The 72,089-nt window shown below is 43.0% G+C and overlaps 2 protein-coding genes across 2 annotated transcripts; one reads left to right on the forward strand and one right to left on the reverse strand.

Moving 5' to 3' along the window:
* The first annotated feature begins 388 nt into the window (after window positions 1-388).
* RTRAF (RNA transcription, translation and transport factor) lies at window positions 389-11,070 on the forward strand. Its single transcript, XM_075193315.1, has 8 exons — window positions 389-684; window positions 5,834-5,958; window positions 6,480-6,579; window positions 7,935-8,009; window positions 8,217-8,305; window positions 9,167-9,235; window positions 10,391-10,439; window positions 10,820-11,070. The coding sequence occupies exons 1-8, from the start codon at window positions 624-626 to the stop codon at window positions 10,972-10,974; spliced, it is 723 nt and encodes a 240-aa protein (XP_075049416.1). The 5' UTR covers window positions 389-623; the 3' UTR covers window positions 10,975-11,070.
* Window positions 11,071-12,442: 1,372 nt separating this feature from the next.
* NID2 (nidogen 2) lies at window positions 12,443-58,718 on the reverse strand. Its single transcript, XM_075193314.1, has 22 exons — window positions 58,401-58,718; window positions 49,471-49,773; window positions 43,336-43,559; window positions 42,052-42,560; window positions 40,968-41,117; window positions 40,071-40,316; window positions 39,271-39,471; window positions 38,616-38,843; window positions 35,587-35,733; window positions 34,264-34,392; window positions 30,100-30,246; window positions 25,802-25,927; window positions 24,494-24,730; window positions 24,144-24,380; window positions 21,944-22,165; window positions 21,681-21,850; window positions 19,797-19,926; window positions 18,992-19,163; window positions 18,393-18,550; window positions 17,625-17,748; window positions 16,754-16,866; window positions 12,443-12,783 (listed from the first exon to the last, which is right to left on the reverse strand). The coding sequence occupies exons 1-22, from the start codon at window positions 58,599-58,601 to the stop codon at window positions 12,773-12,775; spliced, it is 4,185 nt and encodes a 1,394-aa protein (XP_075049415.1). The 5' UTR covers window positions 58,602-58,718; the 3' UTR covers window positions 12,443-12,772.
* Window positions 58,719-72,089: the final 13,371 nt, after the last annotated feature.

Raw genomic sequence — 72,089 nt, forward strand, 5'->3', positions numbered from 1 at the left:
TACTATAAAACTTTAGCGGCCATATTTGTTTTGGGCACACGCTGAGGTAAATAAAACCATAATCTGTAATTCTGTGGAAACACTGATTTAAACATCATGCATTATGCTATGCGAAGCACACTCTAACATGCTGATTACATACACAGAGCTCTGAAGGTTAGTCAGATATATCTAGTCACGGATGGTTTTGCCCACAGCTAAAATGGACGCTTTGTACATCAGCCATAAACTCTGACGAAAGGAGCGGGGGGCACAGCGCGCTGTGCATTTCGGGAGTGCACGTAAAACCACGCCCCTTTTATCCATCTCCAGTGATTTACACATCGCTATAGCTCCGTGGCTTCACTACAAATGTCAAATCGTCACTGCCGTATCATGACGTATCATGACGTTCTGTGATTGGCTCGTCCTGATCAGTGCTTGGGATCCTATTGGTTCATCTATTAGCCGGTAGACGCGCTGTCTGTATTGTGGCTCCGTGATAAGCGCTGTGATTGGCTAAGGGATAACCCACGCCTTAGCCGTGATTGGACGAACGGCCATTCGAGGGCTATGATTGGACGCGCGGTACGGCTGCGCACTGGCTGGTGAGCTTGTGGAGAGCAGCCGGTCACCGAGGTACCATGTTCCGCAGGAAGCTGCAGGCCCTGGACTATCACAACCCGTCCAACTTCAACTGTAAAGGTGAGAAATGGGGGAGGAGGCGGCGGGGTCCAGTCCCCGGGGGTCCGCTCCTGTATCCCGGTCCTGTCACCGGGCTCAGACAGCTCATAGTACAGTCATGTCTGCCATAGGAGCTGGCGGAGCAGCGCCCCCTGCTGGCGGCGTTATTATGAAGCGCACACACAGCAGATATAGAGGCTCTCTCGTCTGGTAAAGGGGGTTATAGGGACTTTCATCCACATGTCAGTAATATAACACGTTGGGGGGAGGATCCTTTATCTGATGAGGGGCTGCACCTGCTGTGCCTGTCCTGGCATATTACTACTCACACTAATGCACACTCACAACTGTCCCAATCTCCACTCTGAGCCACACTCGCTCCTCTTGTTTCAGCTGCGCCCTCTTCCCCTTAGAATGTAAGGTCACTGATGAGCAGGGTCCTCCATACCCTTTGTTTTCATGTCTACGTTTATTTTGTCTACCTTGTATGTCCAGTTTTTCCTACTGTATGGTGTTGCCTGTGCCTTGGCATGTGGCGGTTGGCACCTGCGCTGCCTGTGCCTTGGCATGCGGCGGTTGGCGCCTGCGCTGCCTGTGCCTTGGCATGTAGGGGTTGGCACTTGCGCTGCCTGTGCCTGGCATGTGGCGGTTGGCGCCTGTGCCTGGCATGTGGCGGTTGGCACCTGCGCTGCCTGTGCCTGGCATGTGGCGGTTGGCACCTGCGCTGCCTGTGCCTGGCATGTGGTGGTTGGCATCTGCGCTGCCTGTGCCTGGCTTGTGGTGGTTGGCACATGCGCTGCCTGTCCCTGGCATGTGGCGGTTGGCATCTGCGCTGCCTGTCACTGGCTTGTAGTAGTTGACACTCTGCCTTTCCTTAGCACCTCTATAGCTGTGACAGGTGCTGATTTCCTTAGTCAGTGACTAAATGAGGACTTGCACATTGACCTATAAAACCATGTTTCAGAGAGCTCACTGACTGATAGCTGCAGTAGAGGAGGTACAGGGATGGGAGGGTTCTTCATCTTCTCCTGTACCTCATTTACTGCTTTTGTAAAAGTTCATGGGAGGCATGAGGTACGTTGGAGTAATGCCTCAAGTCAAAGGCGGAACTAGCAAGTTGTGAGGCCCGTTTGCGGGGAAGTGGGAACCAGGGCCCCTGACCCTGTGCATCTGCCATGCAGTGGGCCCCATCATCTCCATGGGCTCCGCTGCACAGCACCTGCCGCACCAATGGTAGTTCCGCCACTGCCTCAAATACATTAAGGAGAGCAGTGCATCTGACATTACTGTTCTGGTGTTTTGAGTTAATTTGGTACAAGTGGTTGTTTTTATGAATATGAAGTTAAAGATGGTGATTTGAGGCTCCCATTGTTGTCAGTCACATATTTGGGGTCCAGTGATGGAAGCTGGACCACTTTCATTCAGTTCCTGTTCCTCAGTGCTTGACAGCTGAACCCAGTGTCCTCAGTGTAGAAATCTGAGGATAGGTTAGGACCGTCCCTGTGAATTTACTTTGGTCTCCATCGGAGGACGACAGACCCCTATGTGCCCATAGAAGGCAGTAATAATCCATTCATGCTGAACTGTATCTGCTAGTTACCATTCATCAATATCAACAATTATTTATGTGGCGCCAGCAAATTCTGTAGCACTTGGCCCAGTTCAGCGTACAATGGATCTATTGCAGTGAGGGGCAATCTCAAGGAAGCATCAATCTGTTATAACATATCCGCTTATGTTTTAATGTAAGATAAACAGGTTTTAGAAGACTTTACAAGATAATCTGACATCTGGGTGACCAGATATTGAAAGTTGGGTGTAAGACTGGAACAGGCACAACACAATTCTGCAGAGAGCTTTCCAAAAATCCGCCTTTTGGAGAAATACCCACAGGTGACGGTTTGGCTGCCCACAAGTGACCTGTGGACATCCTGTTGCCCATCACTGATCTAGATTTGCTGTAAATGAGGGAAACCTGTTGGAGTCTCAAATGAAGTTTAAAGGATTTCCCTGGTTTAAAAGAACCTTAAAATTGTAAAAATAATTTATCCCCACATTTAAAGCCCTGTAATTGCATTAAACCGTTATTATATATCTGTGATATCCTCATTCTTGAGAGAAAACAAGACAGTTGCATTTTGGGGATATGATCTAGGGCTGCACCACTTGTGTACAGTTATAGGAATAGTTAAGAAATGTATTGTTTGCTTATGTAATTTCCTTTCTAATGCTTGTGAAATTAAGAGCTCTCTTCCATTATGCCGGCAGTAGAAGACTGTGTTATGTAAAAAGTACTTGTGTTACTTGAGAAGACCAAGATATTAAAGTTATTCCTGGTGGTGTGAAAATAGTCCTGATTGATGTGCAATCCACCTCCAGTCAGGAAAGGGTTAATACACACTTTACTGTCTCTGTGCTGCCATCATTGGGTTAATATTAGGCTGTCCACTAATAATACAATGTTCTACATCTCCTCTAAAGCTGGATACGCACTAATTCAATTATCGTGCAGATCACACGATAAACAACTGTCGCATTAGTGTGTACGCTCCCATGATCGTGTTTTATCGCACCAAAGCGCATCAAATCTGTTGATTTGGTTTTCCAAACTTTCTAAAAATCGCACTCAACGATAAAACAATGTCGGGCAAATGTGGCAGTGTGTACACACTCACCACCAGCAGTGTAGGCAGATATCTGTACAGTGTATGAGTCAGGATCTTTTCAGCAGATGGTTATGAGAGATGAAGGTCACAGATCTGAAGGTAAATGGTGTAGGTGTGTACACATGAATTGGTTTGCTGATCAGGACTCTGTCGTTGGTAAAATTGTTAAATGAAGTAAGATTGCATTAGTGTGTACCCAGGTTAAAGCAGGGATTTTTCACTCCTGTCCTTAAGTAATTCCAATAGGTCATTAGTTGATTTTCATCATCATGGACAAGTGGGTAGATAGATCTCTTTGGCTAGGGCAGTAATTTCTCTCAAATCTGCAGTCTCAAATTGTGACTTATTTGGGATACTACAGACTGTAGCTGAGAAATACTATGTTGGTAATGGCCCCATCTTTCTATTTCTGCTTTGTCTTGGATTACAATAAGCCAAAATTTTCTATTTCCTCTATATATCTTCTTTTGGGGACTGGTAGGTTTCCCCTTATTGGAACGGTGGCAGCATCCATACTCCCATCTCCTAATCCCTATAAGGAGCGCTTATCGTTCATTTCTCTCTCTATTTACTGTACAAGAACTCTCTCCTTGATGGTAAAATCCTGGTCACCATGCGTTGGTGGCATATTGTCTGTTACCAGACTGGCCCTGCACTTTTGGATAAGTCTGTCTGCTTCTATGACCCCTGTACTCTCCTCCAACCTCATTTGCAGCATTTCACATGAGGGGGGGGGGGAGGGGGGGTGATGGATAATAGGGGAGATCTATTGGCCACATACACTGCAATATCTAAAGTGAGTATCAGGCTGTTGTGCACGGTTATTGTAACTGTATAGTGATTGTTATATTGGTTTAATGCTCCGTCATTGGGAATCCAGTGTACACTTAGGAACGTGATATGGTCCAAACATATTTTTTCTTGATTTGCCCCCTCTTACTAGTGCAGTCTCTTCTACCTTGGTGGCTGTTACTTGTCTTAATGCGAGGCTGGATTTACCTTAGACTCTGACTGAGGGCAGGAGAGACTGAGAATAAGTTGGCTCTTTCCCTCACAGCGTAAATGTCAGACTTAAATGGGGGGGGGGGGGGGGGGAAGGCAACTGATGGGGGTTAGAAGAGCGATTAGGCTGTATATTTGCTGTGTGATGGGGTTGGTGAAGCTGGAGCACCTTGTGTGTTATAGTGGTTTGGCTGGTAGATGGGATAAGACCTAGGAGCTAAAGGTTTCTGCTTTTGTTTTCTACAGGGTAGAAGGATGTATATTCAGCTCTGCCTTCTTGTGGTTCTCAGCTCTTCACCACCTCTTCTCTATGAAACTATAAGCTAGCCAGTAATACCACTAGCATCCACAAGATGGTGCTGTTGAATCTGACACTGATTATCATGTGTAATGCCAACATGTTACACATCAGTCTGATTACTTTGTAGTTATCATAAGCAATGCAACATAAACTATATTATATATAGGGTAATTGTGGGTCTTATTGTCTGGTATTACATATAATGGCAGTCGGGGACTGTGGAAACTTCCTGTACGCCTCTCTGTCGGTGATAGCTGGAAGGCCGGTGGTGGATGTAGTAACAAATAAAAGCCTTCTGGAAAGCAACACCTCCACTTTCCCTTAGTAGACTCTTTAGTGAATCTACCCCTTTGTATCAATCTAGGCACTTAGCTTTCAGAAGTTCATGAATGTGGTGAAAATGAAGAATCCAATGTAGTCGCTGCTGATGGTGACAGTTGAGAGAATTAAATTGAGACAAAATGAATTTCCCTATTTACAGAACTGTTTTACAGCGTTGATAATGGTTTCTTGAGAAAACATGGAGATTCGTTTGTAACAAAAGTTGGAGCAACTTTGTAACTTTAAAGTTAGAGCAAACTTGTCATTACTTTGTAAACAAACTATCAGATTTGGCGTAAATGTTAAAGGTGTAATGTTCCAGAGAATGCTGGGGAATGTGACTTTTGATCTGCAAATAATTGCAAGAAAAGCAGTCATGCACATGTGTAATTCTTCCCAAAATTATATATATTCTCTAGAAAAGCAAATGACGACAATCCTGGCGCTCAATTCAAGATTGTATCATTGTAGTCCAATAAAAGTTCACACCAGGACACCTCCTTCAAATTCGGATGGTATACCAACGGACAAATCTAAAATACAAAGCAGAAGGGAAAGGCGCCTATGGTGTAGTATTTTTTAGAAATTATGATTCCCAAACCAAGGTGTGTGTTGTACGTCCCAAATAAATTCTTGAAGAACTGCTCATCAGTATATAAAGCCTGGGTACTCCAATCCAGTCAAATAGGTCCACACCAGTGCCGTATACTCCAGGAATAAATAATAAAGCGCTTATCTGTAAGATTTCTATATGCAGCCGAAAGGGTCTCTTAGTCAGTTCATTCCATCACAGGTTCTCTATCTCTCTAGATCTCTTTTGAAAACTAACAGGTACTTTACGTTACTTCTCTGCTCTGACTAATTTTGTCCTGTTTTTCAGATGATACTGAATTTCGAAACTTTATTGTTTGGTTAGAAGATCAGAAAATTAGACACTACAAAATTGAAGATCGGGGAAATTTAAGAAATATACACAATGCTGAGTGGACTAAACAGTATGAAAAGGTAGATTTTGTTGTTCTTTTCCTCTATTTCTTGTTACCAGAACGTAGATAAAAGTAAAAAATGAAAATATCATCTTTCTGTCCTTTAAACCACTGCGTTGGGTTGGTTTACTATAATACTTAGTGTGTTGTATAGTTCTATAGTGGAAGTATACAGGAGAACACTTTGTATAGGGCAGGGCGCTACACTCCAATGTCAGAGCCGTCACACCAGGACGTATTCAGAAGAACTCTTCATTACTGTAAAAGTCACTGACTTGGAATAATAAATCCACGGCCTTGTCAGCAGCCATAGATGTTATACCAGACTTATTTGTTATAACTGTTTTGCGTATTATACTTTTGGCCTATATAGAAAATTGGAGCAGTGTTCTCCGTATATACAGAGCCAGCACTGATCTCTTGCAGAGAGCCCCTGGCCAATAATTAATTATGCTGACTTGTATCCATATTACAATAAGGTCCCATTGATAAAGGACATTGTGTGGATTGATGTCTTTTATTTACTTTTTTACTTTCCAGTATTTGAAAGATGTCACGTGTCCCTTCAAAGTCCAGGAACGTCCGGAAGCCATAGACTGGCTCCTGGGGCTGGCGGTGCGTCTGGAGTACGGAGATAATGGTAATCAACTCGTCATGTCTGTCATTCTGAGGCTTTATAAATAAACACCACATGGACTGGCGATGTTTCTCTCGTTCATGGTGGTATTATCACTCTAGTGTTCTCAGGAGAGCCAGCGTGTGTACGTCTCAGAGCCTTTCCATTGTGATATGATGCCCTCTGATTAATTTGTTGGTTTGTGTGCCCTCTTGCATCCTTTACTAAATGCGTTGCTCATTAGCCTTGTATTTATATCATCAGGGATAGAACGCACCTGTCTGGACCTCTATACGTTGTCATGGAGCAGCTCTGTGTCCCACTCAAAAGATATCTAGTGGGGTATCTAGTAACAATTGCATGAAGGTGCACACAAGCTAATAATGGATTTATTTTCCCCATAATTTCTGGTAGCCAAAATAGATACTTAAACATGTTCCCCTTCTGGCTCTACTACTTATGGATGTGAAAGGGGAATTTAAAAATGTGGTTTTTGTTTTTTTTGTTGGTTATTTCTTTTTTTATTTTGGTAGCTGGACAAGAGGGTGACCCTGGGGATGTTCCTGCAATCAATGTCCTTTATACATCCCAGGAACTAAACCCGCTGCTGTCCACAGAGAGTGTAAATAGTGACTGCAGGTGAAAGACAATGGTGTTTTTTCAGAGAGATTAATATACATCACATCCAAACCAGGGCTCTGAGTGTTGGGTTTAAAGAGGGTTTCACAGGTGGGGGGGTATTCGGGGGTATTGTATTTAGATGTCTGATTTTAGACTTCCACATAACACACACTTGGGGTATAGTAATATAAATGGTTTTGCATTTCTGCTTTTATCTATGTAAAATTGTTGTTGTGTTTATTTGCATAGAGAAAAATCCTCCTTTTCTTTTCTAGAAGGTCTGATAATGCTTCCCCGAGGGGGGTTGTTTACTACGGTTTCCTATGATAAACCCTGACTTCATTTTCCTAACTGATAATATTGGCTCTGTCCAATAAACACAGCCTTTTATATAAATGAAGAGATCACATCACTCCTATGTACTATGTTACTGATGTATAAATCTGAGGAACGTTCTTCCTGAACTCCGCTATTATTAAATATATTCCTTTTTCTCCCAATGACGTCCTGTCCTCAGTGTCGGAAACTCTTTCCTTTCAATGCCCTGAGTCACATTTATAACGCACAGAAAAGCCAGGATGATGCATTACTAGGCGAGATGATGTTTAGGAAAAAACAGAAATTAGGATTGGTACATGTTGGGGGAGGGGGGTGAACTCTTGCTAAACAAACTTCTAAATCCCATTTATGCTTTAAATAGTATTATATTTGTAATATGTCAGTCCACAAAGTGACGAATCTTCTTTTCTCTTTTGCAGCTTCTAAATACCAGAATGTGAAGCCTCTCAATGCCGAGGTGACAAAGAGCGCGGATCCGCTGACAAACCTGGATGGTACGGCCCGTAGACCAGTAACTAACCTCCATCAGAGGACAGATAACCCACATGTTACATGTATACGTCCTTTCCTCTCCTCCCTGTCCGGCAGCGACTTGCTGACATTCCTCTTTACACCCCAATCTCGTTACATCATTGCCGACACCTCAATGTATATTTGTTTCTAGTTTGTGAAATGCACGTTTCATCTCCTGCCCTCTATAGTGACCAATCCAGATGTCAAAGCCGGCGTGATGGCGTTAGCGAACCTCCTGCAGATCCAGCGGCACGACAACTACCTAATGATGATCAAAGTAAGATCTGCCCCCATCGCTGCTTCTCGCTCACTGCGCCCCCTAGAGTCATTTGAAGGGAGTTCTGTGGCTGAGGGGACGTGAGACAGATTACAGGACGCAACACCAATGTCTCGTCTTATATCCGTATAAGTTACAAGTGGCTGATATGTTGTTCCTTATAATACACAATTCTTTGTGATAAAATCACACTTCTCACTGTTTATAAAGTGTACCTGCCACACCCATACTGTGGAAGCAGCCATTCTGTTGGTGGGACCAGGATTTATACTATAGGAACTAGTGTCCCTATCCCCCACCCTTTAGTGATGTCACTAGTTCCTAGTGAAGTGATTGGCAGCACGGTGGCTCAGTGGTTAGCACTTCTGCCTCACAGCATTGGGGTCATGAGTTTGATTTCCAACCATGGCCTTATCTGTGTGGAGTTTATATGTTCTCCACGTGTTTCTGTGGGTTTCTTCCTGGTGCTTTGGTTTCCTCCCACACTCCAAAAGCATACTGATAGGTTATTTGCTGCTGACAATAGTAAAACTAGTCTGTGCATTGTACATGTGATGGGGCATTTAAGTGTGAATGACAAATATTTTCTGTACAGCGCTGTGACGTTGCTGGCACTATATAATAAATGGTGATTGGCCACATTCTCATTTAATATTGGTGTAGGCCAAAAATGGCTGCCTCCACCATGTATAGGCAACAGGTACAGGCCAACGACAAATTAAAAATAAAAAAAGATGTGTACTAAACTTTAAACGTGCCACCTTATTAAAAGGCTTTTAATCATGTGTACTAAACAAATGCAGAGTCTACCGTACAGGTGTCTGAATGTTTGTAATGATTTTCCACGTGTCTCATATCCAGGCGATACGAATTCTTGTCCAGGAGAGATTGACCCCAGAGGCTATAGCCAAATCCAGCAGCTCCAGAGAGGTGCGTGTCCTTACCCTGTTCTGTCATTGAGGGGTCTGCAGGTAACATATTGCATGTAGTGGTTCTAGCAGAGTGTCAGTCTGAGAAGCTGGGTCCATGAAAATACCATGAAAACTACAAGCCCCAGCATGCTCTGCCAGTATATGGGGCCACTGGTTGGTCAGGCCTAGTATATAGAAGTGTATTAGAGTGATAGTAGAGCTACAGTCAATATCTGATATACTTTGCTGCGCACGACAGAGACTTATTCACTGCACCAGACTGAGTGGTGTAATATGAGCTACAGACATATGACAGCCCATCAAGTGAAGTGGTGGTCGCTCAGTCATGCAAATTTTATGCAAATCTGGTTATTCCTTGTCTCCTGATTTTAAGTCTCCAAAATCCGAGTCTCCATTATAACAGGACATCTGTTTTACATGACTCTGGATCTATTTTCCATATGGAGTCTCCAGTGAAATAAAGTGCTGGTTTTTTTTTATTCAGATTTCTGTCTGAATTTCCAATGTTCCCAGTGCTGGTTGTTACAGACCTGTAAATGTACTAACTCCCCCATTAACCCCAGCTCTGTACATTGGGTGTGATCTCCTCATTGTGTTTATGGCACACGGGATAGAAGATCAAGCTGGTGATTTTTCTATCTTTCATTGTTTAGTTGCTCATGGTCTTAGAATTGTCAGAATGGACTTGTGGCATCTTCTGTCCTCATCTGCCTGTTGCAATGTTTTTTGTGTTACCATTTACATCCCTACTTGGCTGAGTGAAACGTAAACTTTTATCTTTCACGTAGCTGAAGTCCCAGCACTAGTACATTATTTGCATATCTTCACTTTTCTTAACGGTACAAACTAAACCCGGTCACTAAAGGGTTAACGTTATCCGCAAACGCCAATCCCAGCTTTGATGGCAGAGCTTGTAAACGAGCAGCAGACATTTACCGCTGTGTAGCGCATCAGCAGGGATCACCGTATACAGAGACTACTTGTTTTTGTACATTGATTACAGGATTTTGGGTTAATGCATGTTTTCATAACTCTTCTTAATGTCCCCATCACCCCCAGAGTGGGTGGAGAAATACAAGAATAATACTTAGCATTTGACATAGACTATCTGTCCATTCATCCTATAACTGAGTATTTTTATTATTTTTTTAAGGGTCTTCCGGTTTCCCTGGATAAACACACCCTTGGATTTGACACTGGAGGTAAGGTTGTACTAGTCATGTCTTGGGGCTCAGACACGTTACATGAGAAGCTGCTGTTTATACCAACATACTGGATGCATGTAAAAATAACAATGATCCCTATGCAGAACACATCCAATTATTTACATGCACTATTTTCTTGTCTGTCTTCTCTGGTGTGGGGCTACTTTGTTTTTATAGGGATCATTGTAAAAGCTGGCAAAAATATTGCCTTTGCTATGACCTTCCTGCTCACTCAGACACTGCTTTATCTTTGTGACTCCTGTCTGTGCTTTCTGTAGTGTAATTAGTTAAAGTTGCACGATGGTACGTGAGAGGCAATAAACTGACCTGCAGATCACACCAGCCCCTCTGTAACCATAAACACCTGTATTTATTAGATGCCGTTTTGAACGACGCCGCCAGGATCCTGCGATTACTTCACGTTGAAGAACTCCGAGAACTTCAGACTAAGATTAACGAGGCCATTGTAGCTGTCCAGGCCATTATAGCCGATCCCAAGACTGACCACAGACTGGGAAAAGTGGGGAGATAAGAGACAATGTGCGCGCAGCTCCCATAACAAGACCGCATGCAGCGTTCCTTTTCTTGTATAGCTGTAAGAAGGTAAAATAAAACTTCCTGGGGTCAACTTTTGTACGTCGTTTTCGTGGACAGAGTTGTGGTTTGTTGCAATGCTGCAGACTTGTTTTGATACTGTGTAAACTGAGTTATGTTTGTTTTGGAGGGAACACAACCTTCTGAGCGAACGACTCATTTACTTTGTCTACTACACAATGACGTATGTCCGAGTATAGACGGTAAATGATAACCTATAGTCTGTGCCTTCTATTACGTTTTTAGGGCTCATTCAGAAAACCTCTGTCCAAGGATATTCACACGCTGCATCCCAGACAGAAGGTTTGGCATTAAAATAGTTATCAATTTGTTTATTTTTTTACCTTTGAGGTTGTCACACAAGCGGTTTGGCCAGAAAATGCAGCATTGTTGTAGCAGGAACAGTGACCTGAAGGAGGGACACTTATGGAAACCCCTAGAGAACTCTGCAGAAAGAATCTGATTGGTTGTCATGAGGAACCTGTCCTGTCACTTTTCTAGTGCAGTTAAGAAAATGATGATAGATGTCTGATTTCAGTACTAGGGGCCTGATTCATTAAGGATCTTAACTTGAGAAACTTCTTATTTCAGTCTCCTGGACAAAACCATGTTACAATGCAAGGGGTGCAAATTAGTATTCTGTTTTGCACATAAGTTAGCACACAAATATCAACTTTAAATGTCAGTGTACAAATAAGCTATCAAGTATTTGTGTGCTACATGAAAAACAGTCAGTATTTAACTTCTGTGAAAAACAGAAAACTAATTTGCACCCCTTGCATTGTAACATGGGTTTGTCCAGGAGACTGAAATAAAAAGTTTCTCAAGTTAAGATCCTTAATGAATCAGGCCCTAGATCACGTTAAAGATACCTGTATAATCCTCACTTAACTTCGAGCTGATCAGTTGATGGTTATAGACTTCTGATTCTATGGGGCCAATTAAAGTTCAGTGCATTGTGCCACGTCATGCCTCCGAAACAGAGGGCACTACGCAGCGATACACCCTTGTGCATTTTGTGACTCGCAGGAGAATCTGCTCAGCATACACGGCGGTGATGTCCGTCAGCACAACGCATTGAACTGAATCCCCCCCTAACTGTGTATATAAGACCCACCCATTAATGACCAACGCATGTAAGGGAAAAAGTTTTATTGAATTAACTGTGAAGTGTTTCATTGCACGTATACAGTTTTTATTTCTATAGCTTGGGTTTTTTTGGTATAGGTAGAATAACATGGCCATATACAGTTCTCTATTTCACAGTAGACATCTTGTAAATAATATAAATTGAAAACTACATATTAAAGATATAAAAAAAAAAAAATTCGGCACCATTAAAATCGAGTTAAAAGTAAACGTAATACAGATTTAAAATTAACCTCTGGCCTGAGAGAATTCTTCAATTCTTTTTTTTTTTTTTTTATTTTTCTTTTTACAATGCCTTTCTAGTCGCTGCAGATAAACAGGTTACTGGATGCATCTTATTAATCTTTACAGGTAAAAACATTTCTTTAAAAAATACAGTAGTAAAAATTGAGGTAAAAAAAACTTTACACTTTTTTTGTTTTTTTTTCTTTTTCTTTTTTTGCAAGGAAATGTGTTCATTTGTCATTGCTGGTCTATAAGTAGTGTCTGAGTCCTTCCTTCAGTTTCTCGATCCTTGTTAACAGAACCAGAGGAGAAGGGAGAGGAGATTCCTCTAAAGCCATTTTTAGTCAACGTGTTTTGTGACATCACTTCCTTCCTGCAATAGAAACATATAAAAGTTTTTGCAGTGTACAGGAAACGGGACTGTTTATGTTGGTTTTGTGCACCAGTTGACACCCTAGATATCATCCATTATCTGTACTCGCCCTTTACTCTTCTAGCAGAGGAGAGAGATTTATGGCAAAGCAATTTTTTACTATCTTATTTGGCAGACATTGATACCGTGGACTATTGAGGGCTCACTGAAGTGGACACTTAGATTTTGAAACTATTTGAGTCAGAAGCTCCTCCCCTTCTTTACGCCTCCACCAATGGCTAACCACTTTGTGTTTTTACTAAGTGCCCTGGAGTAGGGCACTTTTATTGCTGCTGTTGGCAGCTCAGTGAAAATGTTAATTTCATATTTTTTTTATTTACATTCTAATGGCAGTGAGCGTGGCTTCCCTGGTCCTTGCACCAGGTGGCTCCCGGTCACAGGTCTTACATACACCAGTCACCAGGTAGCCTAACTTTTCAGCGACTCCCAACTGCATCACAGAAAATCCTGACTGTGCAGTCTCCTTCTGAGAGCTGGGACTGCGCTTGTGCAGTTCACCTTGTTCACTTGGTCCCGATCAGGTAAAACAGCATTAGTCTTCGTGGCTGGGGGAGATCAGGAGGTGCATCACCCCTTACTTAAGCACCTCCTTTTTGACACGCTTTCTTTATTTACAGTACACCAGAACGAAGACTTTGCGGTACCTGAGCTCTGCTCCGCTAGGGGGACAAGCTTCTACTAGCGAATATTGTTTCTTGGCTCTGCAATTGGGAAATGTTTTTTGATAGATATCATCATTTGTTTTCTTGAGTGTGCTCTCCATAATACTGTAAGGATTTATACGCTGTTAGTGCTGTAATTAGCCTCTGATGCGCTATTGGGCAATTTACCATTCTATCTTTTGCATTGTCTTAACTTGTTTTTTTATTTTGGACTGTATTCTACAGGATTTTATTCTCTCTCCCTCCTGTCTCTGTCTGATAGAGACTAGTTCCACATTTAATGCTGCTGGGGGAAAATTCATTATGCACCTGTTCCAAATAGACATTTACCACTGGATGTGGATTAGGCTGAGGACCAATGTCCATGCATGTCTGGGGAAGGGGGACTATCAGGTCTGTAAACTGCAGAAGTCTGATTTAGGCTTGGGGCAAGTATCTTCTTTGCTAGAAACATCTTTAGTTCAGAAGCCGCTGCAGGGATCTACCCAGGTTGATTTTAGTAGGGTTTTCCCGATCGGCCTTTCCTCTAAAGAGGGTAAAATTTCAGGGTACTCAGATTTTGAGGACCAAAGCAGTTGGGAGGATGATTCCTCTCCCAGACAGGGTCTCAAACAGTTGGTTTTCACTGTTCGACAGACTTTCAGCTTCAGGAACCAGATATCTTTAGTCAAAAGAAAGAAGACTTACTATTTACTATTTCTTCCCATCTTCTCCACAATTATCAAGGCCTCTGTGCAAAAAAACTGGTAGACTTCAAGTATCTTGCAGACTTTGTCTTACAATCTAACAACCCAAGATCAGAATTGTTGTCCTTGGTGGACCAAGGAAGGGAAGCGTGTTTGTGTGACACAGATCTCATCCTATCCAGCATCTGGAGGCAGCAGACACGTGTCTTGGTGTAGGTACTGGGAGACAGATGTGGAGTCCAATTCACGACCTAAGAGAACACTCCACTGGAAAGGTGAGGCTTTCAGAGTCACTATGGATGGGACCATTGTTCTCTCAGCACCCAGTGGAAATTTTTTTTTTTTTTTTTCCCTTTCCTGTGAATGCATCCAAACCTAAGGCCCAAGGATTTTGAACCTTTCCTTTAACGAAGAATATGAGGGGACCTTCCTCATGTGGCCATTTTTCTGCTTCACAAGGCGGTCCCCAAAGCAGCAGAGCAAGCCTGCTGCAAAGTCTGTGGTGAAACCAGTCTCTTATGCATTGATCCTGCAAGAACAAGATCTTCTCTGCACATGTGGGTCTGAGGCAGCATAGACAAAGACTATATCTTGGTGCCCCTACCCTGGTAGTTTGTGGCCCTTCAGGAGACCATTGATTCTCTATTGTCATAATATCAGACCCAAGAGAGCTTGGGGTAATTACCAAAAACTCTTTCTTGTACAGAAACTGGACTTGACTGTTTAATTCATCTTGAAGCTGAAATCCCTACACATCTGTGGATGTGGACAGATTCAAGATGGAATCTCTCACCTCTATGATCATAAAAGATGACTACATGTCCTAAGCTGGGAGGGGGAGAACAGCCGTCTCAGGTTTCCAGGGGCGGATTCTCATTTCCGTTTGGTTTGGCTGCAGCACCAAAGGTGTTCACTAAAATTTAGCCGATCATAGCACCCTTATTAAAGTCAAGAAGGGTAAATATTGTACCATAAGCGGACGACCTAGTGATAAAGGAGTCTCTTCTCCCCGTAACCCATTTGAGGATAACAATGCAGATGCTTGAATGCCATGACTGTGTGATACAACCATCAGTAATCCAACCTCATACATGATTGTTCTCTTTAACAGCAAAGTAGAAGGTCCCAGAAAAAGGTGAAAGCTCTGCTTACCCTAAAGCAGGTATCCGTTCTCCATTGCATGAAACTTATAAGGAAATGTTATCTTTACACAATTCCACTTGTGGAATTTCCAGAATGAAATTCTGGCCGGGTGGTCACGGTCCAACCCTCATTTAGACCCATCAGTCCCTGCTTTGGTGACTGAAGAAATCTCACATATTGTCTCTGGATCAGAACCATCATGACCACTGATACCAGCCTACTGGGGTGGGGAGCAGTGACCCTGAATCTCTGACTACATGGACTTTGCGCCCAAGGAAAAGCTCCCCATAAATGTTCTTGAGCAGTACTTAAAGACTTTGCGTCCAAGCTCTGTCCATACGAGGGGGTAGACCTATTCTTATCCAGTCAGGCAAAGGAGGCACCAGAAGTACCGTAGTAAAGATTGCCAGATTGTGCTGGGCGGAGGGGTATGTCACAGTAGTTTCAACAGGGTTTTATCCCAGGGTGAAAAATTGGGAAGAGGACTTACTGAGCAGGCATGCCATTTATCCTGGAGAATGGTCTCCACAGTTAGGTCTGCAACCTGATCATGGAGATCAATCTGATGGCCTCAGCTAAATTACAAGCTCCTGTGCAAGAACCAGGGATTCCTAGTGGATGTCATAACTGTCCCATGGAATTTTCAGCTAGCGTATCTGAGACTTTACTTGTCTGTTTTTAACGGCATAGCTTTTAAGGTCATGATTCTTAGAAATATGCATCTAGCTGAGAAGGTCAATCTATGATCAAAGCCAGAACATTTCTACCAAAAGTTACCAGAGAGTGGAAAGCCCACGTCACCTGATGTGGGCGTAAAGGAGTACACACAACTCTACCTCTTTTCAAGATGGCCTGGACAGGGGATTTTCTTAAGGTCTAGGTCAGTGTTAGCTAACCTGCGACACTCCAGGTATTGTGAAACTACAAGTCCCAGCATACCCTTCCAGCAATAAGGTGCTATATATTGGCAAAGCATGCTGGGACTTGTAGTTTCACAACACCAGGAGTACCACAGGTTAGCCAACACTGGTCTAGGTTATGTTCCTTTTTTTTTTTTTTTAAATAAATTGGCTGCTCTTCCTGGGATTCAGACTTTTCTACATGTTCAGCTGCTTTCTGAGGAATCAGATAGATAGAACGTCACCCTTGTTCTCCAACGCACAGAAGATAGGCTGGCCAATGACAAAATAATCTTTTGCCAGGTGTAGAATAAAACTACAATTCGGCAGACCTATTCTGGGGCTTCTGCTTCAATACCCAGCAAGCCCTCTACAACCCATGGTAGTAATTTCCCCCAAATGGAATCAAAGTGGTGCATTAAATGTCAGTCCAAAAATCCCCCAATCCGTCTTGGAACAAGGCAGGATATTCAACTAGATAAACATAGTATCATGTACATACATCAGATGGAGAACTCACCAGAAGGACAATAGGGGTAAACGGCTGTTATTCCATACAGATGCGATCGCTGTTCGGGGAGATATTCCTCTGTAATCTGACCACTCTCTTTATTTACAGCCAGAACGCCATCCCTGTAAGCAGACACATAGTCAGGGTGCTGAGATGTGACTGAAAGCTGTTAGTTGTAAATTATATTTGTCTAATGCTGGAACCTCCTCTTCTATGTTCAGTTTCTAAGGCTAAGACCTAATTGGCACAACTCTGTTGTTTCACACATTGTTTCTTTACCACTGACAGCAGTCTCGTATTCCCACGGTGTACAGTAAAGAATTATTTCTTATCTACAGTCTTCTATTTGTAATTGACGACCCCTTGTCCTCTGTGTCTAATGAATGCTTTGTACTGAGGACCATACATGTTGATTTATTTTTTGCATTTATATTTCTACATATGACCTGGGTCCCTTCTAAGTTGCCTTTTTCCTAAATGAATGAGGTTACTGTCTGTAAACACTTTCTGCCTCCTTCTTATACAGCGGTGCCCAGATCTGTTCCATATAAGATGCGGTGTAATTACTGGCATATACAGTGGTAATACCAGGTTTGCATTTATCCTCCTTTATGTATCCCAGTTTTTTTATTGGTCTTTACAGTCACTGCCTGGCACTGTGCTGCTACTCTGAAATATTAGTTCTCAGAAAGCTGTTCTGTTTCCCCAATATTCAATTTAATGTGTAGGTAACATGGTTAGTACTACAGGTTAGTAGATTTTTTTTTTTTATATTTAAAGCAACCTGTATTTCAAAGGATTCCCAAACCATCTACGTGTACATTTAAAACCATGAAAACCTATTGCAAGGGGCAGATAATTGATTTCATCTCATTCTCACCTCCGCCAGTCTGTGTGATAGAAATTAGTAGCATAAGCCACGACACTGAAGGGATAGTTGAGGTTACTTTGTATCACTCGCCTTCCGCTTCCATTGGACAAAATACATTCTAGTTTCTTAGTTCCTAATATAAACAGAAACAAATCTCAGAATCCACGGCAGATGTAGACATACAAATCAAGTCTATCCTTTAAAATCCATTAGTTACACTCAAAATGACAGGACATGCTCACTACGGATATATTACTTAGAATAGCCAAGGTTTAGGACGAGCATTGTTGGAATTTGCTCATAACGTATTCCAAGTGAAACGCGACTGTATCAAAGGCTCTGAGAACCGCGCTGGTATCGGGAATATGCATCCTGGTTCCTGCCTCTGTTCATAAGCAGCAGTGTGAATACCAGAGGGGTGCTGGCTCCAGCAGCCAGGACCCCAATGGGTGCGCAATTCTCAGAGCGGTTTGTCTCTGCCGCGTTTCATACGGAACAAGGTACAAGTCGCTGCTGACCTTACACATCTCCATGAGCCTTAAAAAGGAAGTGGGTGAGCAGCTTCTTTAAATAATACTTCATGTTTAGCTATGGGGCAAATAAGAAAAAGGAAAACTAGTCAACATTAATGAAATAAAAACAATACAATATTGAACTTTGGTGTAAAGTTCTATTAAACATAGCAAAATTGTTGCTGCGTCTGCTAAGAAACAAAAAACATTTCCAATATAAGCAAGATACATATTATTAGCAAACTGCACATTTTACAAATGATACCTGCATCTGCCCAACATATTTGTTTGGAGAACGGATCAAACGTCAGCCCATTGGGTAAACCGATATCGTCGTTCACCAGAATCCTCCTGTTTGAGCCATCTACAAAAGAGGTTTCAATCTTTGGTGCCTCTCTGTTCCAGTCTGTCCAGTAGAGGTTCCTGCAGGGGGCGATGGAGAGCACAAGAGCGTAATCAGACCGACATCCTCCAGACCTCTCATTACAGCAATTTCAACTGATTGAACTTTGGTCTTTACAGCTGAAGACTGTTTACATGGTCATAAGTGGGGTTTCCTTAACCCCTTCTAGACCAGATTGATTTTCTTAATCTTTATTAAATATTACTTTACTTTGTTGTCTGGGAAGAAGAGAAGCAGACAGCTGGCTGCTCCATCGAGTGTGCACTCTCTCTAGTCCAGGCCTGGCCAACCTGTGGCTTTCCAGGGATGTTGGCTGGCAAAGCATGCTGGGATTTGTAGTTTCGCAACACCGGGAGAGCCACAGGCTGGCCAGGCCTAGTCTATCGTACCTGTAAGGTGGAGTATTATCCTGCTCATATATATACAGAACGCGGCACTGGACGGTGGGGAGCGTAACTTACCCTCGCACGGAATCTATGGCGATGGCACGAGGATTCACTAGGTTTGTGTCAAACAGTGTTTTCCTGTCCGAGCCGTCCAGCCGCGCGCTCTCTATCTTATCGGTTCCGCTGTCCGTCCAGTACATGGTTCTGCGCAGATAGTCGATAGCCAGACCCTCTGGGCTCATCAAATCTAAGAGAGAATATCACTGTAATACCACAGAGAATATTCATGGTATAACACTTGTTGTATCACAGCGCTGGTTCATGTCCTACTTGTAAGCACCGGTGAAACGTGTTTACAGTCATGAGGAAAAAACACATTTATTATCTATATAAGGAAGCAGAAGAACAAGATCAATATATTTTTATTTTGGCAAAAAATTTTTGCATTGGTATAATAAATAGATTACAAACTGGTGCTTATGTGATAAGGGGAACCCACAAAGGAATTGTTATCTGTCTGCAGAGTTTAAAGTCCATTATATAAAAAATATTAAAGTACCCGCAATATAACTTGGCAATGTGGACCTGACATTATATTCATGAGTCTAGTTTTACATTAATAAAAGGTACTTGTGGGTTTCTGGATAAGGGAACTTTCCATGAAGCACCCCTCCTATAAAATGCTAAATGACATTTAAAAATGGCGGCTATCTTTCGCCATACTGCCCCTTCCATCTTGATTAAATTTAGAGGCGCTCCTTACAGTAACATTCCACCAAACAGACGCAATTATTTTAAAAAAAATTCTGGTTTAGAAACTCCGTATAAATCATTTTTGGAGACGAGCTCCCAGACCTGTATATTGTGAATAACTATTTACCTGTGCTGATGATCACTTCTGGCTCAGCGCCAGGTTCTAAACCTGCCCGGCTGATGGTACGTCCAGCGACATCGGTCCAGTACACCTTCTTCTCCTGACAGTCGTAATCAATCCCCACTACTATTGAACCCTGCAAGAGATCCAAAGGAATAGATTACTTATTGTCTGTGCGATTTTCCACTCACCGTACTTCTGGCTCCTGCGTTCACCTCACCTCCTCCCTCATCACAGCTCCTTACCAGAAATCTAGATTATGTGTAATTCTGACACTGAAACAAACATGGCCTCCTTTACCAAGCACACTGATCTCCCCCAACTGTTAAAATCTTTATCCTAAAATACCGCCTGTTTAAATCCATTTGTAGTTTAAATTAATCATGAGTGTGAGCGGGCTTCGAGCGTGTGCGAAATTCAAGTCCTGTTGCAGACAGGAGAAATGTGACTTCCCCCTTATCTCGTTTCAATAATCTTGAAATTAAATTCCATTGTTGAACTGCGCCACAAAACTACACGCACTGTGTCGCCTATGCCGTACTCCGCAAGGACGCCCCCATTCATCCAAACTCCTATCCTTGCTATCAGCGCTATCTTGCTCTGCAAACACATGTGTGTTTCGGGAACTATAAACGCATTCAAACCAACTAAGCAAGGCAGCGGAACCAAAGCTGATTTTGTTGCTACAGCTTCATTTCATGACCTTAAACAAAGAAATGCCGAATTCCAGAATAACCCAAGTCCATATATTAGTGTAACGAGCTAGATGTCATTCCCCTACAAGATATAGACATGGAACTCCTCTCACACTGTACAGAAGAAACCATAACGGAACATCACAAACATCCCTTTTATCTTCCTCTGTGTTACTGAAATATTTTTGTCTAGAACTTTATACAAATAAAAAAAGGGGATTTTTATTGTTTAGTCAAAGATATGTTTTTCTTTTTTAAACATCCTCCTGCTATTTGTACAAGTGACTCTCATCAGGGAGAGCTTCCAGCATATGGGAGGGGGACAGAGGATAAACACCCGATGGACCAGGGACATCCCCAGAGTTTCAATAAATAACGCCGAGTTCTCTCTCCCAGGATCCCACGCAGCCCAGCTGCACAGTACAGACTCCAGCTTCTGGACAGACGTGTCTGGCGCTCACCACAACCTACACATGTAGGGGATCTGGTTTCTTGTGGGAATAGAGGATTTTCTGGGAGCGTTCACATTGCAGTAATGTTCTCTGTAATCCTACAGATGCCATTTCCTGCTCTTTTACAAGCTGCAGAACAGTTTAAACGCTGCAGCGGGGACTATGGTTACACCTGTTATGACAGCAGTAAAGTCAATTCAAGACATTTTAAGAAGGCAAATGATAATTTTAAAAATGTATATGTAAACATAGCGGCTGTTTCAGTGCGAGAGCGTTCGGTTTCTTCTTTTCCCACTTACTTTCCACTCCAGCCAAAATAATGTCCAAACTAGCAGGACAGTTGCTTATCCCTTATCCATTTCCCCAGGCTTAAATGTAAATCCTTGTCAGTCTGTGGGCAGCGTATAGGAAAAACTGACAGTGAACGAGCATTTGCCCAGTTTTATAGAAACCGGCTTCTCCGACACCGTCCCTACAGACCCACTGCGACTTTGTCCGGAAAACATGGAAGCAAAGAGCGGCATCAACGGACCGGCCCAACCGTTGCAAGCCGCGGGCTTACTGGAATGTTAATCTGCCTGGAGTCTTCCTGTACATAATCTATGCTAAACTCATTTATAACATTAATTCAGCCAGGTTGCTGCAAGTGGAAAAGAAGTGGGAAAAGCAGCAGAATACCTCACAGAGAAACGGCTCCAGTTGATAAATATTATTACATAGCGGATTGTAGAAAGATACGTTACATGTAACGACAACAGCGTCCTGGCTTTGTCTTTGCGCAGTTTTGTGCCGTCGAGCGGTAAGTATCCAATCTGCTGACCCTGGGCATAGAGGAGGTAGGTGCCAGAGGTAGGAGGAGTCACATCAGGACGAGGGGTGGGCCGCATAGTGGGCGGGGCTACACTGGGTAAACCTGTAAGAATGTAAGAAATTAATTTATTAGTCCGAGCTGCTGCGATACCACAGAAGATAAATGTCTTTTGTTAATAAGACGATTTGTACGTACATGCCGGTGTCATTCCAGGCTGCGTTCTAGATCCCTCAATCTCTCGTCCATCTTTGCCTACACACCAGCAGTACCCGCTGTTCCCGTGGCACTGCAGGGGACTGAAGTCTCCGTACGCGTCGCACTGAGGGATGTAATGCTCCGCAGAGGGACTACCACCATAGTGATCCAAGAGGCTCTGTTTCCATCGCTCACACATGGTCTGGGGTCTCTGGGTGGGTTCTGGACAAGACACAGAAGCAACAATAGTTAAATACAGATTGACGTCAACTTGAACGGATTCATCATCATCATTTATTTATATAGCGCCAATTCCGCAGAGCTGTACAGAGAACTCACTCACATCAGTCCCTGCCCCATTGGAGCTTACAGTCTAAATTCCCCAACACACACACAGACAGACAGACAGACAGACAGACTAGGGTACATTTTTGATAGCAGCCAATTAACCTACTAGTATGTTTTTGCAGTGTGGGAGAAAACCAGAGCACCCAAAGGAAACCCATGCAAACATGAGGAGAACATACAAACTCCACACAGATAAGGCAATGGTTGGTAATTGAACTCATGACCCCAGCGCTGTGAGGCAGAAGTGCTAACCACTGAGCCACCGTGCTGCCCACGGATTCTGATTAAGGTCGCGCTATTAGAACGGCACAAGTGATTACCGTTTAGAAGCCGATGGTGGCCTCTCGCAGCGTAAGAGTGAGACATATTTTGTTATTCTCAGTACCAGAATTTGCTCCCAATGTAAAAACTCACATTGCACGTGCTGAATCAGTACAGTCGGCTCACACACCAGGCCAGTTCCAATCTGTGTTTGCTGGGGTTTTTTGTACCAAAAATGCATCTAAAATATGCATGTGTTTTAATAACAAGCAAACTCTGTGCACGCTACTGTAAACACACAGATATGATTGGGGATTTAGAAATTAAAGGGCTTTGTTTTCCATATGCAGGAACCATGGTGTGAACGAAACAAAGGTAACAGCCTGTCTACCCCAATTAATGGACTGCTAAATCTAAGACACAGTATTATAAATAAGATAGTAATAACATCTATAGAAATATATAGAATTTTCCATGCCTTGAAAGAACATTGGCTATACATTGCATATCACACGCTGCTAAATGCAAGCTGCTGTTCTCCTTACTCAATCACAACTCTCTCAAGACCTTCAGTTGAAATAACTATATATAATTTGTAGCTCTTGTAGATATTGATATTTAATAGCCCTTTCTGTTTTAAGTACACCTGATGCCTACACACTGCTGGCATCACACATGTTGTGGGCTAAATCAAATATTTAGTAGAATGAAGTATATTAACTCACTAGAAATCGGTGACATCACGGAGGCAGATAAAGGCCACATTCCCAGTGTTGTCACTAATCTGCATTCTCATGAATAGAAGCGTTTGACATATTCAGAATAGGTTTGAAATTCAAGTTGATTCGCTTTTGCAGTTCAAAGTTCCAGTTTAACGTTCTTAAAATTGTTCAAATAAACATTTAATTGGCAACAATTTGTATTTATTTATTTTTTTATAACCATTTGAACAGTGAACATTACTGTGTTCAAGTTCCATATTTGGCTCTGAGGTTTTCTGTTCTCATTGGAATTAAGCTCGACCAGTGTTCAAACCAGCTTGGTCAAACCTGTCCCTCTGGTTCTTGATTTTGTTTGAATTTTTGGGTCTAGCTAAAGGTCCAGAATTTCCAGCAAGTTTTAGAAGATTAGAGCCCATTTGATGAACAAGTTCAAGAATCACTTTTCAACAATATCGAACATCGGTAGCAGCTACTTGGCTGGCTGAGCAGCAGCGTGGGACGAGATGTCCCCGTCTGCCCTTTCAGCAGAGCGGAGGTTATTGCTGTGGTTCCCCAAATCCTGTTTACTGCAAAACTGTACAGAATTCCTAAGTAATACATAATGATCTCATGTTATTTTTCACAAACTCCAAGACTTATTCTGGGTCCCAGGTCCAAACAGGTTAAGTAAAGTAGAAGTGTTGGGTTATAATCTAATCTGAACATTGATCTGAGTAGGACTACAGAAAAGTCCATCCAAGTATCCAGTGAGAGCCTGATGTCCATGATATATTATTAATATGCCGTCTCCTTGCCTTCCAAGACCAATGTTTGGTTTCACATACAAGTTCTGTATGCAGCCTCGGTTGCATACAGATATTTACACGTACCTGGAATGCTACACGGGGGAACCCCCCTGCCGGGTGCTCTTCTTGTACCATCGACCTCAACACCGTTCTGGTCAACACACCAGCAGTGGCCTGTGCTGCTGTGGCACTGCTGCGGGACGTAATTACCCTCCTCGTCACACTCCGGTACAAAGACACCGACAGGACGGGCACCTCTGGGGTGAAAGCCTTGAAGGGCGCGCCTCTTCTCCAAACATGGGGTACTCGGTGTCTGATCCTCTGAGGAATGAAATAACGGCCTTACACACGTTAGAATTGCCAGGCAAGCCTAAAACTGCATAGGTTTTACACAATATTCTGTATTTATGGTAAAGAGAGGTAACACCACGTACCTGGAGCTCCACACCGCGGGGGACCTCTACCTGGTGACGTTCTTGTACCTTCAATCTCTTCTCCTTCTTTGTTAACACACCAACAATAGCCGGTGCTGCCATGGCACTGCAGAGGAGAGTAATTTCCTTCTGAGTCGCATTCTGGGACAAAAAGACCAGGACGAGGACCCCTCGGTGAACCCTCTCCAAGAAGACTACGCCGCTTCTCCAAGCAAGAGGTGGGCTGTGGCCTGTAATCTGCACAGACAGGCATCAAGACTTAGGTTTGTTTTATGGTGCATTTTATCACAAGTCAGAAACATCTACTGTGCTTGTCCAATTTGTCTGTACTGGTGAAGACCACTTAAGCTTTCTCACAGGAGAATTTGTCCGATAAGAACTTGCGCCAGGGAAGCTTTCACCATGTACCCTGGCACTGCCCGTAGCCAGGGTTTGATTAAAACCCTGGCTACAGGTATACCAGTGCAGTTGACATAATTTTTCTGGCCAAAGTTAGCAGCAGTGAGGAATCCGCATTCCACATAACCATGAGTCACAATGTTCTCCCTCTGAGGCACAATGCCCGTCAGGCTCTTCCACTGCAGACAGGGAGCCTGAGGAGGTAACAATAACCTCCGCCTCATCTAAGCGAGGTGACCTTTCGGTTTTCAAATTTATGGTCACTTCCGCCTGCCTTCAGTGTGTATTCGGGAGGAGTGGAGCTCCCACCAGCTGTTAGGCAGCAATTCTATCTCGGTTAGGGTTTGTCCCACCCTGCTACCACTAGCGAAAGAAAGGTGCGTGTCCCCATTCTGGAAACCCCTCAAAAACATTATATTGTCCCCCCCCCCCCCCCCCCCTAATAAGATAGGTCATTCAACTACCTGATGACTGAGTGTTAAAAGAGAAACTGAAAAAGCTTTAGTATAGGCGATTGATGTGGGTGGGGTTATGGTCTGCACAGCGCCATGGGAACGGATTCCGCCACTTTCTGTGTCATCGTGACAGGGCGTCCATGTTGTAGTTCACTTCTGGTTGGCCCGGCTCTATATCTTCCCTACTCCAATATCAGAAATCTCCTGCAGATGTGGCGTTACTTGTGGCTCTTTGCCAACAACTCGTTTTCAAAGTGCAATCCAAACAAACGGCAGAAATAATGCGAGCTACATCTGTGGATTCTACCAAATATGGGGTCTGCATGGCTGACTGGAAGCCATGAATGGAATTAAAAAAAGACAAAACTCCAAAACATATGCTACAAATTTCAGTGTGACTTTACATTTCCAGATAACGGTATGAATGAACGAAGAGATATTAGTATTTCCGTACCTGGGGCTTGTGTGCATTGGAAGCCGTCACCGGTGTAACCTTGGTTACACTGACAGGAGAAGGAACCGGGGAGGTTGGTGCAGGTAGCATCCGAGTGACACCGGCGCTCCGTACATTCATTAACATCTGTAAAACAGGATTTCATTTCAATAACATGTAGCTGTGACTGGGATTTGACCTCAAAAGTATGCAAAGCCAACCACCTAACCGCAAAGCAATTAAATCACGGAAATATCAGTGACTGGATAATGTTCACATTATCCAGACTCCCTTACATAATATTTTATTTGTATTAAAATTGGAAAAAAGAAACCTCAAAATGCATTGCAATTTTATCAGCGTTGTGTTTAATTCTATTATTTGGATAGCGTTGGCATCTGTAAGGTTTAAATAATAAAATCTCTTTAAAATAATACATTCTAGCACCACTACATCTAATGCAGTACAAGGGTTAGGATTACATAGTTCAAATTAATGTGCTGGACCTGGAGAGCCAAATACATTTGCACAGTGTCTTTGTAGAGTTTTACAACCCACAATTAGTCCCTCGGTGTTAGACATTAAAGGAACGCTGGGTGACACAGAATTATAAGAAAAGGAAAAAAACCTCTTTGTTTTAAAATTAGACATCACAGCTCTGTCATTCTACAAGAATGTTAAGTTTTAATACGTGAATAATATTATCCATACATCTGGCTTACGGCTGTGTATAACGCACAAGTGCTGGTAAATAGAAATATATTAAATTATAATGATCATCAGACTCTTAAATTCCGTAACCTGAATAAAAGACTTTATATGGTCATGGAACTCCTTTTTCTGCAATTCCAACCATTTACACTAGGGGGCGCATTATCACATATACATATATATATATATATATATATATATATAGTTTATTGATGATCTCTGATGTTACTTTTAGTGCAAATTGTAGATATACAAAAGGTCAGAGCCCTTATGTGACATTGTAACTCAATGATGTCACCAGATTCTAGTGAATGGATGGGCTATAATGTCATATTGCTTCAAACAGTGGCTCAGTGGTTAGCATTTCTGCCTCACAGCACTGGGGTCAATTCCCGACCATGGCCTTATCTGTGAGGAGTTTGTATGTTCTCCCCGTGTTTGCGTGGGTTTCCTCCAGGTGCTCTGGTTTCCTCCCACACTCTAAAAACATACTGGTAGGTTAATTGGCTGCTATCAAAATTGACCCTAGTCTGTGTCTGTATGTCTATGTGTGTGTGTTAGGGAATTTAGACTGTAAGCTCCAATGGGGCAGGGACTGATGTGAGGGAGTTCTCTGTACAGCGCTGCGAAATTAGCGGCGCTTTATAAATAAATGATGATGATGAAACAGTAAAATGAATCCCCCCCCCTCCTGCTGATCCGCGACAGGTGTCCTATTATTCAGAGCACTGGAGTAGCTCACCATGTAATCACAAAGATTACAGAAGTCACCTGAAGAACCAGAGGCCGTATACTGCACACAAAGACATAGCTGTTTCCCTCTGATGTCTGTCAGATGGTTACACACATTCCTCTGTATGTCTACTGATCACAATCAGCCTCAGGGTCACATCATTTAAAAGTTGAAAGCAGAGTTTAGCTTAGAACACCCTCATTAACAGACAGGAAGTAGAAGACAAAAGCAGGCTGTGTTCAGGGGGCCGTTTGAACTCTACACCTTGATGATTTCTGGGATAACATGTCTGTAAAACATTTGCACCGAGATATTCTGGTTCGCAATAAATGCAACATTGAATCCTTTTATCCACTTCACACGTCACATATTTGTAAGATAATGTAAACATACAATAGGATATGGTGTTGGTTTAAGCTATGTGATGCTTTTGAAAGTGGTTTTGAAGTGCCGGTTTGTTAAAATTTGTATTAACAATCGTGCGATATATTACCGCAATTCTGCAAAAAGAGCTTCCACCACTGTGCATTCATACAGTCACGGATGGCTAAAAAGTGTTAATAGAATTTTTACTGTATATACATTAGAAAGGGTTTAGAAACCATATATGTGACATGATTTGATTGTTCAAATGGATTCGGCATGAATTGAATGTTATAAAGTACGGTTGGTTATGAACGGCTTATTTAGCAACTGTTGTCATTTTCATGATCGTTACAGGGCGGCCATTTTGTTCTTCAGTTACGGTTGGTCAACACAAGGGAAATTTAATAAAGGCTTTGGGCCTGGTCTTGCCCCACCCCCTCCAAGGTCAGGGAAAAGTAAATAACAAATGCCTCCAATGTGCGAGCTGGACTCAATTAGCGTAAGTCTCTATGAAGTTTCCATCCAGTTATAAAAAATGAGCTGTGTTGGCCACAATCAAGTTTGCAGATTAAAGTCAACGAGATGGGACGTCATGTTCAAGGCCGTTAGCAGTAGACAAATGAACAGCGGGTTAATTATTAGTTAATGACAAATAGAGGGGTTTAATAATTGCCTACATTAGATGGCCTAGATAACAAAATCCACGTTTCCCTGTGCTTTATTCTTGCCCATCGTTGCACACGATTACATAGATATTTATAGGTAAGCTCTTTTATTGCCATCAAAAAGTATTTTCTAAGATCCTAAATACCAGGGTTAATTTAATTAGATTAAAGACATTATGGCCACAACAACCAATCAGATATCAGCTTTTGGGCCCTGCTCTAAAGAGTCCTATGGTTATTATTTCAAGAACTTTTGATAAAGAGTTCTACATCTTAACCCAACCCAAAGCATTATAAAATGATTGTCCCAAGTTTAAATTTATTAATTAGACATTGAGATTTAACATTTTTGCAAACTCGTCTCCCAAGGAGAGATGGGCACGGGATCAAAAATGGCCAGGGGGGCCATAATTGTGATGGGCGGCCTTGGTTAATGTCTTGGGAAAGCATAGGCCTCAAAGAATTATTTATGCTTAGTCTTTTCTCTTATCTTGTTTTCCTCTATGCCAAAATATATTTTCAGTTGTCTGTGAAGCATTTGCCATTGAACAAGAGATGGATAGCTCCTGTTAGCTTAGCTGCGTTGTCTTTATATAAGACAACGCATCCGAACTACGATTTTTTGGATTTAGTATGTGGTACTATAATCGTCTACCACTGCAAAATTGTAACCACAGCAGCGGCTTCGATATCAAACCCCTCGTCCCTGAACCCCTTGGACCCTGAACAGAATTGCCCATTCAATAGCTCACCATTCATAGACTTCACAAAGGTCTTAGGGTCATTTATATTTTGAAGTACCAGTTATCTGTGGTTTGATTGGCTGCTACAGTAGACCGTTTCAGAAGGTGTTGGATTCCTCTTGTGAACAACTTCCATGTCGTCATCATAGTAAGTGTATAAGTGGACAAACATTGCTACATAGGATTCATTGGGAAGTGTTTCCCATCAGAGGAAAAATGTTGGTGGTCGAAAATCTTTTTCCAACCTCAAAAAACAATCAATAAGACAGATATCTTCCTGAGGCTTCAAAGTTAACCACATTAACATGAAGCAAAATCTCGGCTGAGGCACCCAACCAACAATTATACAGAAACCTCCGGGATCGGTGCTGAGCTTGTCCACGGCAATGTCATATATAATGTACAATCCAAACCGTAGTAAAAGTACAATCAAACTCGCACCCAATGAACATTTGTAAGACCAGTGACTCAAACAACATGGAGGACTCACAAGTACCAAAACTTTGAAGTATGTTTATTAGTAGAGAAACAGCAGGAATTATGCCAGCGTGACATATGACAAGTATGTGTGGGTTCGAACTGTCTAGACAATGTTATTAGCAGTTGTGTATAGTGGGAAGGAATGAGGCCGGCCTTGGCTTCAGCTACTGTCCTTTATAAATGGTCAAGCTCATAAAATATACTGTACCAATCACTTTGTGGAAGTTGACATTTTTACTGAAGGCGGATTTATTCCAGCTTACTACTATAGTTGCCTACAGATTGTCAGAAACAGGCCGGTAAGGGTAGTATGGGAGGATTCGGCTGGAGAAGTCTGCCTGTGCCAGTGGACTTTTCTCAATAGTCTTGACTGGTGGGTGACTTTCCATTTACCAGTCTCTAGGATATCTTGGCGCTTACCCACCAGACTTCTGGGAGCCATCTGCTGGGTATGACGGCTTCTGAGCACAGTCTATCTCCAGCATGTTAACAAAGCAGGGCTCACTGGAATGCTATACTTTGCTATTTTATCTTTTTGACACAGAACAGCCTTTAAGAATTTACGAAAAGAGGTGGAGATGCATTTCTGCCAGAGATTAGTAAATTAAGATATATTCTTACCAATACAAGACTCTCCGCTCCTCACGTAACCAGGAAAACATTCACAGGTAAAGACTCCATCGCCGCGCGGGACACAATGAGACGTGGCTGTATTACAGGTGTGGGTGCCGTCTTCACAAGGGTTCCCGAATGAGCCCCCCCCAGATGCTGAAAAGCAAACAGTCAGGATGTTTAATATGAGAAGTCTAGCTCGAGTTTAATAATGCAATGCTAGGAGTACAGAAGCATAAAGGAATCATTAGTTGTGATCCACCTATGCACCACAAAATCTACCCACCTACTTGTCAAACAACTATTTTTAAAGTGCTACTAACCCCTGTTGTTTAACAACCCCCTCTAATGGAATATATTATTAGTGTGTAATAATCATATTGCAGGGATTCCCTTTACCTCCTCCTAAAGCTCTCTCTTTAATTTTATTATATATATATATATATATATATATATATATATATATCAGAATATTTATTAAGTCCATGCCCCTATATATCTGTTGTTAATCCTAATCCGTGTAAAAATATGTTAAAATGTAACAATATAGGGATAAAATTAACTAATAGACATTAAATCCCTGCATAACAGGTGATACTGTCCAAAAGCAGCCTCAGTCCGACTAAATTCAAGCACAACTGGTTAATAAATGTGATAATGTTGTTATTAGAAGGAGCAGAGCATTATAGATACATGGAAACACTACGGACTGGGTCTGAATAGCCCCAGACATGTTCACAATGGCAGTTGACACAACGCTACGTGAAAGGATTATATTCTCAGCAGTGGAAAAGAATTCTTGTCCTGTACGGCTTACAGCAGTGAGTACAAGAAGACAGGACAGGATGGAATACAGATATAACAGATGAGAGAGAGGCTGTTACAGTAATTACACACTGCAAGGCAGTAATATATAATGGGGGAATTCATGAAAACTAACTCACAGGAAAAAGGTGGGGAGAGAGAAAGAGAGAGAGAGGTGGGGAAGAGAGAGTGATAGAAAGAGAGGAGTGGGCAAGAGAGAGAGATAGAGGAGTGGGCTAGAGAGAGAGGTGGAGAAGAGAGAGCGGTGTGGGGCAGAGAGAGAAAGAGAGGGAGGTGGGGCAGAGAGAGAAAGAGAGAGAGAGAGGTGGGGCAGAGAGAGAAAGAGAGAGAGAGAGGTGGGGCAGAGAGAGAAAGAGAGAGAGAGAGGTGGGGCAGAGAGAGAGAGAGAGAGAGGTGGGCAGAGAGAGAAAGAGAGAGAGGTGGGCAGAGAGAGAGAGAGGTGGGCAGAGAGAGAAAGAGAGAGAGAGAGGTGGGGCAGAGAGAGAAGAGAGAGAGAGAGGTGGGGCAGAGAGAGAAAGAGAGAGAGAGAGGTGGGGCAGAGAGAGAGAGAGAGAGAGAGAGGTGGGGCAGAGAGAGAAAGAGAGAGAGGTGGGCAGAGAGAGAGAGAGGTGGGGCAGAGAGAGAGAGGTGGGGAAGAGAGAGAAAGAGGTGGGGAAGAGAGAGAAAGAGGTGGGTCAGAGAGAGAGATAGAGAGGTGGGTCAGAGAGAGAGATAGAGAGGTGGGGAAGAGAAAGAGAGAGAGAGGTGGGGAAGAGAAAGAGAGAGAGAGGTGGGGAAGAGAGAGAAGAGAGAGAGAGGTGGGGAAGAGAGAGAAAGAGAGAGAGAGGTGGGGAAGAGAGAGAAAGAGAGAGAGAGGTGGGAAGAGAGAGAGAGAGAGAGAGAGGTGGGGAAGAGAGAGAGAGAGAGAGAGAGGTGGGGAAGAGAGAGAGAGAGAGAGAGAGGTGGGGAAGAGAGAGAGAGAGAGAGAGAGGTGGGAAGAGAGAGAGAGAGAGGTGGGGAAGAGAGAGAGAGAGAGAGAGGTGGGGAGAGAGAGAGAGAGAGAGAGAGGTGGGGAAGAGAGAGAGAGAGAGAGGTGGGGAAGAGAGAGAGAGAGAGAGAGAGGTGGGGAAGAGAGAGAGAGAGAGAGAGAGGTGGGGAAGAGAGAGAGAGAGAGAGAGAGAGAGAGAGGTGGGGAAGAGAGAGAGAGAGAGAGAGAGGTGGGGAAGAGAGAGAGAGAGAGAGGTGGGGAAGAGAGAGAGAGAGAGAGGTGGGGAAGAGAGAGAGAGAGAGAGGTGGGGAAGAGAGAGAGAGAGAGAGGTGGGGAAGAGAGAGAGAGAGGTGGGGAAGAGAGAGAGAGAGGTGGGGAAGAGAGAGAGAGAGAGAGGTGGGGAAGAGAGAGAGAGAGAGAGGTGGGAAGAGAGAGAGAGAGAGAGGTGGGGAAGAGAGAGAGAGAGAGAGGTGGGGAAGAGAGAGAGAGAGAGAGGTGGGGAAGAGAGAGAGAGAGAGAGAGGTGGGGAAGAGAGAGAGAGAGAGGTGGGGAAGAGAGAGAGAGAGAGGTGGGGAAGAGAGAGAGAGAGAGAGAGAGAGGTGGGGAAGAGAGAGAGAGAGAGAGGTGGGGAAGAGAGAGAGAGAGAGGTGGGGAAGAGAGAGAGAGAGAGGTGGGGAAGAGAGAGAGAGAGAGAGGTGGGGAAGAGAGAGAGAGAGAGAGAGAGAGAGAGAGAGAGAGAGAGGTGGGGAAGAGAGAGAGAGAGGTGGGGAAGAGAGAGAGAGGTGGGGAAGAGAGAGAGAGAGAGAGAGAGGTGGGGAAGAGAGAGAGAGAGAGAGAGGTGGGGAAGAGAGAGAGAGAGAGGTGGGAAGAGAGAGAGAGAGAGAGAGGTGGGGAAGAGAGAGAGAGGTGGGGAAGAGAGAGAGAGGTGGGGAAGAGAGAGAGAGAGAGAGAGAGAGAGAGAGGTGGGAAGAGAGAGAGAGAGAGAGGTGGGGAAGAGAGAGAGAGAGAGAGAGAGGTGGGGAAGAGAGAGAGAGAGAGGTGGGGAAGAGAGAGAGAGAGAGAGAGAGGTGGGGAAGAGAGAGAGAGAGAGAGAGAGGTGGGGAAGAGAGAGAGAGAGAGAGAGAGGTGGGGAAGAGAGAGAGAGAGAGAGAGAGGTGGGGAAGAGAGAGAGAGAGAGAGAGGTGGGAAGAGAGAGAGAGAGAGAGGTGGGGAAGAGAGAGAGAGAGAGAGAGAGGTGGGGAAGAGAGAGAGAGAGAGAGAGGTGGGGGAAGAGAGAGAGAGGTGGGGGAAGAGAGAGAGAGAGAGAGAGAGAGAGAGGTGGGGAAGAGAGAGAGAGAGAGAGGTGGGGAAGAGAGAGAGAGAGAGAGAGAGGTGGGGAGAGAGAGAGAGAGAGAGAGAGGTGGGGAAGAGAGAGAGAGAGAGAGAGGTGGGGAAGAGAGAGAGAGAGAGAGGTGGGGAAGAGAGAGAGAGAGAGAGAGGTGGGGAAGAGAGAGAGAGAGAGAGAGGTGGGGAAGAGAGAGAGAGAGAGAGAGGTGGGGAAGAGAGAGAGAGAGAGAGGTGGGGAAGAGAGAGAGAGAGAGAGGTGGGGACGAGAGAGAGAGAGAGAGGTGGGGAAGAGAGAGAGAGAGAGGTGGGGAAGAGAGAGAGAGAGAGGTGGGGAAGAGAGAGAGAAAGAGGTGGGGAAGAGAGAGAGAAAGAGGTGGGGAAGAGAGAGAGAGAGAGGTGGGGAAGAGAGAGAGGTGGGGAAGAGAGAGAGAGGAGGGAAGAGAGAGAGGAGGGGAAGAGAGAGAGGAGAGGAAGAGCGAGAGAGAGGTGGGGAAGAGAGAGAAAGAGGTGGGGAAGAGAGAGAAAGAGGTGGGGAAGAGAGAGAAAGAGGTGGGGAAGAGAGAGAAAGAGGTGGGGAAGAGAGAGAAAGAGGTGGGGAAGAGAGAGAGAGGTGGGAAGAGAGAGAGAGGTGGGGAAGAGAGAAAGAGACTGGAAAAAGGTGAGGGACACAGAGAAAAAGAAAGGTGAGGTAGAGCAAAAAAGAGGTGAGGTAGAGCAAAAAAGAGAGGTGAGGGAGGGAAAAAGAGAAGAAGGAGAGGTTTGGTATAGAGAAGAAGGGAGGGATAGAGCAAGAAGAAAAAAGGGAGAGGGACAGTAGGGGAGGGGGAAGAGAGAGAGAGAGATGCTGTGGAAGTCAGTCACCGAATTCTGGAATACTCTGTGATGAGGAACCTGTATTCATCATGTACCTCAGTGATGTCACTGGCTCCTAGTGACGTGATAGGCCGCATTCTCATGAATATTGATACACACCACAAAATGGCTGCCTCCACTGCGCTGGGACAACTGGTAGATGACATAGTAATAATCAGACTGCACATGGACACGGTACTTACACACGCAGTTCCTCCCGTCTGCGGAGAACACGTGGCCCGGCAGACACTCACACCTGAAGCTCCCCGGAATGTTCAGACACTGAGTGTTCTGCCCACAGTTGGCGAGTCCCACGTCACATTCATCCACGTCTTGGAGAAATAAAACAAACACCATAAGTAGCTGCAGTGAGATCTAGGACTGGTTCAGGTTTGTGTGTAAAGACCGTCTGCTAAATTATTTACTGTAGAAATTGTGATTAGACAAATCACAGCTCCTTTACTCCAGAAAATTACAATAAAACTAAAAATCTTAAAACCTTCCGAAGTATAATGTGACATTTGTGAATTCCGTCTGTATTAATGTCACATATTTGGGGGTTTTCCAGATTGCTCACTTGTAAAGAAAAAAAATTACTTGCGTTTTTTTTCACAATTAAGATATATTCACAATTAAACGTGCACTCTCCCCATTCATGCCGATAAAGACAGTATACACAATATTAGTTTTTGAATTGCATAATTTTTTACAGAAATTTACTGCTTAATTTCTAATTCAATCTTTGGACAATTTAAATGAAGCAGTTTATTACCTTCCCCCAGATTACGAAGCTACAAATGTTTTTGTCCTGCTGCCTTCTGGGGCAAATAAAGGTAGTATAGAATCTGTTTTTAAGTTTTCAGGGGAATCCCGCTACAACGTATTGTGTGTAAAATGTTGTCGATAAAAATTGTGAGGTTACACAAGACAACTGCTGGGCTCAATATTAAAGGACACATCTGACCGCAAATACACGAAGGGCACCGACGTTGTACAGGAACTCAAGGGTTGTCTACACGTGCGGTATCTCTGTTCCAAACGAAACGCAGCTGGAGAATCCATCCAGAATAACAGCCCTGTATAGAGAATCACCGGCGTCTGTATTGTGCCGCCCCCGCGGTTCACACAACGTCACAGATACATGCGGCTCTGGGATTACTGCAAGAAAATGATGCCGATATCCAAGCTGTGTATATTATCATCGTCTGCGTGGAAAGTGGTCCGGTATAAAGGTCAATAGATCTCTACGCCGATCTATTTATCCGCGGTTATTCCTTGTGGAATATAACTTGAGAACCAGCAAGTTTGGTCGAGCCATTAAAGAGGTCCTTATACAACCGTGCAAAATACTTTCACTAAAACACTTCTAAAAGGTAAAAGGCGTGTGACAACATTGTTTATTATTGTGCAGATTAGAGACCCTGTCTGCAGGGAGACAATTAGTGAACAGGAGATGACGAGACAATGACAGTGTTATGTCTCTGGGACTACAGAGAGTCACAATATACCAGGAGCTGCAGACTCACCTGTGCAATCCCTTCCGTCTCCCTGGTACCCAGATGCACACACGCAAGTGTAATTCAGTCCTCCCCCGGGCTGACACTGGGCCCGTGTGTCACACATGTGCGTTCCATCGAAGCAGGGGCTAACTTGTACTTGCTCCTGGGAAGAATCTGGCAACAAAATAAATACAATCTTTTGTAAATAATATAATTAACCAACACATGCCCTTCTCTGGAAAAGCTCACAACACGAGTCTAAGTGCAAGAAATGACGGAGTGACCACTGAGTACCACTGACCTAGAGGGGGGATTCTGGGAACCTGTAATTAGCCCAGCACTGCGTTGTGTATCCGGATGGCCAGTCTTATTGCCAAGTTTCTGCACCCCATCAAACCTCATTAATGCTGTGTGTTTTTGGGCAGCACGGTGGCTCAGTGGTTAGCACTTCTGCCTCACAGCACTGGGGTCATGAGTTTGATTCCCGACCATGGCCTTATACATTTAAGTGCCCATTTACATAAATCTAAACCCTGCAAAAATGAACACTTGTATTAAGACTCTGTAAAAGTGATAAATTGTAATAGGTCCAGGATCTAATAGATATTTTATTCATTCAGATGTGGGACAGACGTTCACTGAAAAATGGCAGCACTTAGTAAGCAACTGCTGAATGAGTTTCTGCACTGACATTCAACAAGGCAAGAACTCTTCTCTACGCTATAGTAAAGGCTTTTTTCAGTTTATCGCCTTATACCTGTGTTTTGTGCACAAGTGATCCATCCATCTGCTTTGTAAAGTGACACGGGGCCTCTAGTTAAATCTTTTCACACTGCTCTCTGGCCCCTGACGAAACTGGCAGCTCCTCCTAAACCGCACATCCACTTACGCTCTCTTTGTCACTCAGACATTTTCGCCTCCAGCCCCCAAATAAAGGCACTATTTGATTTTCACGAGCATGTAATTTGCCCCGACACTTCCTACGGGCTTTTGTCCCCCTGACATTCTCAAAGGGATCTTTATCTTCCTCTCTTTGTGTTTGGTTAATGAGTGGTTAGACCCCCACTTCGGGAGACTTTATGGAGCACACAAGGTTACTTGACTTCCTGACCTGAAAGCTGCAGCTAGATTACTCATGCAGTTAATGGATAAAAGAGGGTCTTTGTTACAAGGACCCTTCCCTCTCAGCACACGGATACACAGGATAAAGCTGGTGGAAAGACATCTTATTGAGGAAGAACATAAAACACACAGTGACACAGAGCTATGACAAAGCAAACACTCCTTTCTGTTGAAGCACTTCTGAAGGTCGGGGATTAGCCGACAGTCATCCATAACACAGAGGTAGGATGGGGTCACCTGTGCTAATATTTATGCTGTTTACAAACACTCAGTAAAATAGGAAGATTTGCTAAGGGAAACGCTGCTTTGATACTTCTGTCTGAGCGTTATATGGGCAGCACGGTGGTTAGAATTGCTGCCTCGCAGCGCTGGGGTCATAAGTGTGATTCCGACAGGAGCCCGATCTGTGTACAGTTTGTATGTTCTTCCCGTGTCTGCGTGGGTTTCCTCCAGGTGGGCCCGGTTTCCTCTCACACTCCAAAAACAGGATAATTCCTTCCGACAAAAATGAACCCTAGTCTGTGTGTCCAAGTGGTAGGGAATTTAGATTGTAAGCTCATTGGGGCAGGGACTGATGTGAATAGTTACATATTCTCCGTACAGTGCCGAGTAGCATTATTGACGCTATATAAAGGATAATAAATATACATTCATTTAAACGGACCTGGATTTCAACAGCTTTTCTATTTTAATCTGCTAGGTGGGGACGCTACATGTAGCTTTCGTGAGTCTTACGCACTTTGGATACAGCCATTGCGCCAGCAAGGAGCAGACCCCATAGACATCAGGGAGAAGACTCTACAGCGAATCTGATTTTTACCAACACACAAAAACACAGCTGAGACACTGGCTGTAGGCAACCTGTGGCTCTCCAGCTGTGTGTTCCCCAGGGAATGCTGGGACTTGTAGTCCCACAACAGCTGAAGACCCACAGGGTGCCAGAGCATGTCATTGAAACCTCAGTTAGCGAGGGCTGAAAACAAAGAAACACTGAAGAAGTAGAACTAACAATTAGGGATAGATTTATAAAAACTACAGAAAAGTGGAGGCCTTGCCCTTAGCAACCAATCAGATGTTTGCTCTCATTTTCTAGAAATGTACTAGATAAATGATAGCTAGAATCTGATTGGTCACTATGGGTAACCCCTCCACTTTTCTTTTTCACTAGTTTTGATAAATCTACCCCCGTAGTCTCTGTTATAGCGTTACACAACTGCTCACTCTCAGCGTCCCATTTACTTTGAATGCGCCGAGTTATTATAAAGGGGGAGAGAGGGGGTAATAAAAACATAAAGGACAAGAGTTAAATGAAAGCTAATTGAGAAAGAATACAAAGTTACAGACACAGATTGACACAGGGTTGTCCAGTTGTATTCTCCAGGGATATTGTCCTGATTTTTGGAGTGGAAGAGGATTTCAGTCAATTTATTCTGACACCACTTGACCCTACACATTGTCCTCAGGAAGGTGGCCTGAGGGCGTCTCTCAGAGAGATTGTCTGGACACCCCCTGTGTGGGGGTAATGGTGATGACATAACAACGGGGACACTGGCCAACAATCATTAACATGAATAAGACGGTGGTTAGCTATGAAAAAACAAAACAAATACAATGACTCAGACCAGTTCCATCTCCAGCGCATCTAAAGTACGTCACCGGCAGCCATTTTGTTGAAGCAATATTTATGACTATGCAGATTATCGGTTAAGAACCACCGATGTCGCGGAGGCACTTACTGATAATCTTGTATATATTGGTCCAGACGAGAAAATCGCTGCCTCCAATACAAGTGCATTTAAAAGGGGATAGATGGAAGAATAAACTTAATTACCACATAGTAATTTTACAAGCGACCTGAACCCTAAGCACACTGCAGATAGGCCGCAAGGTGGACATATTATAGAGTGGGTTGGAAAGGGGACGATTTAACCTACCGTGAAGCGATCCGACGTGGCTGGTGATGGCGAATCGGAGAACTTTCTCGTCCTTATTGTAGAGAGCAAACACCCGATCCACAGAGAGCTTCTGCGCATTGGGCGGGAACCTCTGGGCATGGCTGCAGTCCTGGAATGTTATATTCTGCTTCAGTCGGTAAGATAACCTCTGAACCTCGTTATTCTGCGACGTTACTGTGTACTCCCTGTTAGTCGTGGACGTCACGACTGAAAATAAAACAAGACAAGCCGGGTTTTAGACGACGGATACAGATAGAAAATAATCAAGCGATTATAAAAACATAGTTTAAGTTTCACAAATGTTTCGTACAACTTATAGGGAAACCTGAGACAATAAACTATCTATATAATAAAAGGATCACTTTGAAAGTCCCAAAAACAAGGAACAAGGCTTTATTCATTTATCCCATCAGTTCACTGTAGACATCACTAAGATGCTACATGTAGTTTTATGTCACCCCCTCGTACTGGACCGGGCGACCCTTCTTTTGTTGCTAAGAAAAGTTGTAAAGTTTAGAAACTATTATTAAAAAAGCAATAAAGTTTATTTTAAAATGTTAGTAATGCGTTATATCTAACACAATCTACCTCAGAAATACATCGGCCCTTACCCACCAGATGTGTAATGTTTTACCTGATCCAGAATACTGGTAGATTTCATAGTATGGAGCAATCTGGATGGTCGATGTCTCCGGGATGTAAGGAATTTTCCCTCTAATTGAAGTCCGTAAATGGATATAATTATCTGAATCGAAGCCATCTGCGGTTTGCGTAATATAAATTACTTCGTCTCCCGGGGAAAATACGGCTTCGATGTTGTGGACAAACTTTGCACCTACGCGATAGAGGGGAAACAAAGTTACTTAGCAAAGCATTTTAATCCGATTTATTGTAATATATGATGTATCTAAGAAAGCAATACCGTAACATAATGTTATAATGTGGGCCCCGGTTCTCTCCTCCACACTTCCCTGCATCGGGGCCCGCACAAATATACACACTATACTGCATGCCTTAGTTCTAAAACACTACATTATTACAGACAAGCCATTAGTCACATGTCAGTAAGCACTTAGCAGTTCATTTTGCTACATTGGAATTGTTTATTTGTTGCTATTTTTACAATATATGTATTTTTCCTAATAAGTAATAGTTAATAAGAGGTGCTTAGAGAGGTATCCAATTTTATATTCATTACGAATATTTATATAATAGATCATAGATAATATGGATATTATAAGTCTACTTGGGGTTCCATTCTGTTGCTTTTTTGCCTCCACATCTCTTGGGGAACTGCCAACATCCTTATTTATATTTGTAATAAGTTTATGCCAAATATTCACTCCAAAAGATCAAACGTTTAAAATAAAACAAAAAACGCTTGTTATAATATACACTTATGATTTATACAGATTAATAATCCATTTCGCTCACCAGTAATGCTGAATCCATTCTGATGTCCTGGTTTCTCCAGCGCAAAGAGCCAACCAAACAGGCCGCCAATAGCAGTCAGCGGCGTCAAGGACCAGGACGCAGGTTCAGGAACCTGGCTAATGGCGGTGTAAGCTCTTCCGTCATTCACCACAATGTATGCATGCAAGTCGATGCCATCAAAACTGACGGGCGTTTGCCCCACAAGCAGAGACCCGCTCACTTTCCCGTTGACGCGGTGTGGGGCTCCTGGGAACACAGCGAGGGTTTAATTACAGAGCGTAAAGCAAATTAATCTTCACACAAGCAGAGATGGAAGCTGTTAAATCCTTGTGTTGCAATCCACAACCCAATCATATATGTAGTGTACAAAAGTGGCCCCTCTGCAGGAACAGTGTAGGGGCCCTAATTGAGTGCCATCACTGACGTCTATGTATATCACACATGCTAAGACAGGACGGAATAAGCCCCATCCACTCAAACCCATCTCCGGATGAGCCCCCAAAATGCCCACTTTTGAGTAAACCATGCCAATAGCCACGCCCCTCTTCAGGGCCACGAATCCGGACATCTTTGAGGTAGAGTATACTCCATATACTTTCCGCTTCTACCTCAAATGATAAACAAATGTTTAACACACCATTTAAATCAGTGACTGTGTCTGGTAATGTAATATTGGTCATATCAAGCTGCAGGTCTTCATGGCAAATGCCCGATTTGCCCGCCCAGGCCAGACGAGAGTGACCCACATGATAACAAAACATGAGCCCCAACAAAGGCGTTCGTCTTTGACCCTCAATGTCCCTGCACATGAGACTGTACGTTGACTAACCTGCACACAAACACTATAGGACAGGTGCATTGATTAGGAACACCTCATACACCTAAATAGCCAGTTACCTTTCGGTAGACAGTGCACCCCATTTCCATAGTAATTATCCTGACAGTGGCAGCAGAATCCAGTGGAATAGTCCCTGCAGAATGCATTATGAGAACAGTGACCCGGTCTCCTCTCACAGGTGTCTCTATTCACGGGGTTAAGGGGAAGCACTAGAGGGGGATAACGGGAACAAAATAAGAGGTGTTAAGGGGTATTTATACCAGTTTTATCCATTTATGTAGAAATATTTCACCAAAATTAAAAAAAAAAATCTTGTTTTCAAGAGGCCTCCGCACAGTAGAAGCAGCCATTTTGTGGGCCGAACCATAATGTATAAGAACGCAGCCTGTCACTGACATCTGGTTCCTCATTGGCTCGTTAATCTCGGGGAGGTCACTAGTTCTGAGTGAATCGACGGACTGAATATGGGTTCAGTTCACAAAGTGTCTGCTTTCCTTAATATTCATCATCTATTATTTGTAAGTCAACACAAAATGATACAGTACTCCCCTGCTCAAAAATAATCGATACCTATAACAGCTTAGTGGTTGGTGGCCAGCTAGTTCTTGAAATATAACAGGGGGTAGATTTACTAAAACGGAAAAGTGGAGGTGTTGCCCGTAGCAACCAATCAGATTACAACTGTGATTTTCGAGAATGCACTAAATAAATGAGAGCTAGAATCTGATTGGTTGCTATGAGCAACATCTCTACTTTCACTTTTTAGAAGTTTTAGTAAATCTTCCCCCAGGAATGAGAAGGGAGTCAATCGCGTTACCTGAATGATGGCAGCTAGTTACTCTCCGTTATATTTTGCATAGAAGTTTTAGGAGGTGTATCTGCCGCCTGCAAACAGTGGAAGCAGGTGTTTCGTGGGCTGAATGAACATTCATGAGAATGTTTCACCTATCAATGCACTATGAACTGGCGATGTCACAGACTCATATAGAGAACATAGGCGGTCGTACATTAAGTATTAGCAAGGATGGACTATATGTGTGGAGAGGACTTACAGAACTTATTTCAGGAAACTAGAGTTATTCCTTAATAAACGTTAAATATGAAGCACAATAAGATATTTATGTATTTAGATGTAAGTCTTACCATCAGTGTCGAATCCACCATGGTCTTCATAGCCATAAGATGGTACATTGCCAAGATCTCTACTATCCGATGACCGAATCTGAGGTTCACTTAAGGGACCGTCTCTACCATACAGAGTCCTACTGGACTCCTCCTGAGCCGGTGGTAAAGGATTGTTTGGTGGATTATAAGGCAATGACTCTTGCTCCACCTCCAAGTCGGAAACTAAGGTAGCGGGATCATCAATGTCTAAGAAGCCACGAGATCCATCCACTTGCGAGTTATCGGTTGTGGGGGACTCTGTGGTTTGACCTGCAGGATAGTCTTCATCTTCGTAGGTATCGTCATAGTTGTTCTCCCCATGGTTTTCCAGGTCTTGGTGTTCAGGGAAGTCATTGTGGGAGTTTATCAGGGGTATGTCCCTTTCCTGGGCATGAGAGTTCACCACTTTAGCTGGTATTACATTGTCAATTTCTGTAATGCTGCCAATGTGGAAGACCCAAACTCCTGGGATCCCAATATTGCTTTTTCTAGAAAAGAAAAATAAAAGGAAAGTATCTATTTAGGTGGGGTAAACCGATGGCAGCCTGAAAAATTCATGGAATATCTATAGTGTGTCTACTTTTTTATTCAGTAATTCAGTTACTATTGTGTTCAGTAATTAAAATGAATTAATAATGCATTTCTAACACTCAGTGCTAGAAGAAAACACTCTAAAATACTGCACAAATACAAGATGTGTCATTTTATTTCAATTCTTTGTTAGTGAATTATGTGGTCATGTTCCTCAACTATAAGCTCTAAGAGTCTGCGTCCACGCTTCAGATTTGAATAGCGGACGTCTTGAAAGGGATATTAAACGGAATAACTTACTCTAAGAATACATATGTTGTATGGGATGTCCGACGAATAACGTTGGGGCATTCTTACATCAAAAAGTAAAGGGCGAAAAGTCGGGAGTTTTCAAAAGTAATTGTTTTTTTGTTTTTTTTTCCATTTTGTCCTATACATCAAATGGTTATCACCAGCAATAACTAAGGATGCAGCCTATCCAATCACTAGGAGCCAGTGACATCACTGAGAATGCAGCCTATCCAGTCACTAGGAGCCAGTGACATCACTGAGAATGCAGCCTATCCAGTCACTAGGAGCCAGTGACATCACTGAGAGTGCAGCCTATACAGTCACTAGGAACCAGTGACATCACTGAGAATGCAGCCTATCCATTCACTAGGAGCCAGTGACATCACTGAGGCACTAAGAGACGATGACATAGACACTAAATAGGAGGAAGTTCCCACTTACTGATAAAGATTCTTCACAGACTGTTCCCCGTTTGTAACGCTGTAATAGGGAGCGTCTCTCTCAGATTCACCCCTGCTGAATCCCACTCTGGCTGGGAGGTCGATGTGTACATTGTACGATTCTTTGGGCCTAGTTCCGAAAAACTGGAGTCCATGCTCGGGATACAGAAATATAGCATAGGAGTCGGACTCATCGTACGCTAGCACGGCCTGGAAGGTGTTAAACTGCGGAGCCAAAACAGATAAGTCAAATTATGTCACATGCACAGGAGGTTTTATTCAACAATCATAACAAACAAAATGTCTTCAAATACAGATTTTATGTCCCTATCAAAAAAAATAAATAAAAAAAAAATACAACATTCTGCAAACCCCAGTTTTACAAAATATATACACACAAACCCATATGCAATTCAGATTATAAACTTTTGCAATTGCTGTATCTTCTTGAAATGGTCTTCTTGGATTTATTAACCAAGTCTAATGTATCACATATTTGTTTATTTTATTTACATTTTATTAGATACATTATATTTAGTATATAACATAAAAATAGCATTGTTGTTTGTGTATATATATACTGGTGTATCGTATCTTTTGCTGTATCTAATTGGCTATTAATATTGTATTCTGAACGTTCTAATAATCTGATTGGCTACAGGTTGGTCTAGCCCCATGAACGTTCTAATGATCTGATTGGCTACAGGTTGGTCTAACCCCATGAAGTTTCTAATGATCTGATTGGCTACAGGTTGGTCTAACCCCATGAACGTTCTAATGATCTGATTGGCTACAGGTTGGTCTAGCCCTGTGAACATTCTAACATGGTACTTGCTCACCCACTTCAAATTTGAATAGATATGGACCTACCTGACTAAAAAAAAATACTAAAACACACCCAATGAAAACTGAAGTGTTAACAGTGATGTTTATAAAAATATAATTTCCAGGAATTTACATTTACACTAATATCACTTTAAATACCATTTATTAAAATATAATATGAATGTCCATTATACTGTAAGAGTCACCCATTAAGGAATACTGCAACCAATCAGATTCTAGCAGTCATGTTCAAGTCAAGTTTTGAAAACGAAATCAAACATCTTATTGGTTGCCAAGGGCAACACCACCATTTTTTTTTCTCTTTGCACCAGTCGTTCAAAAAAATGTTCCCATTATTTGAATTTATTTTTTCCCTGTATAAAATATCCCCTTAAAGTGAATCTTGTTCCCTGTCTGTATATTAACAGAACGTCCTTCTATGTGTACATGTGGGAAATCACCAGGTCCCGTTTCTGATTTGTTTTTTCTTATTTTAGTTTTGCTTTGTAGTTAATAAGTAATTGTATAAAGAGGTTCCCATACATCTCCCCCCCCTTGATGTTTTGTTAACTAAAGTAATTAACTCTTTACTGCTATACAGAAATCGCTGAACCGTAGATGAATAAGGAGATTTAATTTTTTTTACTTCACTCCATCTATCCTTGTATTTAATTTAACAAGGAACAAGTTTTTCCTTAATAGAAATCACAGTAATGCCTGGTACATTAGGACGTTAAAATAAAGCGCTCCGATCGCATGTAGTGAGCGCTAACAAAGCCTCTGACATCGGGGCTCTGGAAACAAAGCAAATAGAGCTTTGTGACAAGTGCACGATTCACAACGCTGCAAATTCTGCCTTCTCTGTAGCGTTACTGAGCGTTACCACTCAGTATAATATATTGGAAGTTCCCTGCGGGGAAGCATTGACAAGACTTAACGAACGCTTCTCTAACGCTCCGTTAAAAGCGAGGTCAAACGCTAGACCTTTGTCTATGAAACTTTATTTTTTAAAAGATTAAGGGGTATATTTAAGAAATCACAGTAATGCACTATCATGCACTTACTGTGGAAATCAGGTCCCGATGTGCCCTCCGCAAATTTATTACAGGTGCATCGCAGCAGATATCATGGATATCTGCTGCTTTGCACTCCTGATTTTTTTTGCGAGCAGTCACCATTCAAAAGTATGGTGACTGCTCTGGCCGCAATCTAACAAGTCCCGGAAATTTTTTTTTTTTCGGGAACTTGTCTTGATAATGTATGCCAGTTGAAGCTGGTGTACATTATCAAAATTGAAAGTTTTCAGTGCTGACAGCTCTGCTCCGAAGAGCAGAGCTGGACAGCGCATGTGTGGAGGGATCACATGATCCCTCCCTGTCACTCACAGCTCTCTCTCTCTGCAACGATAGTTGCAGAGACAGAGAGGGGATCTTTGTGCGCATGTCCAGTTCTTGGAACTGCACATGCGCAATTGAAGAATGAAGAGAACGAGAAGACCCGGAGACAGCGCTTCCGAAGAGGGGGGTAAGTATGATTTTTTTTTATCACAGAAACAGCAGTTTTTCGGAACTGCTGTTTCTGTGATCTGTTGTTCATAAATTTGAGAAATAGTTCAATCCTTATCCATGCGATAAGGATTGATAACCATTTATCACTTTTGCCGAACATTGATAAATGTGCCCCTAAAACTGAAAAAAAAGAATATTTCTGAGCCAGGTCATTATCTAGGTGTTTTAATATACTAATCTATGAGATAGGGGTCTATTCAGGACAATATATGCACATTACGGAGCTACATTGTTCTAATATTGATAGAAACTTTATTTTTGTTGTAGATGTCTAATAAAATAAACAGCCAGTAGTAGTTTCCTCTGATTTTTTGCCAGTGCTTTAAGTATCGTTCAGTGTAACGTCATTTAGATCGGCCTGGTCCGGACGATTGTCACGGTCCGATGCGGCAGAATTAATATCGTTGGATGATGCCACACACCGTTAGATTCAACCACTACCGGTCCCATTCACACTCAGAGCTGCCAATCAGATCTTGTTTGGGATGGATGCTTGAGTCTCGGCCAACGTTTATGGGCTGTGAGTGAATGGGAGATAATCTCTGATTTCCTAAAACTTGAGCACAATACAAAACATTTTGCACCATCCCTTTAACCGATGTCCTTCAGGATGTAACACATTTCGGGGCCAGCAAAAAATATTGCTGCCAAAATTCTTCTCAAAAAAGTTAATTTTAATCAAACAGAGCAGGACGGGCGGCCTTGTACCTCATTAGTGTTTAAGCCGTACTATTTTAAAACTACAAGAGGCTGCACAGTTCCTCAAACAATGGATCAAAGAGGGCTCACGGGGAGCGTTCCGCTAGAAAAGACACTGGCCCTGGACACCAGGGGGCTGGAAGGGGCGAGTTAAATCCTCGGTGCCAAAAACTCTGCAAATGTGAATTTCACACAGGCTCAAGCCAGGAGTGTAAAGAACATCCTTCCTGTACCAATATCGGCACAACACAGAGCCTGCTAAAATAATCTGGATTGTATACTGCGACTGGGGCCGCCCGGTGGGATCTCTACACCCTTCATATGCTGTGGATGATCTCAAAAGTATCCAGATTATGTTACGTTGTCCAAACGTGTCTGGATGAAAGCAAATGCTGTATTCTGCAGATGCTCCCAGCTCAGTTTCCACCAAACATCTGCAGCAGATACCAACGTTCACCATGGAATAAGAGAGCGGTTTTAAAGGGGTCCTCTACCCAAGCAAAACTTTTTTTTTTTTTTTACTTCTGACCTTTTGCACATATGCCATAAATGGTACCCCACAGTTTGGGACACATTCACTGCTGTAAATACTGTAAAACTTTAGAAAGTAACTTTAGAGCACTGAAATGATGTCTATAGATCCAGTTGCACAAGTCCCAGAAAAAATTCAGACAGCTGCATTATAAACCTTTTAATGCCCCGAGTTTACATTCAAACTTCTTCTATTAACCCGGTAGAAGTGTTTGTTACAGAACTGGATGGAATGAGTATATCCTAAACAGCAGGGGCCCTAGTAGAGGCTGATTAAGACACCATGAGGTCCCAGGCAGGATACTAGTTTGGGAACACCCCATACATAAAAACAGGTTAGAGTAATCTGGGTCCCCCTCATTGCCCAATGTCCCAGGTATAGATGATCCGGCTCCAGGTCCTGGGTTTGGAAAATGTTATGTTCAGTTACAGTTCCCCCACAAATTGGTCTGAAAATTTGGAACTGGAAACACTTTGCCCTTTGGTTCATCTGCAAAAGTCTGTATTCATTTGGCCCTGCACAGATGTGGCCTGCACAGGATATAACCAAGTTATAAATACAGTAATCTTGCAGTTCCATCTGTTCCACATATAAGTACATTCTCACACATGTGCATTGTCCACTCTGGTCTAATCACATTGTAGGTACAAGCTGCAGAATATCTGCCATTACATTATTAGTGAACCCCTGGGTTCTCTATAGACAGTCACTGGGACGTAGATAAACAGCCCAAATTAAAAATCCATCTTTAAACGGGTGCCAACAGTCCCTCACCCCAGCCCCCCGACATTCCAGGAACACAGAAGTGACAATAATTTGTAAAGCCCAGCATTAGCTATGCGTACAAGGTTTCGTGCAGCAATGACTTCCATATGTTGAATGAAAGATGAGGATCTTCCCATCGTGTGAGCAGCTGTGTCCTGAGCTTACATGAACAGGATTTTGAGTAACACAATTTCTTAACATAACAACAGTTTACAAGATTTTCTGTAACTTAAACAACTGTTCTCAAAACCAGTTTCCTTTACACACATCCAACTTCCCTCCGGCTACAAAGACTTGTTTTAATTAGTTTAGAAAACGCTTTGTACAAATAAACTTAATAAGATGTCAAAATCTGCTCATTATCAGTCACTTTACCCCCACTAGAGGATCTGCACTTGATCATAGTAGGGGGTATAATTACTTTTTCTTTTGAGTAACCACCATCTGTAATAGAGGATCTGACAGAGGTACAGAGCAAATAGTCACTCTGGGCTATTGCAAGGAGATCACCAAATTCAACACAGCCCCCCACCCCTAAACATATGGGAACAAGATGGAGATTGCAACCGGTGGAGCAGAGCATGCTGGGATATCGGCACGCCATGTATAGATTGGGAGCCGCGGAAGAGTTAAACAGTAGTCTAGTGCACTTCATGTTTGTAAGGGGATTTGACTGAAGAAAAACACAGGCACTTAAGATGAGAAACAAGATCTGAGGTTGGCGATGAGCCATTTACAGCTGAATCAACAAGACGGTATTGCAGTCTTTTAAGGGTCAATTAAAATGAAGGTTCAAACTCCATGGGGTAGCAAGAGAAATAAAAGACCCTCAACTTCCAGCTAAAAAAATCCTGCATTTTAGATTATAAAACCAGGGGTTATGGCCGCGAGTCATCCAATCTTAACTAGAAAGTATAAATATGTAAAATTGATAAATATACACACACAAATGTCACTAGAACATACTCACTACAAAGACAATATTGTCATATTCCTATAGTCAGCTCAAAGCCAATAAACAACATTATAACAAATCCCAGGGCAAAACATGAATAAAAATATTAAATAAAAAAAATGGAAGACCTGGTGAAAATATAGCATTCAAATTAATCATTAAACAATGCAAAATCCATGATAGTATAACACACAATAAATGATGAGTGATTCATGAAGACATAAATAAAATCCAATAATATTCCAGTAGTGTAAATATATATATGTATATATATATATATATATATATATATATATATATATATATATATATATATATATATAAAAATATAAAAGCCACTTAATTGCATCTATAAACCAAAGTTGACATGAGGTAGTTGAAGGCACTGGTGGGAAACATGATCCTCTATAAAAAAAAAAAAAAGCATATTATATTAATTCTTTACTTCTTTCTTAAAGGACAATGTATTTGCATGTCCCTGTACAAAAAAACAATGATTGGTTATTCCAAAAAAGTACTGCATCATTTTGCAAGATAGCGCTCATGTAAGATCGTAAAGAAAACAAAATTCTCTGCATTTCTGCATGTTCCCTTGTCAGCCCCTATATTTGTTGTTTCGTAAACATTAATACAGTAATATAGTCATTGCACCATGAGAATAAACACAAATGGAAAAAGTACACAGATATCTTGACATAACCTCCCTCGCATTTAGTAGATTTGGCTCCACTTAACTTCCTGTTCTTTCCAAGTAAGTAACATTCTTAGATGTCTGCAGATTCCGCTACTTACCCTATTGGAAGATTCCGACTGCCGGGTAACCTCCTCGTAAGGCCCCACATCGCTCCATGTTACCAAGAAGACATTTGTAGGAGAGAAGGCAGCTTGTGGGAAACCTCTTTCGATCTGTCTGGCTGCTGCACTGAGGATCTCGGGGGACCTGTCCTGCCGGTAGTAAATCTTCCCTCTGCCATTACTTGTGTCTATGTCCGATAGGAATGGAGCGATGACAGGGAAATCGGTGGGAAAGCCATCGTCCACGTACTGCGTTTCTCGGGGGAAGAACTGAGGGGAGATGATGCCATTGGTCCCTACCTGAAGGAGAAAAAACAAAAACCAATGCAGATTAGATTTTTTTTTTTAAAGGGCAAACCACAATCAAAGGTTTTTTTTGTCATAAGAGCATCTGTTATATATGATGCACATACATTTATTAGAACTATACTTGGGTCTGATGATGCAATCGCACCGACACTCTGTGTTTTGGTGAAGTGGGCGTGGCTTGATGTCATTGCTACACCCCCTTGATGAAGTGAATGACAAACAAGCCACACCCACCTCTTGTCCTACCTCAACCCCAAAAACAAGGTAGGGAAAGCAGGCAAGAATGCCTTAAGCATTGTAGGGTATTAACACGATGCATGGTGGTAAATTCCTACAGAGAGATTAAGACAAAATGGTAACATGAAATGTGCAGCAACAGATGAAATTCAATGTAGATAAATGAAAGGTTATCCACCTAAGCTGGGGAAATAACTATACTACTAAAACATGAAATATAATACAAGTAGGGAAGACAGAGATGGAAAAGAATACAGAGAGCAGCCCAGTGTCAGGCAGCAGCTGCAAAGGCCAAGAAAATCCTGGGATGCATAAAAGGAGGCTAAAGACACATAATGCAAACATGGTATTACCCATTTTATAAGTTACTAGTTAGACAACATACGGGGGTGCGGATTTGCGCCCCTCACTGTAAGAAGGACATAGAAAGTTTGAAAGGGTTCAGACCTCGTTCATAATGGAATGGTTGAATTATAGAGGTTAGAAAGACTAGAAGAGCTTACTTTGGGAAGTGCCTTAGAAGTGACCTATTTGTACACTTATATTTGAGATCAATATAAAGCTTTGGCTAATATTTTTTTTATTATTACCAAGGACTATACAGAGGACAAGGGATCATCAATTACAAATTGAAGGACAGTTTCACCATCAGCATAGGAAAGGGTTCTTTACTGTAAGGGCAGTTAAGTTGTAGAATTCTTTACCATCTGAGATAACAAATTCACTAATGCAATTTGAAAATGGATTGGATGCTTTTCGAACGCGAAATGGCGTTTGTATCTATAACTACTGGAGGGCAATAAGTGGTGGGATGTATTTTTGGGGTCAGGGAGGAATTTGTTTCCCCCTGTGAGGCTAATTTGGGAACTGTCAAACTCGGGGTCTTATTTCGTCTTCCTCTGGATCAACGCAAATACAATTTAAGACAGGTTGAAGCTGACAGCCCTGTAATCATGTGACTCGGATCCTAAGTGGGTTGATGTAGAGATATGTTCTATAGACTGTGAAATGATGCTCGTCATTAGTTACAGACACACTAACGTGGCGATAGCCAAATAAAGATACATCACAATAAAACAATCTTTACGAAATAACCATTTTGTTTTATTATTTATATAGGCTTTGTTTGAGAGGGGGGGGGGCTTCGCTTTTAGAAAATCCTCAATGCAAAAGATCACACCCAGAATTTCAGAACAGGTTTCTAAAACTGTGATATATAGATGATGGAGATTTCTTTTTGTTTGTTTTTTTTTTAAAAACACTTGTTGGCTATGGCTGGTAGAACATTTGCTATAGTATTTATTAGAATGGCTGCCTCCACTGTGTGCAAGCAAGGGGTACACTTTAAATAAATCCCATATAATTCAGGCCATACGCAGGTTGTCCCAGTCACTTACCCCAAGTAACAGGGCATGTTTGTAATTTAAAGACTCACGTGTGGCCAACATGGACAGAGACAACCATTTGATGCTCAGATCAAGCAATTGTATCAGATGGGAAACAATTAAAGCCGTCAGCTGATAGACAAGTTGTGGTCATCAGCAGATCAGATTTAGTACATGTGTGAAAATACTTTGATCAGTTTCGATTGGATTTTTCCCTGGTAGCACAACTCTTAAACCTGCCAACATTCCATCAGGATAGATTAGGCCATGTCCCCAAATCTTTCCAAATCATGTACATTTTCTGGTAGGACATGCCCCTTTAGCCAGGTATTGGGGTCGCACCGACATCACCGCAATCTTTAGAATACATCTTGTTCTTCATATCAACTTCTTTCTGTATCTATGAAACGATCAAATCAAACATTTTGTTCCAGTGATTGATAATTTGCTGCTTCGGAGCGTTGTGTCCACGAAAGAACAGTCTGTCCTGTTGCTACATACCAAGAGAAGCCGTCTGCAAGTCAGCTGGAGAGGGAGACCCTATAAGTTCAGCTGCTTCCTCCAGAGATCTCCCCAGATGGTCTCTTGGTATACAGTATATACAGAAATCAAATTAAAACCACACAAAATAATATATCCCATAAGTCTGTGATACCACAGGTAAAAGAGCAGCACAAACTACCTACATATCGACCTTTGCTTCTGAAATGCTCATTTTTTATTTAGGGAACAGGAGTCAATTGTGGGATCTGAGGATGAAAATAGGGCTCAACAAATCCTCTAGCGGGTTGAGTGTAGAGTAAAATTTCATTATCCTCCTGTGAGAACTATGTAGGCAGAGAAAATAGAGATCCTTGATGAGAGAAAGAGGTCTGAACCTGATTTGTCCAACTATTCATCCTTAACCGAGACCTGAGGAGCCAATGGGGCAGGGAGTCGAGCCTTGACCTTGTCCAGCAGATGATCGGAGTCAAGTGTTGAATGGAGAGTCAACGCTCAAAGTGCCGTTGAGTGACACTTATAGGCAGACTTCCCAGGGGTACAATAGAGGGAACCAATCAGGCCGCAGGGACAGTGAGTGCACTTATGAACTTCAAAATTGGTCCAAATTTTGAGTAAAGCCATGGGATAGCCGGGGGAACCGAAACACCTATGTGTTTGGTTCACCCAACTATGTCTAGAGGGACCAAATTGTAGCAGCTTTCTCTCTTGATCCTGTCTATTGTGTCTCTTACACTTCAGAGGACAGTACTCAGGAGAAGACTAAGTGCAATTATCCCCAAGACATTAAGTGTCAGCTCTTGGGTAACAACAGATGTTTACTGTACTGTTTTATTGCAACTTATTAGCTTGTACAGAAGCATAGAGTAGAGCTTATAAAGAGATTGTTTGGTGCCCATATTCATACAGACTACACTGTGAACTGCATAGATGCAGTCATGATGGTCTATGATCTGTTTCCAAATTTGCATGCGGGAGCCCCTTTTCGACATTGCTGCCTACATTTCCCCGGGATGTAAAGAGTCCGAGCTAATCCAAGGGTACCCTGAGCAGAGGCTTGGTGCACCATTACAGACTGAGCCTAAAGGGAGGGTGACAGAGCCCAGCTGTGCACCTACACCAGTAACCACTGAGAACAGGAGGCTACATTGTTTTTTACCATTTATTAGAGTTAGTTTCCATGCATTGCAAGTGCGACTGTAACTTTCCTGCACCAGGTCTGTCTGAGGAAGAATATGTTCGAGTGCTCTGTGACGGCAGAAGTGCGTCTATGGCCAAGGTCCCCATGTCTCAATGCTAAAGGAGGAGATGAGAGTGGGATTTGGGTTCTTAGTAGACCCCTATAAATATCCCTAGGACTGAAGGAGCAGGTTTACGGAAGTCACTGAAAAATAGCATGAAAATCGAATTTTATGACAATGAACTATACAAGACAGCGATTCCTTGTGCGATGTAGACACAACGTCAGCCCACCATTCATGTTTCCTCCTTCGATGACAAAAAAATTCCATTTCAAGCTTGTAAAGCAGTTACATTTCTCTTTGCAAAGTTCAAAAACTGCAGCTTAATCTGCAAGTGACAAAGTCTCATTGTGCGTCCTGAAGACTCAGATATTCCAGAACTCTGTAATTCCCATACTACAGAAATATTGTCTGGATGTTACCGAGGAGTTCTGTAAGCCGGTGGTACTTCTAAGATCAGCGGTGCTCATCCTGTTTATCAGCTGGTGTCCGTGAGTTTCACTGTGTATCACGTTTATGGATCCGCATGTTTCACAGTGTACAATTGTTCTGGAAACGCCCTTCCCCCAGAGTGTCAGTGTACCATAGGTTCTGGGACACCCTCCAAATGTCAGTGTGTCAGAAGTTCTAGGATCACCCACCCAAGTGTCAAAGTTCTGTGTTTTCTGGGTCCCTCAGAGTGTCAGTGTGTCCGAACGTCTGGGACGCCCTCACCGTCAGTGTGCCCCAATGTCTGGGACCCCCTCCATGTCAGTGTGCCCCAATGTCTGGGACCCCCTCCATGTCGGTGTGCCCTAACGTCTGGGACGCCCTCCATGTCGGTGTGCCCCAATGTCTGGGACGCCCTCCATGTCGGTGTGCCCTAACGTCTGGGACGCCCTCCATGTCGGTGTCCCCTAACGTCTGGGACGCCCTCCATGTCGGTGTCCCCTAACGTCTGGGACGCCCTCCATGTCGGTGTCCCCTAACGTCTGGGACGCCCTCCATGTCGGTGTCCCCTAACGTCTGGGACGCCCTCCATGTCGGTGTCCCCTAACGCCTGGGACGCCCTCCAGGTCGGTGTCCCCTAACGTCTGGGACGCCCTCCATGTCAGTGTCCCCTAACGTCTGGGACGCCCTCCATGTCAGTGTCCCCTAACGCCTGGGACGCCCTCCAGGTCAGTGTCCCCTAACGTCTGGGACGCCCTCCATGTCAGTGTCCCCTAACGTCTGGGACGCCCTCCATGTCAGTGTCCCCTAACGTCTGGGACGCCCTCCATGTCAGTGTCCCCTAACGTCTGGGACGCCCTCCATATCAGTGTCCCCTAACGTCTGGGACGCCCTCCATATCAGTGTCCCCTAACGTCTGGGACGCCCTCCATATCAGTGTCCCCTAACGCCTGGGACGCCCTCCATGTCAGTGTCCCCTAACGTCTGGGACGCCCTCCATGTCAGTGTCCCCTAACGTCTGAGACGCCCTCCATGTCAGTGTCCCCTAACGTCTGAGACGCCCTCCATGTCAGTGTCCCCTAACGTCTGGGACGCCCTCCATGTCAGTGTCCCCTAACGTCTGGGACGCCCTCCATGTCAGTGTCCCCTAACGTCTGGGACGCCCTCCATGTCAGTGTCCCCTAACGCCTGGGACGCCCTCCATGTCAGTGTCCCCTAACGTCTGGGACCCCCTCCATGTCAGTGTCCCCTAACGTCTGGGACGCCCTCCATATCAGTGTCCCCTAACGTCTGGGACGCCCTCCATGTCAGTGTCCCCTAACGTCTGGGTCGCCCTCCATGTCAGTGTCCCCTAACGTCTGGGACGCCCTCCATGTCATTGTCCCCTAACGTCTGGGACGCCCTCCATATCAGTGTCCCCTAACGTCTGGGACCCCCTCCATGTCAGTGTCCCCTAACGTCTGAGACGCCCTCCATGTCAGTGTCCCCTAACGTCTGGGACGCCCTCCATGTCAGTGTCCCCTAACGTCTGAGACGCCCTCCATGTCAGTGTCCCCTAACGTCTGGGACGCCCTCCATGTCAGTGTCCCCTAACGTCTGGGACGCCCTCCATGTCAGTGTCCCCTAACGTCTGGGACGCCCTCCATGTCAGTGTCCCCTAACGTCTGGGACGCCCTCCATGTCAGTGTCCCCTAACGTCTGGGACGCCCTCCATGTCAGTGTCCCCTAACGTCTGGGACGCCCTCCATGTCAGTGTCCCCTAACGCCTGGGACGCCCTCCATGTCAGTGTCCCCTAACGTCTGGGACGCCCTCCAGGTCAGTGTCCCCTAACGTCTGGGACGCCCTCCATGTCAGTGTCCCCTAACGTCTGGGACGCCCTCCATGTCAGTGTCCCCTAACGTCTGGGACGCCCTCCATGTCAGTGTCCCCTAACGTCTGGGACGCCCTCCATGTCAGTGTGCCCTAACGCCTGGGACGCCCTCCATGTCAGTGTCCCCTAAAGTCTGGGACGCCCTCCATGTCAGTGTCCCCTAAAGTCTGGGACGCCCTCCATGTCAATGTCCCCTAACGCCTGGGACGCCCTCCATGTCAGTGTCCCCTAACGTCTGGGTCGCCCTCCATGTCAGTGTCCCCTAACGTCTGGGACGCCCTCCATGTCAGTGTCCACTAACGTCTGGGACGCCCTCCATGTCAGTGTCCCCTAACGTCTGGGACGCCCTCCATGTCAGTGTCCCCTAAAGTCTGGGACGCCCTCCATGTCAGTGTCCCCTAACGCCTGGGACGCCCTCCATGTCAGTGTCCCCTAAAGTCTGGGACGCCCTCCATGTCAGTGTCCCCTAACGCCTGGGACGCCCTCCATGTCAGTGTCCCCTAACGTCTGGGACGCCCTCCATGTCAGTATCCCCTAACGCCTGGAACGCCCTCCATGTCAGTGTCCCCTAACATCTGGGTCGCCCTCCATGTCAGTGTGCCAAAGCTTCTGGGACGCTGACGGAAGTCGGTATAAGACAACAAAACAGATTAGGATCCGAATCCAAGGGATACACATCTCTGCTCTAGATGGCAACTTCTGCACACGTCGCTTTGGGTTCTCGTCCTTACAGCTTGCAATCTACTTGCTAGTTAGGCTTTATGCTAGATATAGGCACCCTAATGCACACCAGCTGTTGTAGAACTATAAGTCCCAGCAGACCCTGTTAGCCAGAGGCAAGAGTTTTGTAGTTCCCTATCAAATGGGAGACCCACAGTCGCATGAGACCAGATTCAGGCAACACAAGGAGACCACATGGGGACCTAAATGTTTCCTGGACAGTGTACAGGGAGCCCAGGGAATATTATTACAGAGAGAGTCTCAAACTAAATCACTTCCAGTGTAACAATAGGAGGGGGTAGAACTGCTGTGAAAAGAGCCTGGGGCAGGGACATTGGAGAGGTGCCAGGAGGTTGTAGGTGCAGTGACAATGCCACAGTATGCCCACATACAAAATGCCACCGAAGGCAGTATACAACCATTATAGATAGAGACAGCTGGATAATACCCAACACTATAGTGATCATGTGCGTGTACTTACATTAGACAGAAGTATAACTTGTATTAGAGGGAAATATAAACTTAAATATGGAACACTTTAGAGGGGTTATAAATACTGACATACATCCTATACATATGGATGATAAATAGCTTATGCTAAGATACAGTATAGATATATACATTACCATAGTAATGTATGGAATTATATAAACTGCGTCTTGCAGAAGAACACATACGGCGAATAGTTAATTCATAGAGATACATTAATATAGAGATTTATACTATGGATTCTCTGCTATCTACACACTCACAACATGATGGATATTGTACCTATATATAGTCATACAGGAGACTAACTGTATATAGAGAGATGGATTATGTGCACACCGTGATGAATATAATACCTATATATAGGAGGAGAACTGTATATTAAGACATGATTACACAGTGAAGGATATAATATTTATATATAGGATAACAACTATATAAAGAGATGGATTATACAGAGATGGGAATAGTACCTATATATAGGAGAATAACTGTATATAGGAGATGCCTCATGCACACAGTGATAGATACAGTATCTATATATTACATCTAAGGCTCAGCAGTGATGGATACAGTATATATTACATGTAAGGCTCAGCAGTGATGGATACAGTATCTATATATCACATGTAAGGCTCAGCAGTGATGGATACAGTATCTATATATCACATGTAAGGCTCAGCAGTGATGGATACAGTATCTATATATCACATGTAAGGCTCAGCAGTTTTGGATACAGTATCTATATATCACATGTAAGGCTCAGCAGTGATGGATACAGTATCTATATATCACATGTAAGGCTCAGCAGTGATGGATACAGTATCTATATATCACATGTAAGGCTCAGCAGTGATGGATACAGTATCTATATATCACATGTAAGGCTCAGCAGTGATGGATACAGTATCTATATATCACATGTAAGGCTCAGCAGTGATGGATACAGTATCTATATATTACATGTAAGGCTCAGCAGTGATGGATACAGTATATATTACATGTAAGGCTCAGCAGTGATGGATACAGTATATATTACATGTAAGGCTCAGCAGTGATGGATACAGTATATATTACATGTAAGGCTCAGCAGTGATGGATACAGTATCTATATATTACATGTAAGGCTCAGCAGTGATGGATACAGTATCTATATATTACATGTAAGGCTCAGCAGTGATGGATACAGTATCTATATATCACATGTAAGGCTCAGCAGTGATGGATACAGTATCTATATATTACATGTAAGGCTCAGCAGTGATGGATACAGTATATATTACATGTAAGGCTCAGCAGTGATGGATACAGTATATATTACATGTAAGGCTCAGCAGTGATGGATACAGTATATATTACATGTAAGGCTCAGCAGTGATGGATACAGTATCTATATATTACATGTAAGGCTCAGCAGTGATGGATACAGTATCTATATATTACATGTAAGGCTCAGCAGTGATGGATACAGTATCTATATATTACATGTTAGGCTCAGCAGTGATGGATACAGTATATATTACATGTAAGGCTCAGCAGTGATGGATACAGTATCTATATATTACATGTAAGGCTCAGCAGTGATGGATACAGTATATATTACATGTAAGGCTCAGCAGTGATGGATACAGTATCTATATATTACATGTAAGGCTCAGCAGTGATGGATACAGTATCTATATATCACATGTAAGGCTCAGCAGTGATGGATACAGTATATATTACATCTAAGGCTCAGCACTTACATAGAGCTCTTTGAAGTCCGCCTCATAGAAGAGCAGCGGCTGCAGCAGCCTCACCACCTCGGACGTCTCATCGTCCCCCTCCGGCAGCAGCAGATCCCCCCTGTGCTCCCCATAGGGGAAGAGCTCCTGCCGGGAGATAGCAGCGGAGAAGCCCAGCAGGCAGCAGTGAAGGAGCAGCAGAGGCAGCGCCCGGGGCTGCATGGTAGGAAGACGGGGCAGGGGACAGACTGATGCGGGGCAGGGGGAGAGTCAGCACCGCGCCCGGCACAGCTACAGGAATTCTGACCCGGGACCTTCTACATCCGACCCCCAACAGCTCCCAGGGTGGGCGGGTGCGGGGCGGGGAGAGGGGCCGGGGAGGGGGGAACATCTGGCTGCTCAGCGATCTGGATGGTGAGAGGGGGTTGGTGAAGGTCCTCGCACGACGGAGTCGTTAGTTCGTCACTGAGCGATGTGGGATCGGGGGATATTCAGAGTAATTATGTTAAATATGCAGCAAATCGCTGAATGTTACTGACTGTGGTTGCACAGCCCAGCATTGGGGTCCTAATATACCATGTGATTGGTGTGATTTTCCAATCTTTTCTCTGTGCAGTATGTCCCCCATCCCCAATCAGATATTCCAATACATTTTCTAAATTGTGCTGGAAACGTCTATTCATAGAATCCAGCAGGATGTGACTGCATACAATGTATCACATAGCTTTATACAATGTATCACTTAGAGGGGCGGATTCATAAGTGAGCGTAACTTGCGTTTATAAAGGTGGTTCTCAAGATACGTTTCCATTTGAATGTGGGTAGAAGTACACTCTGTATGTAAGTAACTTACCGTATGTAGACAGAACACAGTGAAGGATACCTATATACATATGCATGTTCTCCCCAACACCTATTTTCCGGGTGCTCCAACTGGCAAGAGTAGTTATGATAGAATAAACCATAGTTTCTCCTATCAGAACAGACACTATGTCAGCATTACAGCCAGCAGTGTGTGTGTTACACCACTTACCATAAATCATGGCAGGTGTGGGCAAAAAAACCTCCAAGGGGCATATTCAATTAGGTTTCCGGTCCGCGGGATAGCGCCGGAACGGGCCGCAAAGTTAATCCATGGTACTACAATAACGTGGATTTTCTTTCGCACCCCATAGGGTTGCGTAGGAAAATCCACGTTATTGCGATACCGTATTACCGGCAATATTGCGCAGGTTCCGGAAACCTAATTGAATATGCCCCCAAGAGTTTTCATTATTATTACAAAGTATTACAACTGCCCTCACACGGCTACTTCTGAATGCCACCAGGCTGGCAACATTTTCTGGGGAGAACACTGATATGTGCAACACAAAGTCCCATCAGAACACACGGGGAATGTATAAAATAAATTTACTCTTAAGTAGTAATAAAAATATATGTTTAAAATTAGTCATTTTTTTTACATTAAATACATAAATCATCATCATCACCATTTATTATATAGCGGCACTAATTCTGCAGCGCTGTACAGAGAGCTCATATCAGTCCCTGCCCCTTTGGGGTTTACAGTCTAAATTCCCTAACATACACACACAGACTAGGGTCAATTTGATAGCAGCTGTTTAACATACCAGTATATTTTTGTAGTGTGGGAGGAAACCGGAGCACCCGGAGAAAACCCACGCAAACACAGGGAGAATATACAAACTCCTCACAGATAAGGCCATGGTTGGGAATTGAACTCATGACCCCAGTGCTGTGAGGCAGAAGTGCTAACCACTGAGCCACCGTGCAGCCCAGGACATTTTTAATGCGGACTGTACATAAAATTTATTTTTATAGTTTCTCTTACTTGCACACATGTTCTGGCAATGCATACGTGTAATCATCACTATCAGTCTGCACTTACACCTGACATTTAGCTGGTGCAAGTGACACGGCTAAAAAAAACACGTACTTAAGAGATGCCCTGAACTTTTTTCCCTTACTGTACATCGCCAACGTCCGTCCGCCCCAACCCAACGCCCGTTCTGCTCTTCAAGTCGTAGACAGTCTCAAGTGTTCGTTGTGTTCGGACATGAATTGTATTCACAGGTGTAAGTCCCTTTCTGGTGTCCGTAGAGGATTCAGGCCCAGAATGTGTAAGATGGGTCCATTCACACAGAACACACGGGAGACACACAGGGCCGGCCCCTGCTTGAACACAACCATGAATGTAACTAGAAATTTTAGCATCTGAGGCGAGAAGGAAACTGCTGCCTCTAATCTTTAACCAAGTGAGTGCAAAAGTCTCAATAAGTGTCCAGGAATCATTCGCAAACCTCTAATTATAAGCAGTTGAGTAGTGCGGGTGTTCATCATCATTATTATCCAATACACCTGCCCCATATCACTCACAAATAATCAAGACCTTTTTCTGTCGTACCTACGACTACGTCCCTGTCTGAATCAGTATGCAACTGCCTAAACACGCTTCCATGGGGTGGGATGAGTTACAAGCACTTTTTTCAATTATTAGTAGTCTTCACGCCAACCTCATTTGCATAGGGACAGAATTATTTAAACATTTTTAGTATATGCAAATAAAACATTCACATAACAGTTGGAGATTTGCCCTAGGGGGGCTTTTCTGGGTAGATTGGGGCAAGCTTTGGACAGATTGCAGGTGGACATATTTTGTCCCTATTTTGAATATCTAAATGTTGAGAGATATGTATAAAAACAGTCATCCCCAGACCCCAAATCCTAGAACTATGTGAAGTCGCATGGGAACGGGATCTGGGAATATCATTGGACAGGGTAGGACTAAATCCTCCTTAATTTGAGCAATTAGAGATTTATTTACATATTGTTTACCGAGTGGTACCTGGTTGCAGCTAAACTTCATTAGATGTCGTTCCCCCCCACCTCCCCAAGTCTCCATACTCTGCTAGAGAGATAGGTATGTTATACGCACTTTGTGGGATGTCTGATAATCACAAACTTCTGGAAAATAATTTCAGATATATTTGAACAAGTCACTAATATCCGCATCCCGGTGGACCAAACAGTCTTCCTATTAAACAAACCAATAATCCACTTAGTCGGCCTCTAGATAAACTCATTATTCATACATGCAATGCCGGAGGCTACCAAATCGCCAAAAATTTTAAAAAAACAGGTCCCTTCTATCAGAAAGGCAGGATCAATAACATCTGGTTCATTTCCTCGATGGATTATATCTCCAGTATCCTGGGTAACACTGTACCTAATTTCAGGGCCGGATTAACCATAGGGCTAACTGGGCTATAGCCCAGGGGCCTATGGCATCCAGGGGGCCCTTGAAAGTGCTCAGCAGCACTCGATCAGTGCTACTGAGCACTTTCACTGCAGTACTTCCCCGGCGCGCTGTAGTCTCCTTACTGAGGAGATCTCGTGAGTCTCACTCTCACGAGATCTCCTCAGTAAAGAGTGTACAGCGCGCTGGGGAAGGAGGTAAGTGCCGGGGGGGGGGGGGGGGGGGGGAGGCTCGGATCACTGGGGGGAGGAAGGGTGGCTCGGATCACCGGATGGGGAGGGGCAGCTCGGATCAGGGGGGGGGGCCCTCACAGGGGAATGGAGGCCCCCTTAGCCCATTCCCTTAATCCGGCCCTGCCTAATTTACACAGAGTTTGAAGACCCAAGATTCAGTATAATAACCCATCCCTGCCTGGGGCGGGCGAAGAAGCTAACCTGGTTCTTGTCCGTCGGACACCACAACCTTTTTAATTCCAACTTTTTCCATGGTCCGTCCAATCACCCCTTCCCTCCACAGCCTCTTCCTTTCACACTTAGTGATAATTGTGTGTGCAAAATTGTTTTTTTCTGCCCAAGAGCAGCATTGAGACTAAAAGGGTCACAATAAAAGTATAGGACGAGACCAGAAGACCACCAAGCTCGGTGTTGACTGAAGTTCCTTTGTGTTGTGCAGAGGAATTGCTCCTGAAAATGTCATCCCTTTATTTCATAATAGTCTTGCTCCGTAAAATGAAATCTCGTGTCTATACTTATCCAAAAAATGAGGCTTATCAGCGTGCCCACCCTGTACATTACTAGGAATGCCCAACTCATCCATTCCGGGTGTACAATCTTCTGCTCTGCTGCCATCTCACTTCATAATTCACGCGCCTCAGTGGATATCTCAGAGCAGCTGTGATAATAGGATTGTACAACTTGTCAAAAGCAGTTTTTGCTCTGCGCAGCAGATGGTTTGTGCTTCTAAAGTTATCTCCAGTGCAAGCAAAGTGCCTTGATCGATGTTTACCTGAGTTCTTGTGCACTACAAGCATTCATACATCTGTGAGTCCATCTATCTCTCCAGGGGGTAAATGTATCAAGCTGCGAGGTTCCGGCAAGTTTGAAAAGGGGAGATGTTGCCTATAGCAACCAATAAGATTCTATTTATCATTTATTTAGTACAGTCTACTAAATGACAGCTAGAATCTGATTGGTTGCTATAGGCAACATCTCCCCCTTTCAAGCCAGCCAGAAACTCACTGCTTGATACATTTACCCCCAGGACGGTCTACCCCATGTCTACCAGGACGGTCAGTCCATGGGGAAGAGAATAAGACATTCTGCATAGGAGTAAACGGCTATGGTGTATTTTAGGATGCCTTTTGTTATAGTTGAGTTAGTTGGTTCTGTAGTTCAGGGGCCCCTTGTTTATTGTTGGCCCCTCCACGTGAACTTTGGAGCGGAAAATCTGTGACCCAAAGTCGGAAGATGTGAATTTGAGACGTTTAGACACAACCTGTGAAGACGAGAACAGGAGATCCATTAATTGTTGTTATCTGGTTATTTTAATGTGGACATGAACGCCAGGAAGGTTTCTCAAGGACACTTTTCCTACCTCACACAGAGACCATTCAGGGATTACTCACCGTTTGCCTACATCGGAAAGGAAGAGGTGGATTCCGCCTGACCATGCACCGATACAACCTTACATAATCAAAGCACTTAAGAAATATTTCGGCAAAGTGCCTATTGGGTCAGAAAGTTGTGCAGCTCACCCTTGGGAGGCTGACTTTGTGTGTCAAGAATAATTCACATCGCTATTTGTTTCAGGAGGCGTTATCGACGGCTGGTATCCTGAGTGTCACTCAGGACGTTAATTGCCAACATATTATGCGGCAACGTACAGAGAATGTTTAGTTATTCACATGTCTCTTGCCCAAGGGAAGTATTACAAGGCACAGAACATGGTCTTGTTGGTCAGTATTGTCCTCTGCTTGACCTTGAGCTTTTTACTTTGCAGATTTTGTGTTAAAATAGTAACTAGAAAATATCCTACTGAATTCTATTGGTGAGGGACAGGGGCCAATCAGAAGGTGAGTTTACTCCATAGGTCAATCCCTAACAGGGGTCAGTGGAAAGGGTTAAGATCCTGGCTGAGAAGTGGCTTCTGGGTAATGTACTTCAGCCATGTCACTTATCCAAAAGCCTTAGTAAGATCAGTGGTATCTAGTGCATAGTGCACTTTAAGAGCCTCCACCCCCTACTTGAATTAACCCAAATAGCAGCTTGAGACCGACCTAAAAGACTAGTATCCAACTGTGGACTTATTAATATCGTTGGGGAACAGAAACCGGAATCTGACCAACTACAGTAAAACACGGTCTGTAACTGATCCTGTATACAGCAACTGATACAAATTCTGTAGTTATAACTCAGCCATTCTCATAATATTCCAGTGATTGTGGCCTATACATTGAGTTCTATAGGCCTCTCTCATCATAACGCTTTAGATAGGACTTAAAATTGAAATGATACTTTGGTAAATATACCCACCTGCATACAATATTTAGAGGTCTAATCTCAGCCACCTACATATAGAAAATATGAAAGCTATATGTTAGATACATTATACTAGAGAGTGTATACAACTATTGGTTAATTATAGGATAGAATTGAGATTTGCAAAATCAAACTATTAAAGTTTCTAAAAGCTTCTGTGAATAATTCTCAAACTTCTAATTAGTCCCAAAAAGTGGCAGAAACACAACACAAACTGATGTTCGTCTCACTTGTAATCGGGCAGTATCTGTTTAACAAAATACAGATAATATATGAAACCATCCACAAAAGGCAGTCCTTAATAAATTGTGTCAAATAATTCAATATACTGTATACCGTAATACCAGTTAAAATACGCTTATTTAAAGAGATGGTTCTTATGACCAGCCTAATGCCTTGCTTAGATCAGTCAGCAAAATTACCTATATAGTTCAATATCCAAGTCCTAACATAACAATCATATGTTTGTCACAGATCTATCGTCCGTTCTGTAAACTCTAATAAATGCAGTTATAAGAAAAGTGTAATTTTCAAAGGCTGTGGGGAGCAAGTGATCCCTATCATGGTTCCACTGGGTTTTATTACAAGAAATAACATGTCCCTTGGAGATCATCATCATCATTTATTTATATAGCGCCACTAATTCCGCAGCTCTGTACAGAGAATTCACATCAGTCCCTGCCCCATTGGAGGTTACAGTTTAAATTCCCTAACATACACACACACACACACACACACACAGACTAGGGTCAATTTGATAGCAGCCAATTAACCTACTAGTATGTTTTTGGAGTGTGGGAGGAAACCGGAGCACCCAGAGGAAACCCACGCAAACACGGGGAGAACATACAAACTCCACACAGATAAGACCATGGTCGGGAATCGAACTCATGACCCCAGTGAGGCAGAAGTGCTAACCACTGAGCCACCATGCTGCCCACCATTATCTTGTAGAATCTGTTATTTATACCACAAGCAGAAACACAAAACATCAATGCTGTGTTATTACATGTTGTTATGGTATGGTGTACCCACCAAAATACAGCTATAATCCTTTGAGGTTTCTGCAGGAACATATCTATGTGATGGAGGATAGTGAAACGTTTGTAAACCTTCATTGTTCGAGGCCTAAAGGGATATTTCCTCTGAAATCTGGGATAAATTCCAAATATATCTGTGCGGAGAGGCCTGGTGAACCGAAGCTGACACCAGCCCTCTCAGCCTATGGTTTATTGGAACGTGTCCCGACAAATGTTTCCTTCATATATATACTGTATGTTTACACATAGTGACTATTTTACTATTGTTTTATATACAGGGTCCTCATGCACTCCTTAAATATTTACATAGAGAGAGAAAAAAAACAAGCAAATAAATACTGCAAATCTAACCGAACTGTCAAACAAAAATCCTGGATACGTTTTATACTAATTTGTTTATTTCTGTTTTGAAGTGGTTAAAAGCTCTGTTAGATATACAATATTAATGATGGACTAAAACCATTATGAAATAAAAATAAAATTGCCCAAAAAATTCTTGTCTTATGTGACGTCCCAATTCAAGTAATTGACTCAACAGTTTCTACAATGCAATAACTTCATTTGTATCTTCCTTGTGCAAATCAAATCTCCCTTGGCTAGCCCATCATAACTAGTGGCATGGAACGGACAGTATTCTGTGCCAAATTTGCACCCCAGCAGACCATGGTGTTTTTCATGGCTTTGCAAATCACTTTTTAATTCTTAACTCAACTCAGGTGAATTCTACATTTTGGGGGGGACCAAATAGAGATTTCTTTTGGTACCATAGTATATATTTTTAATTTATGAGCATTCGAAGGGGAATTTAAGAAGAAAATCATTTTTGCAATTCCTCCCTAAGTTACTTTAACAAAATGTAAGTAACCCCTTATTTTATTATGATATTTCTGTTGTTTGCAGGATGTAGGTGGGGTAGGGAATATAGATTGTAAGCTCCACAGGGCAGGGACTTCATAATATGCAGGCTCTTTAGACGTAACTGTTAATAAGTAAATTCTATGCCACTAGTAGTGAAACGGAATCACTCTGTACAGTGCACAGATGACAAATGAACACAATACAGAGAACAGGTCTATTATCTGGAATGCTTGGAACTTGGGGGGTTTTCTCAGTAATTTGGTGCACCATGACTTAAATACACTAAATTGCATTTTAAATCAAACCCCCCTCCTGTTTCTCCCAAACCACCCTGCCTTTCGCCCTAATTTTTACATTGTTCTGCATCGTAACTGTAGAGGAAATGACTTGTTGATCATGACATCAGCTGTATTCTCTCTAGTTTGTGGGACTTACTGGATAACGGTTTCCAGCTCAGTGGTCCAATATCTGACATTAAGTGTGTTTCTCTACTTTATATAACAATTTACACACCTGATGGTGCAATTATATTGTTGCATTGCAAGAAAGCCTTAGTTTTTAGCTGTAGTGAAAGCCTCTAACTTAATGCAAATAATTATACACGTAGGAGACATAGGTTGTCTGTCTGCCAAAGTAAAATTATTACTATGTAACCTAACCTATTATTATGTTACCTAAGCATCTGCAGAAATGTGTAACAAACCCTTAACCATATTCGCTCCAACCACTTATTTTCCAGCAACGCCCATCTACGTCCATATATGGTCATTTATCTATAACCCCACCCATTTTATTTTGTAAAAGATACACACTTTGCTAATAGCCCCACCCACTTCATCTCCCTGCCAGTTGTGTATGTATAGGTGTAAACACAGCGTACACCCAAATGTTGTACTAAAAGTACAGAAAATGAAAGGCAATTAAAATCCACTTATAAATGATGTATATTTTATGTTTAAAATATTATGTATATTTCAAACAATGCATCTCTCTCAATTCTTCTTCTTTTGGATGATAATTCTGGTCTCTCATATTTTAAACTCTGTCTTTTGCATAAAATATTCAGATCTGTAGAGATAAAATCTGCCATTGGGCTTCAAAAGTTCCCTTGTGGCTGTAAAATGCATAACTGCAAACCTTATGATACCTTTTAACCCAAAATCTATGTAGACACCTGTTCTCAAACTCCATGATAAACGGGAGTAAAGTGTCTGGATAAGGACCACATTCAGTTTGATGTAGGGCCATACTCAATGCCCTGGAATAAATAACGTTAGGTGTAATGCTGCAAATACAGATGCTGGACAAAATAGTAACACCTGGGCAAATGAGGGACACCAAGCATATTGAAAGCAAGGGCTTCCCACACAGGGGCCACTCATTGTGCTAACGATGCAAACAGCATCTCAGCATGATCAGGGTCATGTAGAAAAATGCTGGTTCCCTTGGATGACTATAATTATGGGTGGGATGACTGTGAGAAGAGACCTCAATGAGTGGTGAGGAAGGGGTGTGCTTGGCTGGTGTTTCAGAGCCCAAGACAACAGAACTTGGTAATGTTTCTTGACAAACGGTGTGTTAGTGATATCAGCAGTGGGTGGAAGCACATACCGCGGGACTGCCATATCCGTGCGTTAATTCGAAGTGCAAGGAAAAAACATACGAAGAACTGCATCATTGAAAGCTTCAACCTGTGTAGCGAGCAGAAAGTTTTATCAAAAATCTTCCAACAAGATCCCTACAGAGAAGGATTTTATAGTTGGGTTGAAGGGCACAAACTGCTCATTACATCAGGTAATACAGATTTGTGAGCTCAGTGGTACAAAGAGCACAATCTATATACTACCGACTTTGGAGAAAGGTCTTAATGTTCTTTACTAAGAAACAAGCTCAACTGTGGCTCCCACGTAAAGTGTACAGCCTTAAGTGCTTGTTTCCAACAGAGGTGGGTTCTCACAGGCTGGGTACAGTCCTTCCCTTAGACAGAAATATCAAAGCCACTCACTACTTGATGGAACTAAGAGATCATTTTCACCCCATGTTGCAGCATTTTCAGGGTGTCTTCCAGGACAATGCCCCCATACACAGGTTACTCCATGGTTTGAGGGGCATGACATCGATATTATTTGTTCTCCCCATGTTTGCGTGGGTCTCCTCCCACACTCCAAAAACATACCTGTAGGTTAATCGGCTGCTGACACAAGTAACCCTAGTCTGTGTGTATGTTAGGGAATTTAAACTGTAAGCTCCAATGGAGCAGGGACTGATGTGAGCGAGTTCTCTGTACAGCGCTGCGGAATTGGTGACGCTATATAAATAAATGGTGATGATGATTATCCATGGTCATGGTCATCTCCGTAACCGAATCTAAGCCTAATCAAGCAATTATGGGATATTCTGGAAAGAAGCCTGCGGCATTAGTGGCAAAATATAAATAGCTGCTGCTGCTGATGAAGCCTGGGACACCGTTGTCCACCACCAGACGCTAGTTGAGCGTGTTTCTTCGGGAAGAATGGTTCTGCATCCCTCCGATTCCAGAGTGGTAACCTCAACGCCCCAAGACTCACAGGCCGCACATTATCTTAATAAATGGAGGATTAACCATTTAACCAATTAAGATACTTTTAACACTGTTTAAAATGGTGAGGAAGACATTTCAATGAAAATAAAATAAATACATTTCAGACCTCCCCTCTGAGAGATCCCGGAGGGGAGAGTCCAAGGGGCAGGCATAGGGGGTGCCAATGCACAGTCACGTCATCTCGCAGTGAGGGGCGGGGTCATGATGACAAATAGCATAATCGGGGTGGTTTAATCTTCCGAGGTCAGTCCAAAAAATTCCTGATTTTCCTTGACATTTCGGAGAGTAGCAAAATGGCTCCAAATGGCTTTACTTACCTGATAAAACTGCCTGTATCTCCATTGTCTGACTACTTGGTTCTCTTCTACCCTGTGATCCACTCCCCTCATCCTCTGAGAAAAAAAACTGAAGTATTTTTCTGCCAAAGCCATTTAGTAAGTTACACAGCTGTAACTAGGGCTGTGTGCAGCCACTCAGGGTGCAAAGCAGGATAAGGAATATTTTAGGTTGGTTTCATTATAATTTAGGGCTAGGGGTGCATAATTTTTCCTTTCTTGCCCCAGGCTCTAGAATTTCTAGTTACGGCTCTGGGGGTAAATGTATCAAGCTGAGAGTTTTCCGGCGGGTTTGAACAACCAATCAGATTCTAGCTATCATTTATTTAGTACATTCTACAAAATGACAGCTAGAATCTGATTGGTTGCTATAGGCAACATCTCCACTTTTGAAACCCGCTGGGAAACTCTCAGCTTGATACATTTACTTCCTGGTCTGTTATGTATATAACAGCAAATAAAAAAGGGAGCTTTGTATAAGTCTTGTCCAAATTTACTATAAAAATCCTGCAAATAATTTACACAGAGTAGCAGATACATTATAAGGACAATCTGTAGAAGTCCAGGAGCCTCTGGGAATGAGACTGAATGCACAGCTAGCTTAACTCAGATAATCTGCTGGTTCTAGGAAACACAAACAAAACAAGAAAGACAGCCAGCCACCATATCGTGCTCGGGAGACAGAAATATGATACAAGTTCATTTTATCCAACTGAAAAGCCACCATGAATTATCCAGGAATTCTAACGCTGCATATCTGCACATTGTTTCTTTACAAACACAGCTGACGTGAATCCAAATACCAAAGATAAGGACACTTCATCCTGACATTTGGAAAGAAACGTTCAGAGAGCGGCGGCTGCCTCACAGACCGATTGTGCATTATAGGGGTGCAAAGCCTCAAACATAAGGATGTCTCACACAAGAGCTCAGTCATTCTACTATCCAAGAAATCTAGATACAGTATCTTTTCCCTGTGTGTAGAAATAACATGTATGATTATGCAGCCTATAGTTTTTCTAGGACTCAGCGAGATCACTGAGGGAGGTGAGCTTGGGAGGTAGAAGCTAGTGAGCGGATAGGTTGCAATATCATGAATGTTGGTTCAGCTCACAACACCTCCCTCATAGCGTGTAGGTCATGGGTCCATATAAACATATTTGCTCACTTTTCCAGGAAGGTCCGGGAGACGACAGAACTTTGGGGAATCCTCTCAGACTGCCGGGAGAGAAGACCACTCACCAGGATCCTGTATCACCTTTTGTAAAGAGGGCGTAACATTGCTGGGTGGAGTTTGATGTCGCCATTGCCATCCTCACACCCCTGCGGTATGATGCTGATTGCGTCATTTCGCAGTGGGGAGCGGGGCCCAGACGCTACAAAACGCACGTAAACTTTGACTTTAAAGTTAGATAATTAGTCCTTACAGCGCTTTAACATTGAATTGTGATAAAACAAAAGTGCTGTTTCTTCAACCGCAGATTAAATAAATAAATTAAATAGTACTTAGATTAGCGACAATACATAATGATATACATGCCAGATGTTCAGGGGGGGCCTGGATTTGTGGGAGTCTCTCGGACTCCTGAGAAAGTCTTCAATTTTCCTGGACGGTGGGAGAAGTAAGCAGGAGAAATGTCAGTGTGACTTGTATGCGTCATTACGGCCAATCAACAGCTGCATGATGATTCAATAGACTTCATGGTAAAGCAGGAGATCTGACGTCATTGCGTCTAGGTGGGAGGGGCATGGAGGGTGGGTCTGACCCGCCCACATTGGCTTTGTAGACCCACCCCTCTGCATTTCCCAGAGGAAATAACTTTCTTGCTTTTAAGTCAAGTACTGTATTCTACCATGTACCATGATAATCTGGCCACTAGGTATAGAGTTCTATTGATAACGGGACTTATTGTGCTCATATTACTAAATGCAGACATGAAGTGGATTAAGAATTTTTTTTTGTTATAGAAGATAACACAAATTAATTTCAAAGTTTTCACACATGATACAATTAATTCTTAAAGAGCAAGTAAAGACTATTTTGTGTTATATGAGTAAACTGCCCCTGCGATACCATCCCAGAGCAGTAATAATTAACCTACCTCTGGAGGACATGCAGATGCGTTAACCTGGCTGAAAAGCCCAGATTTAAAATATTAAATTCTGCCAAAAAAAAAAAAAAAGACTACAAATATTAGACGGAAATAAAAATATATATAAAAACAAGTGCCTATTTCATCAAATAATAAAGCATGTTTTTCATTCATTTTCTTCTGTTATTGCCACCCTGAAGTAACGATAAAAGGATTATGGTAGTAATCCTTGGGGCAGCTACTGTCAGCTAGAACTGGCGAATCTTAAAACCATTGGTGCTACCTCCTGGTCTTTGCACGAGATTGACATCTTTTATTAACAGGTAAAAAGCCCTTTAATGCAAATCACTTATCACATAAGCAATTTTTATCTTGATGAAATCACGTACACACAGTTCAAATGCAGGTAGCGGTTCTATATAAAATGATTATGGTAAGACTGAGGGACATTAAACGCCGAGTTACACAGACGTCAGTGATTCTGCTGTGACTACGTACAGATCGCTGCGGTTATAATGTAACAGGTCCAGTGTTCTCTAACACAGCTGTCTATTCCATGGAGAAAAGATCGGTTTTATCCCCAAGAACAGCTGCTTCTACCAGGGGCTGTGTCAGGCAGAGTTCTAAATACTGAACGTTCAACATGAAAAAATAATCACATGATTTTCATCCAAATTTTACACCCACAGCTGTAATTTTAAAAATTGCAAATGTCAGAGAGCACAGAAACATAAGCAAAGGCTGTTTACTAAGCCATTGACCATACCGCTCAATAGTCCCAGTTTTTTGGGACAGTCACAATTTCTGTTGGCTGGAACGGTTTTGGTTGCATAGGGATTGGTGCATGGGCAGTGGGATCCAGGTGTAGTCTTGGGGGGCGATCAGGAGTGTTACCCAATTTGTCCCTATGTGAAGAGCAATCACTCTGTTTAATACAGTTCCGTCAGACGGATTTAGGGACACTGTGCCAAAATATTATTATTATTAAT

Source organism: Mixophyes fleayi, chromosome 12, assembly GCF_038048845.1.
Source record: "Mixophyes fleayi isolate aMixFle1 chromosome 12, aMixFle1.hap1, whole genome shotgun sequence".
Classification (NCBI taxonomy): Eukaryota; Metazoa; Chordata; class Amphibia; order Anura; family Limnodynastidae; genus Mixophyes; species Mixophyes fleayi.

Bases quoted from the DNA above. Each gene is read 5' to 3' on its own strand.
- RTRAF (XM_075193315.1), top strand. From the start codon at position 624: ATGTTCCGCAGGAAGCTGCAGGCCCTGGACTATCACAACCCGTCCAAC. The intron at 5,959-6,479 runs GTAGATTTTGTT...TTTACTTTCCAG, and splicing joins GGACTAAACAGTATGAAAAG to TATTTGAAAGATGTCACGTG. The intron at 9,236-10,390 runs GTGCGTGTCCTT...TATTTTTTTAAG, and splicing joins AATCCAGCAGCTCCAGAGAG to GGTCTTCCGGTTTCCCTGGA.
- NID2 (XM_075193314.1), bottom strand. From the start codon at position 58,601: ATGCAGCCCCGGGCGCTGCCTCTGCTGCTCCTTCACTGCTGCCTGCTG. The intron at 49,774-58,400 runs GTAAGTGCTGAG...TTTCTCCTTCAG, and splicing joins CGGACTTCAAAGAGCTCTAT to GTAGGGACCAATGGCATCAT. The intron at 35,734-38,615 runs GTAGGTTAAATC...TTTTGTTGCCAG, and splicing joins CCACGTCGGATCGCTTCACG to ATTCTTCCCAGGAGCAAGTA.